We start from the raw sequence: 72089 nt of genomic DNA on the forward strand, positions 1-72089 counted from the left end.
AGTCTAGAAGCAAGAACACTATAAAGGAAATCTCAAAATCTCAAGCCTGAGCTCATTAGTTATATCACTTAAAAACTGTGATCTTGACCAAAGTGCAAATAAAATATCAGTCTATGCACTTTATTTTTTTAAATATTTTTAATTATTTATTTATTTATTTATTTGAGAGAGAGGGAGAGAGAGCGAGCATGAGCGGGGAGGAGCAGAGGGAGAGGGAGAGAGAATTCCCCACTGAGATTCCCCACTGAGCCTTGAGCCTGACTCAGGGCTCGATCCCATAACCCTGAGATAATGACCTAAGCCAAAATCAAGAGTTGGACGCTTAACTGACTGAGCCACCCAGGTGCCCCTATATACTTCTAAATAGGAAAACTGGGGATAATGGATGATGAATAGAACACATAGAGATATTGCTAGAAGAAAAATAAGTATAATAGCCATGAATATGCTCTGAGAAATAAAAGCAATTGTAGGAATTTCACGGGAGACAGATCCATTCTGCTCAGAATCCTGTGTCTGACTGCTGTGGTTCTAATGGACAGGGCTAGAACACGGACAACTCTAGCTTTCATGAGAAAAAGGAAATGAAGAATCTTGGCTAGAGTAAAGAGGAAGCAATAATGGTCTTATGAAAGGAATAGTCAGCTGGGCAGCTGCCTGTGGACAAACCACAGGGCTAAGCAGCTTTGTGGAGGGAGGGGGGAAAGGAGATTAGTCACTGCCTTGAGATCGCAGAGTAGTACAGGGGGAAAGGACATCCACATTCCAGCTTATCCAGTCCCTCCCAGCCAATCCCTTTCTCCTTGGTCTAGGCAGAAAAGCCTCAGGGAAGTCAATGGGAAAACAGCAACCAGACAGGAAGGAGGGAAGGAGCTCAACCGCCTATGGAGTAAGTCAAAACTTGCAGGAATCCAACTTACTATGATGATGATTCCTCTGGAAATGGACCAGAATTCCCTCAGCTCTGCACATGGCTCACTTCCTCACCTCCATAGCAAGTCTTTGTTCAAATGTCACCTTCTCAATGAGGCCTACCCTGACCACCCTATTTAAAACTACAACTTTTCTCTCCATATCTTCCCCACTCCTTATCCCTTTTACCCTGTTCTCTTTTTTTAATTTTCCATAGCATTTATCACATTTTAATATACTGTGGAATTTACTAAGTTTGTTTGTTTTCTGTCCCCCTCTCCCAATGAGGGCAAATATACCGTCATCTGCTTTCTTCACTGATATGTTTGTTCACTGATGCATCACAAATGTCTAGCCATGAGAAAGAGAACAGCAGTTCCTGACATCCAGGAACTGGCCTGACAGTCCCAGCTAGGCCTCGGTGTTCTGTTGAACACAATTTCACAGAATGTCAACATCCAACAAGGCCACTCTGGGGCCACAATGGATCAAAACAAAAACAAGAACACTCTGTAATCATGTCTGAACACAGACAGAACATGAACATTGTCCAAATCACAAAAATAACCAAACTTCTCTAATGTGAGTAATTGCGGCTTCTTCACCAATTACAGCTTTACGCTTGCTTTAGTTTTTTCTCCTTCTCTGAGATTTATTGACATAATCAATCATAAAACTGACCCTGCTTCCTGACATCATCCAACCCAGAGCAAAGCCGTGCTTCCCTTTTTTTTTTTTTAAAGATTTTATTTATTTATTTGACACACGAGAGAGAGAGCACGAGCAGGAACACAAGCAGGGGGAATGGGAGAGGGAGAAGCAGGCTTCCCGCGGAGCAGGGAGCCTGACATGGGGCTCGATCCCAGGACCCTGGGATCATGACCTGAGCCGAAGGCAGACGCTTAACGACTGAGCCACTAAGGCGCCCCTCTTTTTTTTTTTTTTTTAAAGATTTTATTTATTTATTTGACAGAGAGAGACACAGTGAGAGAGGGAACACAAGCAGGGGGAGTGGGAGAGGGAGAAGCAGGCTTCCCACTGAGCAGGGAGCCTCACGTGGGGCCCAATCCCAGGACCGTGGGATCATGACCTGAGCCAAAGGCAGACGCCCAACGACTGAGCCACCCAGGCGCCCCATCCCTGCTTCCTTAAAACATCCTCCAAATCACCCAATATAAGCCCAAATCCTATCAAAAGTCCTTTCTGACACTTACTGAGATGTCTTATAGTATGCATTCCCTCTCCTCACTGCAATGAGCAATAAATAAGTGGTTCAACTAAGGTATATTTCTGGTGGCTTTTGACTGGAGGGTATTGATAGTAGGTACATTAAAAAAAAAAAATTCAGTGGGGGTGTGTAGGTGGCTCAGTTGGTTAAGCATCTGCCTTCAGCTCAGGTCATGATCCCAGGGTCCTCGGATCGAGGCCCACATTGGGCTCCCTGCTCCGCAGGAAGCCTACTACTCCCTTTCCCTCTGCCCCTACCCCCACCCCCAGCTCATGCTCTCTCTCTCTCTCTCTAATAAATAAATAAAATCTTTAAAGAATATATTCACTGTATGGATATTCTGGGCTTCCTGTTTAAACACTAGGGGTCTAAAGTCGTGGCTATTCCAGATATAGGCAAAGTTTCAACCCCATGCTGTTCTGCACAAAGCGATGTTAGAGCTCTCCTGCCTTACAGATTGCATTTCCTCATCTAGCAAGCGCAGCCAATTAGTGACAACAACCTTTGCCATTGTCTTAGGAGGATTTTCAACTTTCCTGTAGTTCATATGTAAATCTATAAGCCAAGATATGTGCCAGTTGACATAATGATGATGGACATAAATCAGGGACTCAAGCACTAAGCTGTCTTGTGAGCCAGGATCCTTCAACGCATATGGGAAATTCTGAAGGACCCAGGGGCAGGAAAATGGGTGGAGCAGGAGGAGTGTGTGTGTGTGTGTATGGGGGGGGGGGGTGGTTCCGAAAGACAGAGACAGAAGGTTGCAATGACAAAATTGTCATTTTCATCTTTCTTAATAATGTTCTCCTCTATCCCATTTTCCAAACATGGATTATTGAAGTTTACAGTTGATGGAGGGCTGATGTGAGGAGAATATTGTATAATATTGTGCTAAAAGACATGCTTTTTATGGCATATAAAATTATGTCAAATGTTTACCATTTGGAGCGACTGAATGAATAAATATCTGTATCCAGAGACCATGCTTCTCTAATATCAGCAGTTATCTCCTGAAATAATAAAATATGGAATAGAATCTGGAGGCATACATTGGGTGATATAATCACTGGGTCTACATTACCTGAATACTCACAGTTGTATGTTATTTATTTTACATTTTTTTCTTGTACTCATTTAGAATTTTAGCTGGGCCAGGAAAGGAAATATCCATAAGTGGTGAGAACTGCCTTCCTGGGCGACTGCCTTTGGCTCAGGTCATGATTCTGGAGTCCTGGGATCGAGATCCGCATCGGGCTCCCCGCTCAGCGGGGAGTCTGCTTCTCCCTCTGACCCTCCCCCTTCTCATGTGCTCTCTCTCTCATTCTCTCTTTCTCTCTCTCTCAAATAAATAAATAAAATCTTTAAAAAAAAGAAGAACTGCCTTCCAATAATAGATTGGCTGCACAAGAAAGAGGACACTAGTTCTCCAAGGTCTCAAGAGGCAAAGCTAGGACATTAAGAGAGAACATGTGGAGCCAGATTTTGGCTCACCAAAGGGAGAATTTTCTCACAGATATGTCTGTCTCAAGCTGGTCTAGGAAGCTTTCTGGATATTTTGGGCACCTTTTCCCAGGAGGATATCAACAGAAGCTAGATGGACCAGTTGGCAGGGGTAATGTAGAAGCAGTTCAAACACTAAAGCTGGAGTTGAGGAAGATGGCATATGCTGGCCCTTAACAGGCCTGGAAATCTATGAGGCACTGAAAAAGAACAAAATGAAAAGCAGCACCAATTGAACAGAAGGGAAGTGATTACCCTTTACACTTGACCTCATGCAATTAAGAAGAATGACTTTGAGCAGAGCAGTTACTTTTTCAGTTTCTCTGGCAGCTCTCAGGTGTCTAATGGCCAGAAGGTAAGGGCTATTACAATGTCCACTTCACTGTGGAGTTAAACTTTTAAAAAATGAGTCACTGCTCTAACGTTTTTTGCCTGAGAGCACAGCAGCTATTTGACAATTTTCCTCTTTAGTTTTCTTTGATTTTTTTTGGACTTCATTCAAAATCACCACTTTAAAGTTAGTTTTAAAATTATAGTATGGTTGTTAATTCACAAAAGCAAAAGTACATGAAAAAAAAGCAGTCTTCAAACAGAATAAGGAAGTGTGGAATGGGGTGGGAGGAGGAGTTGGTGGGCAATGGGACTATATATTTTTTTGAAAATTTTATTTATTTGAGAGAGAGAGCATGAGCAGGGAGGAGAGGCAGAGGCAGAGGGAGAAGCAGACTCCCCACTGAGCAGGGAGCCCGATGCGGGACTCTATCCCAGGACCCTGGAATCATGACCGGAGCAGAAGGCAGCCGCTCAACCGAATGAGTCACGCAGGCGCCCGGGACTGTAATTTTTTGAATGCCCGTATTTTGCCAGACCCTGTGCTAGGCATTCTGCATACACAATCGAATTTTCATGATAGCTCTGTGAGGTCAATATGCTTAACTCCATCTAACAGAAATACACACTGGAGTCCTAATAATATAGCTCACGTTTATTACATTCTTATTACCTGCTAGACGCTATTCTAAGCATTTTGCACACCATTTCAATTTTCCTTCTCATGGCAACCAGGGAGGTAGGTGCTTTTAATAATTCCGTTTTACAGAGGAAGAAACTAAGATCCAGAGGGATTTGCAACTTGCCCATGATCGCACAGCTCATAAACAGTGGAACTGGGATTTCAATCCAAACATGTGACTCCAAAAATTATTGGGCTCTTACAACCAATAAAATCAGAGGTTGAAATACTTCTATTTTAATGACTGACGTGTCTGTGATAGAGGAGGTCAGAAGGTGATGGGCGGGATAAAGTGTTGAAATGGGGACTAAGGTACAAAGGTCAGTGCTTTAAGGAAAGACATTTTCAAATATAGCAAGATCACCCCCAGGCAAAGAGCAGAGACATGTCCAAGTATGAAAATGAATGCCTTACATCTGGGTCCAAAATGGACTTGAGAAAACACTTGTGAGGAGCTCCTGAGCAGTTGCAGTTTTTTATTCCAACTTGAGAACCAGAGGAAACTACTGAAGAATACAGAGCAAAGGGTAGATTTGAAAAGATGAAAACTAGCCTGCAGTGAGGCCAGATTCACTGAGGTGGACATTAGGAAGGTGACTGCTCCCTGTCTTCAGTAGTGCACAGACTATGAACTGTAAGGAAAACCCTGTTCTGCACATTTGAAAAGCATGTTACCTTGTTCTCATGCTGTTCTTTCAAAAGTGGTCATAAAAGAAAAATCCCTAATGATAACCTAGGTCAAGAAGCCATAAGAATTGTTTGGTTTTATGAATTGTATAGACAATTCTGTGCAAAGGAATTCTTACAGCAACCACAGCTATAGATGGCAGGGCCAGGTAGGTGTTTAAGAAGCTGTGTGATGCAGCATATGCTAGTTGGCCAGAAAGGTTCTCCCACTAAGACACCACATCCTTTGGGGATGTAAACTATCTTCAGCTAAACCACCCAAACCACATGGAGTTCTTCCTCCAGCACCTTCTCCACTGAGAGCAAGCGGGTCTTCAGTGTAGTTAAGCCTCCAAGTAGAGCAGTTAAAATGATAAAGGTTTCCATGGCTAAGGTGGCAGGATTCAAGCTAAGCTTTGATGCCCAAGCCCTCAAACAGCAGGAACAGCTGGAGAAAGCAAATCAAAAAGCAAATTGAAATTGCAGGAGCCTTGTCGCACCGCAAATAATCAGGCTCCCAGGGACAAAAAGAGAAAAGGCAGAATAAGGTACACAAAATTGAGTGAGCTACCTTGCCATTATAATCAGAAAGAGAAACAGATGGAACTAGGTGGAGTTTTGACCTCAGGCTACACATTTCTGTCTCTGGGCTTTGGTTTTATTATCAGTAAAATGATTATAAAACCTCTCCTATATTGGTCTATCATCAGGCACAAATGAAAATGCGTGTTAAAATGCTTTAAAAATTGTAAAGTATGTTAACACGCTAATGAAAACACTTGATCCTTATGTTTTTGGTCTATTAATTTCTTCTCATAGTTGTTAGCAGTCTTTTTTTTTTTCTTCTTTTTTAAGTGGTAATATTTATAAAAGTGGTAATATTTATAAAAGTGCTAAAATTAAGTGTTGGTATTATTTTATTAATATGTGAGTCCCTCTAAATTCAGTAGGTGAGTGGTTAAATTTGTAGTTGGAGAATAACTTGGTGAAAGTTCTGTCCTTGAATGCCAAGAGAAGGTAAGGGAAGAGCTGAAGTATTGAGAGGCATGGAGCTACTCAGGTGGACAACCCTGTTGCTGACTGAGGAAATGAGAAAACTCAGTGGGAGAACCCAGCATACCCCTGAAGAGATCAATGCAATGGGGTATGGAAGGGGGTTCTAATTAAATACACACACACACACACACACACAATCTAGAATCTATATGCCACTCTGTTCTACTTAACCCCAAAGGAAGAAAACTAAGATCCGTTGTGAGAAGCTATAGGTCAAAAAAAACATGATATTTTCATAGAAAAAAAAAAGAGCCTAATAAATCTGGAGTTATCAATCCATTCACAACTGAGCTCAGGGTTAGAATATCTGAAACAAATCCACATGAATGATTCAATGTGCTAGGATCAGAAGCAAGTTGCACTATCCAATTAGCTTAAAAATCACATCCCAAGAGAAATCTTTCCTGAATAATTGCTCCACACAATCAGGTCCCTTGTAATCTCTCATTGCAGAGATTGCTTCATATCATCAATCAGGGTGTAATGTTTTCATGTGATTATTCGTTTAATATATGCCCTCTTCCCCCATTAACCTGTAAGCTTCTTGTGTTTGCTGAATGAATAAATAGACTAATTAAAAAATTAAAAAGCCATGACCAAGGGTTTATCTCTTTCGAATTGACATCTCCTGGTTGGCAGAGACTAGAAAATAGCGCAGAGCCTAATAATGCTTGCAGAAAAGGCATACTGCCATCAAGTGCTAATTACTTGAATTGCAGGCAAAGGTACTGGTCAAAATAAGTATCCAGTTCAAAGCTTCCTAAACTTTTCTGAAAATAAAATCACTTGGAGGTACTTATTAAAATTCAGATTGCTAGGCCTATAATTGATGGACTCAGAATCTCCAGGTAAGGGCTGGAAACCTATATATTTATCAATCTCCCCAGAGTATTCTGAGCAACAAGGAAATTTGAGCAACCCTGATCTATGCTAAAGTCCTTCTAAATTTGGTCCTTGGACATTCTGCTAGAGAGTCACCTGGGGTCCCTGTGAAATATACAAAGACCTAAGATGCACTCTATACCGACTGACTTTTTTGTTTTCTTCTTATTATTATTATTTTTAAAGGATTTTATTTATTTATTTGCCAGAGAGAGAGCACAAGCAGGGGGAGTGGCAGGCAGAGGGAGAAGCAGGCTCCCCGCTGAGCAGGGAACCCATGTGAGACTCGATCCCAGCGTCCTGGGATCATGACCTGAGCAGAAGGCAGATGCTTAACCGACTGAGCCATTCAGGCATCCCTGTTTTCTTATTATTAAACCAATGCCACTCCAGCCACCAGATAGATAGAAACTATCTCTTCCATTATAATTGCAAAACTTCTGTGGTAATACCTCACATTTACCCATCTTAGGTCAACCCTTGACCAACCAAGTGTGGTTGCTCATGATCTTCAGGTGTGTGGGACAAGTTTCCCCAGGGCGGGGAGGGAAGAGGTGTTAGGCCAACAAGAGAGGGAAATGAAATAGAAGTGTGTGAGGCCAAATAGTTGCTGTATTCATAGTATTCTCAATTAATTCCAAAGGGGGCTTCTGTCAGAAACAAGCCAATTCAAGTAACAGGTTTATAAGAGCAGGGTGGTAGTCCAGGTGAGATCTTAAATATATTTTTGGATTGTTTTTAGCTGTAAGAATTTGGACAGAGTAAGACAAAATTTAAATACAGCAATAATATTTCCATTTTTAAAATTCCTTCCTACTTTTATTAAACATTGGCCTTGATTTCAAAAACTTGCCAGCATTCTACTTCTTGTTTACATGGGACCTATGGAAATAGCATTAAGCAATTTATTCCTTCAAACTACCATCTTGCTCTTAAAATTCTAACATGCAACAGTATGGTTATTCTTTCAAGCATACCAAGTTGACCTAGTTAGCAAGCTTTACAGACCTCTGATCACTAAAGTAAATCCACAGCCTCTAATTTATGGAATAAAATATTCGGCATTAAATGGCAGTTCCTGGAAATTCAGGTTGGTTTGAAAGCTGGTTAAACAAAATAACTAGTAAAAACATTTCGTGATTTTTAATTATTTTGTTTCTATCTTTAAGCAAAATTATTTTCCTAAATTATACAGACAGTAACAGTTACAAAGCTAGAGTTGACACTCATGGTTCTTTGATGAAGACAAATAGATGTTAAACTAATTTTAATCACATGGTCTTACCTTTATCATAACAACTTTAATTTTTTTAATGAACAGGAAAGAAATATATTTTATGTAAGCAGCAATTGTGCTTTCTGGCAAATATAATTAATGTCTGATAAATAAAATTTATGAACTTTATAGCAATAGATCCGATGACTTCCACCACCACCCAGATTCAAGTCTTCATCATTTCTTACCTGATTACCCACTGTGTAATAGCCTCCCCATTTGTCTTCTTGCTGACATGAAAACCAGAGTTTTGTTTTTAAGTGCCATTATAATCTTCCGATGTTCAAAAACCATCAAATGGCTTTTTATCTTACCTCGAATAAAATTCAAAGTCCTCAATCTGATCCATAAAGATTTGCATGATCTGGTCCTTAGCTAAGCTCTTACTCCTCATTTTCCACCACTTTCCTCACTCACTTTGACCCTATAGCACTGGACTCCTTGATGCTCATTGAACAAGCCAAGCACATGCCTATTTCAGGGCCCAGGTACTTACTGTTCCATGTGCCTGGAATTCCCTTCCCCCAGGTAATCACATGCTTCATTCCTGAATCCTGCTCTGATGTTACACTTTCAGAGAGATGTTTCTTAATCCCTCCATACAAAATAGCACCCCCTCCTCACCTTCTATCCCCTTAACTGCTTTAATTTTGTTCATAGTATTTATAACCACCTGACATATTATTTACTTATCTGTTTGCTTATTTGTCTTTCAATCCTAAAAGGATATAAGCTCCATGAAGAGGGGTTTTTGCCTACTTGTTTACTGGTATGTCCCCAGTGTTTGACACATAGGCACTCAATATTCACTAAATGAATGAATGGATAATTCTTAAAAGGACAAGGAAGATATCTTACAGTTGAAAAAATATAGTGTCACAAAAGGATTTAAGCAAATAATAATATTGCAGATATTATAGATTTAACTGATAAATTGGTTTAAATGCATCAAAAATTTTAAAACAATCCAAGGGTAAAACTGTGGAGCTATTAGCCAAAAATGTAAATAGTCACTATAAATTTTGAAAGGATGACATTTGGCATCCATAAAAAGAGTTTTAGTGGGGATTCTTATAGCTAAAGACTGACAAATTTCACCTGTATATCAGACAAGTTAATGGAAGATAAATGATAGATGGATGATAAATAGGTAAAATAACTGAGTTACTCTAGAAGATATATTCATTAAAGGAAATGTGGCTTCTACAAGGGGAATCATGTTCAGCTAATCAGATTGAATTATTTGTGGATAACTAATATGAACAAAATAGAACAAGCAGATATGTTATATTCATTCGCAGAGTGTGTTACATAATCTTCAACCAGAGTTACCATGAAGTTGAGAAGACTATTTTTGTCATGAATATAGATAAAGAAACACAGAGTAGGGCAAAATTGCCCCAGACAGAAACTACAAATGGAGAGATCTCCCAGAGGTCAGCCTCATCCAACAATTTTTATAAGTGATTTGAAGGACGCAATGCAATTGACACTGGCTCTTCTGGAGATAGTGAGATACCGAACTGGAAGGGACAAAATGCAAGAAAATTATGTGAAAATTAGAGATAAGGGCAAGGGAAAAATATATACTTTATTTCAAGCTATGTGTTATATTATTACTATAAGAAGATTTTTGTGGGTCATTGGGCCCGTTCCCTAGAGCCAAAATATGTCTAGAAAATATTAGGCTTTATTAGAAAATACATTGTAATAAAACAAAATCCAGCATTCAACTGACATACAGGATTGTGGTGTGTTCACACCAGGAGCATTGTGTTATCACATCTCAAATAAGACATAAAAGAGATGAGGAAAATCCAGAGGGAGGCAACAGAGATGATCAGTGAAAAGGAGGAACTGCCATATGAGAAAAGAATCAAAAGATTCTCTTTCTTCAAACTGAAAGATAAAAATACTGAAAGCATATCATTGAAGTCTATAAGATCTTGAACAGGGGCAGAGAAGGAGGATGTGGTCATGTTCATCACATTGTAGTATATCAAAATCAGTGGGGTTCTCTTGAAGCATGAAAAAAATTAATTTTAGGGCAAAGAAAGAAGAATTCTACTATAGATAGCAGATAGCAAACCTATTCATCTATTTGAAGATTTGATGAGTGTCTGTCATGCCCCAGATACCTCAGGTTATGAAAAAAATTTTTTTCATTAAATATTCCCAGCTGGGAGTGGAAAAATACAGAGACGAACAAGACGTAGTCTCTCCCTTTAATGGGCCTGAGGCTGTAAGGGGAGAAAGGCAAGTAAACATATAGTTATATTACCCTAATCAGATATACCTGCAGATATTTCTTTAATCCATTCATTTCTATTTCCATGCCTGTATCCTAGCCTAAGCCACCTCCCATTCTTTGCTTGGATCACCTTTTAAATAGGCTTTTAAGAAAACATCATCCTCCTTCAGTTCTTTGCTCCCTCTATTCTCCTTATAATATCCAGAATAATTTTAAGAATTAAATCATATCAGGATACATTTCTGCATAAAAGATTTAATATCATTCCACCTTTACACACTGGCCTATAAGGACCTGCATGATCTGGGCTCCTGCCCTTCTCTCCCCTATCTCAGCTCTGTACTTTCCCATTTGTTTGAACATGGGCCTTTTCCCCCCTGGTCTTACAATATACCAATCTCTTTACCACCTTGGAATATTTGCATATGTTGTTTCCTCTGCCAGGAATATTCTTCCTTCTGCTTTTTGAATGGCTAGCTCCTCATCCTTCTGAGCTCAGCTTAAATGTCATCTCTTCAAAGGGTACTTTCTCTGTCCACTAAATAAGCTGTCCTGCCCCTGTTGGCCTCTATCACAGTACTATGCTTCCTTCTTTCATCACTCTTAATAAAATCCATCTATTTGTAACTGGACCATAAGTTCCATTGGGAAAGATACTATATCTGCCTTGTTTGTCACTGGGTCCCCAGTATATAGCTCTAGTACCTGGCACATAGTAAGCACATTACAAATTGGAATGGAAAAATGAATAAATGGATATGATAACTTCTATAAAAATGATGAGGGCATTTCAGCTACTTAGAAAAGAGCATAATTCATGGTATATCCTTTATGTATTCATACATTTTGAATAGTGTTTCACATAAATTAGCTGGGAATGTAGAAGATGGGAGTATAGAAGATGGGAATATAGAAGAAAGAGGAAATTGACCATCTTATGAAACTTCATTAACTTAGGAGGTGACAGAGCCTGAAAATAACCATGAATAGTAACTACGATGAGTTATTAATAGAAACTGTGATGTTTGTGATGACATCCTAGCCTCTGAGATTGGTATTAGGACGACAGCGACACTCTTAAGTATCACTCTCTTAGCTCCCCATGGGTCCAACCCAGGCAGGAAGAGAACTTTTTATGATCGTATACTCCTATTATATTTGCTACAATTCCTTTAAATTTTCAATAATTGCGGATATACCCTCAAACATTTATATCCACAACAAAGAACAAGGTTTTTGTTTCAATATAACTCTCAAAAATCTAAGATTTAAAAGACTTCCAGTTCACATTGTTGTTTTTAATGACTGGAGTCCTATTAAAATCTTAAAAATGTTGTTTCAATATCACACTAAAACAGATAGCCCTTGCTCAAAATTCAAGCCACAGTCTCTCTGAGCTAGAAAGCTTTCACTTCTGTGCCCTCTCAGAGCATTTGCATGCTCCTATATTATGAAATACATGTGTTCATTCATTCCGGAAATAGTATTGCCTATTTAATAAATAGACAATGGGTCTACCATGCTCAGGTCTACCTGGCTAGATCCAGTGCTGGGCATACTTTAGAATTTATGTAGATGGCCTAGCTCTGTGGCCCCTCTCCTTGAGAGTGGAGCCTGTAGGTAATTCTTCTCTGCATCTCTGACGGAACTCCTCAGTGCTTGACACATATGAAGTGACTGATAAAGGAAAATTGATTGAATCAAAGTAGTCCCTCTAACAAACCTCCTGTTGATTTTGATTTCTGCAGCATTGGCTCTATACTTAAACTCTAAAAATCATGTGAAAAACATGTGAAGCCACTACTGGTGAGCATCCAGCCTCACATTCACCTCTCAGTAAAACGAATCGAGAAGCAGATTCAATGAATATGGAATCCTCACATTGACATTGCAATTGGGAGTTCTGCCAAGAGAACCTTTATGAAGCCTTATAAAACTGTTATCCTAGCATAGCAAAATTGTTATTGTTATTCTGAATAGTTCTCTCTTAACCAAGGAAATGGGCTGGACCAAATTAGACTATGTTGCAGCACATTAAAATGGCAAGAAAAAACAGTTTTTAAAGGTTCCTAATACATCTTTGTATGATAATAGTTAATAGCTCCTAAGATACTGCTAGAGACCTTCACATTTACTACTTAAAATGACCTAAATTTTGGATTTACATTATAAAATTTAATGAATCACACGGGAAAATCAAAATCCTATAGGTAAGCTATGAGCTGTCTTAAAAGTCTCTTGTTACACGTTCAGTAAAATGCCAGACAGGCACTTTAATTACTGACATGGTGCTTTGGACAACTGTGTACTTTTTAATAAGTACATCTTAATTGTTCACTTGCTGCTATCATTTTTAAAAGTATTTCACAAAAAATAAAGGACGATTCTCAAAGTATTCTAAAACTATGGAGTGCTCCCAGTTTTGGTAAATCAGATGAACAATTTCCAACCACTCACAGAGACAATATGTTATAAAAGGAAACAAATAATGTTTTTTCCCTTTACCATTAAAAAATTATGTGTATTGTCTCTTTTCAGAAATAATTTTATCTAAATTGAGGTGACCAGATAATTAGGTATACAGAGATTTGATGTACCGGTATTATATAGAGAGAGCTGGTTTTTAATTAGGTCATCTATTTTTCTCTTTTTTAAAAAACACTTTATTTATTTATTTGACAGAGAGAGAGAGCGCACACAAGCAGGGAGAGTAGCAGAGGGAGAAGCAGGCTCCCCGCTGAGTAAGGAGCCCAATGTGGGGCTCAATCCCAGGACCCTGGGATCATGACCTGAGCCGAAGGCAGACGCTTAACAACTGAGCCACCCAGGTGCCCCTATTTTTCTCTTAATAATCTTGCTTGATTTTCATTATCTTGATGCTTTATCACAGCTATAAAGTGGAGTCTTCATACTTTTCCTCCTCAAGAGCCATTAGTTTTCTTTTTTAAAAATATATAATCACAAAAAATCCAGCTGTGCAGAAAAGACAGCACACTTCTTTTATTTTCTGTCTTACGTGTTATTATTCAAAATTCATGTACCTACTTTGACTAGAATTTACCATCAATTAACCAGGGTAATGAGTTGAAACTTCTTTCTGTTTTAATTACACAATCTCTGGTTACTAATATTAAACCACTCTTCAAATCACTCTACCTACAAGCATTCTGTTTAGGAATATTAACTATCCAAGAGCTTTAACACATATCATTCACTTGAAAACACTCTACTAGATCAACTCAGGGAAGTTTGCTCTTAATTGACAGAAAGATTTTTTTTTTTTTTATTGTAGTAAAAACACTTTACATGAGACCTCCCACCTCAACAAAATTTTAAATGCATAATACCCTATTGTTAACTCCAGGCACGATGTTGCACAGCAGATCTCTAGAATCCATTCATCTATATAATTGAAACTTTATACCTGTTGAATAGCAACTCCCCGTGTCCCCCTCCCTGCAGCCCCTGGCAACCACCATTGTATTCTCTGTTTCTGAGTTTGACTCTTTTAGATATCTCATATAAGTGGAATCATTCAGTACTTGTCCTCTATAACTGGGTAATTTCACTTAGCAAAATGATTTTGCTCCATTTTTTAAAAATTACAAGTTGTACTACATGTAGTATTGCTTTTCAGAGTCCACTGACCAAACAATAAGCTGGCCCAGAATTATAATTGTAGACTAGGAAAGATACCTTCTTGTAAGATTCATGCTGAGGCTGGTTAAAAATCACTTCTCTCTGTAGAAGATTTGCAAATAAAACTCTCAAAAGCTCAAGGAAAAGCTCTTTGGTAGAAAGAAAATTCCTCTGAAGATAGTTCCCTGATGAGCACGCTGGTTAGGTCAGAATATCCTTAGACCACATTCCTGAACAGTCCTGATTAGTTCCTAAGAAGAAACTATTAATAAGGAAATTGATCATCACCTCATGAAAATTTATTTTCATCTGTCTTCTCTTACATTTTCACACCCTAAGTGATGCATTGTGGGGCACAGGGAAGCTTGTTTCCAGTCCATTTTCCATTTTTGTTTTTGGTAACTGTCATTTGAAAATGAGGTCCAGGGGCACCTGGGTGGCTCAGTTGGTTAAGTGTCTGCCTTCGGCTCAGATCATGATCCCAGGGTCCTGGAATTGAGCCCCACATCGGGCTCCCTGCTCAGCGGGGAGCCTGCTTCTTCCTCTCTCTGTCCCTCCCCCCCAACCCCACTTGTGCTCTCTCTCACTCAAATAAATAAATAAAATCTTAAAAAAAAAAAAAAGAAAATGATGCCCAAATAAATGCCTCTATCTTCTCTTTAGCAATTTCTCAGTGGTCTTTTCCCTCCTACTACCTCCATCCATTTGTCTTCTACTCTTCTCCCTGCCCTCTCCTCCAGCCTCTGCCTCTTTTCCCATGTGGATCAAAATCTCATGGATGTTGGACAATTCACAGCGCTTACCAGAACACATACCCTCCCCAGTGTCCATCACCCAGTCACCCCATCCCTCCCACCCCACCCCCCACTCCAGCAACCCTCAGTTTGTTTCCTGAGATTAAGAATTCCTCATATCAGTGAGGTCATATGATACATGTCTTTCTCTGTTTGACTTATTTCGCTCAGCATAATACCCTCCAGTTCCATCCACGTCGTTGCAAATGGCAAGATCTTATTCCTTTTGATGGCTGCATAATATTCCATTGTATATATATACCACATCTTCTTTATCCATTCATCTGTTGATGGACATCTTGGCTCTTTCCACAGTTTGGCTATTGTGGACATGGCTGCTATAAACATCGGGGTGCACATAGCCTTTCGGGTCCCTACTTTTGTATCTTTGGGGTAAATACCCAGTAGTGCAATTGCTGGATCATATGGTAGCTCTATAGCCTGGTGATGGGTATTGAGGAGGGCACGTTCTGCATGGAGCACTGGGTGTTATGCACAAACAATGAATCATGGAACACTATATCTAAAACTAATGATGTAATGTATGGGGATTAACATAACAATAAAAAAATTAAAAAAAAAAAATCTCATGGATGTTGGAAAGAAATCACCAGTATTCCAGGTGTACATGTAATGGTCATGCTCCGAAGTGAAATGAGGGATGGTAGTAGAACACATGCTCTCATAATATGCCCACACAATGGAGACATACCACACCCATGCACTCCACTTAAGTGGCTCACCTCTTATGACCGCTATGAAGGCAAGCCCATATCGGAAGAGACAAATTTAGTGACCTGCAAATAAGGGGACACCCAAGACACAGAGTCTCTTACAAATATGAGAAACAAGATAAATCAAATCACTCAACAATGCATAAATATTCCACAGAAATTGGACCAATTATGAATGGTCTGAGAATAAAAGAACACCAGAGAATTAGAATGAGTGAAAATGAGAAATGACTTTTTTTTCTTGTCCATCCTTCCTATTTATTTATTTTTATTATTATGTTGTTAGTCACCATACAGTACATCATTAGTTTTTGATGTAGTGTTCCATGATTCATCGTTTGTGTATAACACTCAGTGCTCCATGCAGTACGTGCCCTCCTTAATACCCATCACTGGGCTAACCTATCCCCCCACCCCTTCCCCTCTAAAACCCCCAGTTTGTTTCCCAGAGCCCATAGTCTCTCATGGTTCATCTCCCCTTCTGATGTCCCCCCTTCATTTTTCCCTTCCTTCTCCTAATGTCTTCCATGCTATTCCTTATGTTCCACAAATAAGTGAAACCATATGATAATTGACTTTCTCTGCTTGACTTATTTCACTTAGCATAATCTCCTCCAGTCCCATCCATGTTGATGTAAAAGTTGGGTATTCATCCTTTCTGATGGCTGAGTAATATTTCATTTTATATATGGACCATATCTTCTTTATCCATTCGGCTGTTGAAGGGCATCTGGGCTCTTTACACAGTTTGGCTATTCTGGACATTGCTGCTATGAACATTGGGGTGTATGTGGCCCTTCTTTTCACTACATCTGTGTCTTTGGGGTAAATGCCCAGTAGTGCAATTGCTGGGTCATAGGGTAGCTCTATTTTTAATCTTTTGAGGAACCTCCACACTGTTTTCCAAAGTGGCTATATCAACTTGCAAATGACTTTTAATATATTGCATTCAAAATTACTTTAGAATAATATGATGTGAAAGGTTAGGCTAAATGAATGCCAAGTTCTCTTTCACTTTTTTCATTCTGCAGGTGAGGTCTTGAGGTGATTTCACCAATGTTTAAGCTGTGTGATCTTGATCAAATGACTTAGTCTCTCCAGACCTTTGGCTCTACATCCATAAATGAAGAGAACTGTTGGGAGAAATGAATGTGATAAATTCCAGTGCTTGACAGGTCATGTTATAGTGTTGGTGACTGAATGATGAGTTCATAAATAGGAAGAGGTTTAATGCTTTAGTAAATTATTGTTTAGTGTATTCAAGGGCAATAGTAACTGGAGGGGATTATGCTAAATGAAATAAGTCAAGCAGAGAAAGACAATTATCATATGGTTTCACTTATATGTGGAACATAAGGAATAGTGCAGAGGACCACAGGGGAAGGGAGGAAAAACTGAATGGGAAGAAATCAAAAAAGGGAGACAAACCATGAGAGACTCTGGACTCTGGGAAACAAACTGAGGGTTACAGAAGGGAGGGGGGTGGGGGGATGGGGTAGCCAGGTGATGGGTATTAAGGAGGGCATGTGTTGTGATGAGCACTGGGTGTTAAACGCAACTAATTAATTGTTGAACACTACATCAAAAACTAATGATGTATTACATGTTGGCTAACTGAAAATAATTAAAAAAATAAAAATAAATAAAAGATAGCACTTTGAAAAAATAAACAATTTTTAAAAATGCATTTAAATTTTTCATGCTAGTTGTTTTCTAAATGCTAGTCACTTTGCTGAGTTATTGAAATATAATTATGGATAAAATATAATCCCAGACCTCATCTGTCTCATTCAAATCTCTGTTTTGTGTCCTGATTCAATTATTTCCTTCTTTTCTCTCATCTCTTTCTTATTTGGTTTTTCTTTTGGATAACCTTTTAGTTGTCTTAAATCCTTGCTGAAATAAGTTGCAATATACATAAATAAGGACATTATTTAGTTTGTATATACATGCATACACACACTAACTAGCCCTTTTGTAGGGAAGCTACACCATAAACAATCACATTATATACATTGGAATCAAGGTTATGTGCTGTGAAGCACAGAGAGGGGAATTAGCTCATTTAGTAATTGGGGGTTGTCCATTAGAGGCTTCCCCAAAGAGGTAACATTTGAATGAAGCCTTGATGAATGAGTAAGTGTTTATCAGAAGGAGAAAGTTTTGCTACCCTCAGGAAACAAAAGCAAAAAGGCAGGAATATGTGCAGGGAATGAAGAATTGTTCAATGTGGTAAAGCACAGGGGGCAGGGCACTGAAGTGTGGTAGTCTGATGGTGAGGGCATGGTGACTGGTGGGGGGAGAAAATACAGAATAAAACCATTAATCAAAGTAACGCACAACAGTTTCCAGACAATAAACTCAGAGCCATTCATCTTCAGTCATCATTGGGTATTTTCCAGTGGTCTTCCATGTCCATGTAGCATTGTACACTAAGTAAGTACATTCTTTATCAAAGTAATTACTTAAAATGCCAGGTCCTTTTGCTGTTTAGGCATGAAACACCCAGATTTCCAGCAAGAACTTAGAGATTTCCAACTGAAATATATTTTCATAGTAAAATAGATAAAAGTTTTGCTTTATTGACCCTAAATGAGGGCATTTTAAATAATTCTGGGAATAGTTAGAAGCATTTATGCTCTAACACCTTTCAGTCAAAGCACAAGTTTCCTCTCACTACACAGAGCTGACAAAAGGCTGTCAGAGGTGCTATGGTGAAAAAGGCTTGCTTAGCTGTGTGCTGCTCAAATGTTTATTTTTATTTTAAATCAACATGATCTTTCAGTCCCTCAAATGTCCATGTCCAAGGAAATCACAGAAACATAGCATATTTTTCCTTTTTTCTGTATTTGTTAATAACCCTCTAGCCTAAATTTTTGCTGCAAAAGGCATTACAGTTGATAGAGTGGCATTTAGTGCCTATTCCACAGCCTTAGGTTATCAGTGACCCATACTCTGACTTCACAACCAAGAGGATGGCTCATCTCTAGTAGCTTACGTTTATTTATTTTATTTTATTTATTTGAGAGAGAGTGAGCAAGAGAGAACACAAGCCGGGGTGGAAGTAGGCAGAGGGAGAAGCAGACTCCCCACTGGGCAGGGAGCCAGATGTGGGGCTCAATCCCAGGACCTTGGGACCATGACCTGAGCTGAAGGCAATCACTTAACCAACTGAGCCACCAAGGTGCCCCTCTAGTAGCTTACCTTTAAAGTGAAATTCAGGGACACCTGGGTGGCTCAGTTGGTTAAGTGTTTGCCTTCGGCTCAGGTCATGATCCCGGGGTCCTGGGATCGAGTCCCTCATCGGGCTCCCTGCTCAGAGGGGAACATGCTTCTCCCTCTGCCTGCCACTCTCCCTGCTTATGCGCTCTCTCTCTCTCTCTCTGGCAAATAAATGAATAAAATCTTTTAAAAAATAAAGTGAAATTCAAACTAACATCAGGAGAATTTCTGGTTCACATGCAAGACTATAGCAATTATCTGCCAAAATGATGACCAGTACAGTGTCTGGCAAAACTTCTGTGCTCTGAATGGTCAGTAAGAGTATCTTGGAATCCAACCAGATTCCTCTTAGGTTAAGCCAATCTATGCAGGAACAAATGTGTTTCTTCAGCGAAGAATTCCATATGAATAAATAATACGGAGCTATGTAACCAGATAACTAATAATGATATAATTCCTTTTTGTATGAACTTTTAAGTAAGTCATTTAACCTGTGTCTCAGTTTTCTCATCTTTAAGATGGATGCAATGAAAGGTTTGGGGGGGATTTTATAAGGTAATCAAGGAAAGCACTTAGCACTATGACTGGCACTTAGCATGTGTCATGATCACTATTATTATGAATTGTCTGGAGTGACTCTACAGAATCACCAGAAACAAGGCCACTACAATTACTTAAAAATTATCGAACCACAATAAATTAAGATATTTTGAACACTACTTGATTCAATAAGCATTTACTGTGGGTTTATAAATGCTGACATTTATGGTAAAGACAAATGATGCAGATGATCTCTATTCCCAAAGAACTTACAATCTAAGGGTATATACAGACACATGCATAAACAATTTGATACAACTTGTCTGTGAAGGCTGCTATAGTAGATATGGAGAGGGGATTATGGGAATTTAGAAGCCACAGGTCTTGACTATGATGACCTATAAGGTGTGACCTTGAAAGAAACATTTATTGAAAACCTTTTATGGGCTAGGTTCTGTACTAAGCACTGGTTATACACAGCTGAAAACAAGATAGGCATGATCACTGCCATCATAGGATTTCTATTAAAGAATGCAAGAGGATTTGGCTTGGTGGGGAGAGATGAACTCAGTTTTAAACATTTTGAGTTTGAGCTTACTCTAGAACATTTAGGCATAGATACCCATTTTCCACTTAAAATAATGGAGGTGGAGCTCAAAAGAAAGATAAAAACTGGAATCTTCTCAAAAGCAAGAACTTTACCATGTTGACTGTTGTATCCTCAGCTACAAAAAAAAGCTTGGCACATAGTAGGTATTTGGTCAACATTTGTTGAATGAATTAGTACCAAAAAACAAAGATATTATTATTATCATTCTTCTTCTTCTTACTATTATTATCAGTATTATTTCTCTATAGTGATCTGACAAGATAACTAGAAACAGAGCCACTAGAATTGGCCCTGGTGAAATCCTTAGATTTAATGAGATCACTGGGGGCATTTGATGCTTTGTGTATGTAACTGTGTATAGCTACTATTGAATTTGCATTTTCTGCATTAATGCTAGTCATTCTTGGGAAATAATTCTAATCTTTATTTATTCATTCATTTGTTTATTTATTTAAATAACATTTCATGTCTTACTCATATGTGGAATTTAAGAAACAAAGCAAACAAGCCAAGGGAAAAAAGAGAGAGAGACAGAGGCAAACCAGGGAACAGACTCTTAACTATAGAGAACAAATTGATGGTTTCCAGAGGGGAGGTGGGTGGGGGATGGGTGAAATAGGTGATCGGGATTAAGGAGTGCACTTGTCGTGATGAGCACCTGAAACACACCAATATATGTTAGCTCACTGGAAATAAAAGAAAAACTTTTAAAAAATAAAAATAAATAACATGTCATGAATACCATTTTTTGCCAAGTACCATGCTGTTTAGAATGTAATGACAAGCAAGTTATCTGTCTGTCTGCAGGAAGCTTGCACTTCTCAAATGACATTGCTGACATCAAGGCCAGGGTGGCAGGAGAGTGTAGCCAAAATATACAAAGAGGTAACAACAACAAACAGTATTATGTCTTACTAAAATTATTACATCTCTGCTTATTTCCATGCACTGTGATAATTTTCAATTACCAAATATAAAATCACTCCATGTATAAAATCCTCCAATCTAATGTCCCAATATTGTCATCCAAATATAATAGAAGACCATATACAAATATGTCTTGCTAGACCTGGAGGGAGGGCTGTTTTTCATATACCGGAACAGAGATTCATTCTTTGGAGGAGACTCAAGATTCACCACAATAAGCTTAAGTTAACGGACTAAGACTTTAAGCAAAGGTAACAGCATTGATTAATGAAAATGATGAAGTGGTCTTATGTTTTTGCACCAGCCTGTTAAAGATATGCAAATGATGAAAATGAGGAAAATGGTCCAGCCTCCAAAGTGACCATGTATGCAAGCTTTCCCATTATCTGTAAAATGGCAAAAATAAAGAATTGTTTCTATTCTTCAGCAAACTCCTGCTCAGTTATTTGGGGACAGGGATAGAGGGTATGGAAAATGAACACTTTCTATGAGCCCCATGGAATGCATTAAAATTTTGGCTGCTTAAGATTTTCTGGTAGTTGGCCTTGAGAAATGAGCTCCAAAAATATGATAATATGGTTCAAAAGAAATAAAATAGCACTTATGTTTTCTAGAAAGTTTTCAGAAATAGATGTTATTTACAGAGATTTTGGGATACAAATGTTTATGTATATCATAGGATCTAACACACCTGAATCTCAATCTAAATATGGCACGTAGATTATGAGATAGGCATACATAAATATATACACACATACACACCCTCATGGATAGCATGACCAATTTAACCCAATTTTCTGGGACTATCCTGGTTTTAAAACTGGAAGTTCCATGTCCCAGAAACTCCTTTATTCCTGGGAGAATTGGGACAGTTAGTCACTCTACCCACAGAATACCACAATTATGGAAATCACAATGCTACACTAAATTGAAAGTCCAGCATGCTTTTAAAGTATAAACTAAACAAAGAGTACTATAGAAACTTCACAAAACTGCATATGTTCATCTTCATTTTCTCCTTGAGTGTCCAACATTTCAGGATTACTAGATGAGCAACCCCTCCATGCTGGTTCACTTTCTTTCAGAAACATATCAAAAAAGATTGCAAAAAAAAGTTTACAGAAAATCATTTACACAAATTTGCTCAACAGTGGCTGACACAGAGTAGGCCCTCAATAAATATTTGTTAAATACAATATCTTAATATTTCTACTTCCAAGGATTCAATTTGTGGTAATAGTAATTTTCAAGATCACTGCATTGGCTAATCCACATAATCCAATTTATGGGAAAATGCATTTTTGCAATAGCTAGCATTAAGCTTACTATGCTCTGGTTTTCCATTGATTTCTGGCACTTCATCTGATATCCATAATGATAATAATTTCCTTCTTTAATCACTTACCATGCTAATTAATGTGTCTGAACTTTTACATACATTCTTTAATCTGTGCAGTGACTCATGGATAGTTGTTACTACCATCCCTATTTTACAAATGAGAACACTGAGGCCCAGAAAGAGATAAAGCAACTTGTTCAAGTCCACTTGGAAGAAGTTAAACTTAAGTCGGCTATATTCACCTAACCATTTAGAGATACTATATACTGTCTCTCTAATGTATTTCTTCTATCCACTTATTCATTCATTCAGTAAATATTAGTTGGGCACCTACTGTGTTTCCAGCACTATTATAGACAGTGGGAATGTAACATTGGCTCAACTAGATTAAGTCACTATTCTCATGAAGAGGGGGTGGAGGAAATCAGGAGAGGTTGGTAAAAGGGTACAAACTCTCAGTTATAAGATGAAGTTCTAAGGATCTAATATATCACATGATGACTGTAGTTGATAACACTGCATTGTGTAATTGAAATTTCCCAAGAGAATAGAACTAAATGTTTTCTCTCTTTCTCTCTCTCTCTCTCTCTCTCTCTCTCACACACACACACACACACACGATAAATATGCAAGTTAATGGATTTGTTAATTAACTGGATGGGGGTATCTATTCATAATGTACACATATATCAAATCGTCATGTTGAACTCTTCAAACATCTTACAATTTTATTTTTCAATTACACCTCACTAAAGCTGGGGGCAAAAACTAAATTGGGCAGAAAATTTGAACCAAGGAATAGAAATTTGAATAGAGGGATAAGTAAATAGAGTAAGGTATATCCATAATATGGAAAAATATTCAGAAGTTGTTAAAAAATGAAGTTATATATACTAACATGGTTTGTTACCCAAAATATAAATTATATATTTTTAAATAAAAAGCCACAGAAAAGACTATATATTTTCTATATTGTGTGTGTGTGTGCATGTGTGTGTATCCACACTGGTCTACATTTTATTCCTTGAACAAAGCAATAACACTGTTTTTTGTTATTCTTGTGGTTCTTGCTTCCTGGAATAGCTTTACCCCACTCATCCATCCTTCAGTTCTTAGCTCAAAACCCACCTCATCAGAAGGCCTTCCCTGGCAGCATAAAATAAAGTAGGATCCAACTTACATACTATGATCATTATCTAGCCTTTTTGGATTTGGTCTTCATAGCACTCACATTTAGCATTTTTAATAATTATGTCTTCTTTTTTTTATGTGTCTCTCCTCAGTGGAAGGTAACAGAAAGGCAGAACTATATTCTTAATTGTAAACATCTAGCAATCCTGCACATAACTAAGCTTCAGAAGACAGATGCCACATCTCAGTCTTCCCCCTCTAGGTTAGACAGTTCCAATTCCTTTGATCATTTCTGAAAATAATTCCACTCTGAATAGTCTTCATTTTTCATTATTCCTCTTAAACATTTGCACCCCCCTCCAAAATGAGTAGATTGCTAATTACTGTTGAGCAGAGTGAAGTTACTATCTCTCTCATTTTAGACAAAATACTCTTCTTTATGCAGCCTAAGATAGCATTTGTTCTTTGGGAAAATGACATGAATTATACTGTGATTCATACTGAGTTTACCATTGACATTAAAACCAGATGTCTTCTACAAGTGCCTCTACAAAATTGTGCCTCTCAACATGGATGCGTGCATTGGGTTTTGATCCTAATGGTGTAGATTTACATCGATTTTTATTAAATTTCATTTTGAAATATCTAGTCCACCATCTCAGTCTTTCAACACATTTTTGGATCCTAATTCACTGATCTAAACTACTTGTTGTCCCTTTCAGCTTTGTATTATCCATATATTTGATAACCAAATACTCAACTTCTTTATCTAAATCACTGGTAATAATGATAATCAGGACAGGGCTCAGGTTAGAGTCCTGTGACATACCATTAGAAACCTCTCTCTAGAAGAACTACAATCAAATCATGTATATTCAGCCAGGGAGAAACCCAGTCATGCTTATATTTCCTCATGTTATCTACAAAGATAGAATGAGAAATCTTTTCCAAATGAGCTGCTGAGAGCATATGTATTTTGTTTGCTGCATGAACCTCATATAAAAAAGCTATTAAACTATCTTATAATAATAACAAATATAATAAAAGTGATAACAGCTTACATTTATTAAGTACTTATATGCTATGCAGTATGCTAAGAATTTTATATACAATATTTCTTTTGATCCTTTGCTAAATCTGAAAGATAAGTGCTTTTTTATATTTCGAAGATGGAAAAACTGAGTCTCAGAGAAATTAAGTCAGAAGAAATTATAATTACTCTGAAATAACTTATTGTTGTAAATTCAAACAAGTTTTCATTGTAAACTTGTACTCCCAAAGCAATATATATTTGGTCATGTAGCATATTCTCAAAATAATTTGAAAGTCAAAATATTAATTTCTGAAACAACGGTGTTATTTACATTTAAATATCAGATTGCTAAGGAATAAGAGCATGAGACATATTGACACTATTAAAGGAGATATGGTGCTGCCCCATCCTAGAGGAAATTTCTTGACATTTGTGAAAGCCCATAAAAATTTTACCATCCAGCTACTTCAGGAGTTCTGGTAAAAAATCCATAGTTCATCCTAATGTAATGCTTATGATTCCATGAAGCAGATGTATTCTTCCCATGAGATTTCAGTTTAAATCTTATCTCTTCCTACTATTTACTGTCACCAGATTGGAATTTTTTTTTTTTTTAAAGGGCAGCCTCCTTCTCCTTGGCTATCAGAACTGAGAGCTTTAGCCATGGTTTATTGGTCCATGCAAAGCCGAGAAAAGGGACAAGCTCCAGCTGGAATGTGAGAGAAGTTTGAGGACAGAGCCATGTGGAACTAACGAGAATTGTCCTTTAAGAGCGTAACAAATATAGAAACACTGCTTTCCTAAAATCCTGTTTTATTAACCTTTATCAACTGCTGAGAAACTGGGACATGATGGAATTTTTGAACTTTCCTGTCAGCAGCTAAAGGGTAATGCTTGTTATGATTGCTATTTGGCAAAAACCCAGCCTTTCATTCCAAAAGGTCTCAAATTAACTTTGTTCACAACTGATTAGAGAGCACAAAGACTACAGGGGTATTTTTGCCACCTCTGTGTCATATGTAGGTGAGAAATATTTGTTGCTCTTGATATAAAACCACCTATTCATGTTGTTGAATTGTTGGCACACTATTTACTACCACTTAGTTAATGCAGAAAGTTGCAGGGAAGTCATTGAGAATGCATTATGGTCTAAATGAAAATTATGAAATTTCACTTTTCCTCTGCTTTACTCATTAGAAAAGAAATTCAGTTTCTCTTTATTAACAGTTTTTAACATTCCCCTACAGTGAGAGTGCTTATTTTTAATCCTGTCAACAAGAACCATTGTTTTTCTTCCAAACTCAGGGCTCAATCTCAGGACCCCAAAATCATGATATGAGCTGAAATCAAGAGTTGGACAGTTAACCTACCAAGCCACCCAGGTGTCCTGAAATATGTTTTTTTTTTTTTTAAAGGCCAAAGGCAAACTTCTATTTCAGACTCTAAACCTTCCCAAGCAGCATGGGTTATCTTTTTAGCATTATAGTGTAGAGTCTAGGGCTGAGGCTTTAGAGTCAGTCTTCCAGGGTTTGAATTCTAACTCCACTGATAGTTATTTATTCTGCCTCTATTTTCTCACCTGCAAAATGGAGATAATAATCATATAATAGCTACATTATTAAGCTGTTGCAAAATTAAACACGTATTATCTAGCAAGAGTGCTGTTACTGTCATTAATGAGGTGACACAGAAATGAGTGATCTAGATCTAGGTTCTGGCTCAGCTTTACAATTAGTAACCTATGTGATCTTGAATGAAGCATCTGACCTCACCTCACTGGGTCTTAAGTTCCCCATCCACAGCATGGGGATAATGATGCATAGCTTCATGTTTGATAACATAAAATAATTCAGGTAAAGTGCTCAGCCTTGCATCTGGCACCAAGCAAACCAAGGGAATCACTTACCATTAATATCATTTTGTGTGTGTATAAGAATGAATTATATATTTGTCAATATGAATGAGAAAAATTTGCATTTTCTAGGGCACCAATGAGATTAAGTAACTTTTTAATGTGTTTGCTAGTCATCTGCATGCTTTTCCCATGAATTACCCCTTTATAACCTGTGTCTGATTATTCAGTAGCTTGTTTCTAGTTTCATTTTGATTTGTAGAAGTATGTATACACACACACACACACACACACATATATATGTGTATATATATATATATATATATATATATATATATATGTTTTATTATTGACTGTTTGTTTCCCTCCAAAATTCATATGTTGTAGCCCTAACTCCAAGTGTGGCTGTGTTTGGAGATAGGGCATCTAAAGGAATAGTTAAGGTTAAATGTGGTCATAAGGGTAGGGCCATGATCCATTAGGATTAGTGTTGTTATAAGAAGAGACACCAGAAAGCTCACACTTTCTCTGCCATGTGGAGACACAGTGAGAAGGTGGCCATCTGCAAGTTAGGAAGAAATTTCTCACCTGAATTCAACCATGCTGGCACCCTGATCTCAGATTTCCAGGCTCCAGAATTGGGAGAAAATGAATTCTGTTTTTAAGCCACCTGGTCTGTGGTATTGTATTATGGCAGCCCAGGCAGATGAACATATAAATATAAATATATACTCTATTATATAAATATATATATATTCTATTCTATTATATAAATATATTCTAACCGAATAATATATATTCTATTAAATATTATTGAAAATAAACTTTTATTTTTCCTAATTTATAATCTATCTTTATTTATTAAACTTTATGGTATTTTGTAATCTACAGGTGTGTGTGTGTGTGTGTGTGTGTGTGTGTGTGTGTGTGTGTGTATGTGCTTAATGAAGATAAACCTATTAGCCCTTTTCTTTATGGCTCCTGAGATTTTTGTCATTCTCAGGAATGTCAAAAGTTGTAACACTCATATTCTAGATCTTCTTCTAGTACTTCCATGGTTTTTAATTTTAATGTTTTGATATTTAATCTACCTGGAATGTGTTTTATATATGTTGTGAGATTATTATCAAATGTTTACCATCATATAGAAAACCAGTTGTCCCACCACAGTTTACTAAACAAACTATTGTTTCACCACAGATTTGAAAATTCAACTTTAATATAAAATAAATATACTAAAGTCTGTCTGAATTCTTAGATATATCTGATAGATCTATCTTCTCTAGTAGCAAATCACCTTTTACTACCATAATTGGGTAGAACACAATCTCATTCAAGTGACTTAGGATATCCTAGTCTGGTATATTTTTTATTCCAGAAGAATATTATATTTATTTTATCAATTTTCAGTGGCTGTTTTTAAATATTCAAAGAATTTAAAAACTATTAAAACTCATGGTCTAAATGAACAAGTAAGGAAATAGTTAAAATACTGTCTTCAACTATTTAGCCTACAGAAGGTGATTATGGTGCCTGCTTAGTTTTCAAGAGAGTATTATACAATAACCACCAGAGAGTAGTAATTAAGAACATGGACTCTGGAGCCATACTGCTTAGGTTCAAATTCCAGATCTGCCATTTGTCAGCTGTACAACTGTGGAAAAGTTATTTAACTTCTTGGCAACTCAATTTCCTCATATATCAAACAGTATTAATAATACCTTTGTCTCAAGCTATAATGTAGATTAAATGAATTGATATATGGAAATCCCTTAGGAAAAGATACTGGCACAGAATATGATCAATGGTAAATGCTGGTCAGATAAAATAACTGATTCAGAAAGTTATTTCTCCTTCCTTGAAATAAGAAATGATCTCTAAGGGCACTGAGCATTGACTACAAATTCCAATTCTGTCAGTGATGGAATTTGGGGCATGAGGGGAGCCCAAGTTGGCGTCCTTTGGGTTAACTTCTCTGGGCCATGTAGCAAAGTGTTTCACTCAAATAGTCTCTGGAGATTCAGAGCCTCAAACATGTTTGCCCCCAAAGTTAACATATTTATTAATATCTTTGTCATATTTTCTAGAAACAGCAACTTCTAGCAGATCTTACTCTACGAAAGGATGTATTTCTGTATGAAGTGGATGTAGGCCACTTCAGTCTGTCCTCTAATGCTCACCTCAGTATCACTCTATCTAGTTGATAATAGCTTTGAGGTCAACTTCCTGAAATAGTATTTTTTTTTTTTAACTTTAGAAATACTGTAGAGTAAAAAGACTGTTAAAGATATAAGATCAGGAGCACCTGGGTGGCTCAGTCAGTTAAGCATCTGCCTTCAGCTCAGGTCATGATCCCAGGGTCCTGGGATCTAGCCCCAGGTCAGGCTCCCTGCTCAGTGGAGAGCCTGCTTCTCCCTCTCCCTCTGCCTGCCTCTCTGCCTACTTGCGCTCTATCTCTCTGTCAAATAAATAAATAAAATCTTTTTTTAAAATAAATAAAATCTTAAAAAAAAAGAGTCTCTCTCTCCCTCCCTCTCAAAAAAAAAAAAAAAAAAAACAGGGGCACCTGGGTGGCTCAGTCGTTAAGCGTCTGCCTTTAGCTCAGGTCATGATCCCAGAATCCTGGGATCGAGCCCCGCATTGGGCTCCCTGCTCAGCGGGAAGCCTGCTTCCCCTCTCACACTCCCCTTGCTTATGTTCCCTCTCTCGCTGTCTCTCTCTCTGTCAAATAAATAAATAAAATAAAATCTTTTAAAAAAAAAGAAAAAGAAAAAAAAACAAAGATATAAGATCAAAGTGAGTCATGATGCACAACTAAATTGGGCTTATCAGCATTTCTAAATGTGCTTAAGGCAAAAACATTTCAGAGAGAGGTAAATAATACCCATCATAGCTATCATTTGTTGACCTCTGACTACGTGCTGGTCCCTGTGTTTGATATATATTATCTAATTTAATTCTCATAAAACTTCTGTGATGTTGACATTATCTCTTTTTTACAAATGAGGAAGTAAGTTCACATAAATTAAGTGACTTTCTCAGGGCAACAGCTAGTAAGTTTCAGAGCTGGATTTGAATTCAAATTAAGGTGGGTTTTTTTTTTTTTACTCTATTTTTATTTTCTTCTTAGTAATAAACCACACATTTACTATTTATATTTATTAGAAAGGATAAAATAGAGGAAGATGGCAATGGAGTAGGAGGACCCTATGCTCACCTCCTCCCACAAACACAACTAGATAACTATCAAATCATCCTAAATTCCCCCAGAAATAGACCTGAAGACTGACAGAGTAAACTCCACAACTAAAGGCAAAGCAGAGGCCACATTGAAGAAGAGTGAGGACATGGTTTAGGGGAGAAACAGATCCTGGGTGCTGTGGAGGGGAGAGAGTCATGGTTGTGGAGAAGGGGAAGAGAGGAGCACACAGGGGAATGCACGAGATGAATGTTTCCCCAAAGCCACTGGCTTGGAAAATGAGAGGGGCTGAATTTCCTGAGTTCTTGAAACCAGTGGGGCTTAAGGCCTGGTGTTTTAAAGATCAGCAGGTGTGGCCCAGATAGAGCACAGAGGAAACTGAGCTGCTTCTAGAGAAAAGGTAGGCAAACAAGTCAGGGGCATATAGCATGGAAACAGCATCTGAAGAGCACCTGGGGCACACAGTGGGGAGATTATTCACTCTTCTTGGAGCGTGCCTCTGAGAGGCAACTTTCATGTAGACACCTCTCCAAGAACAAAGGAGCTGGCCAGCACCATTTCCCTCCCCTACCCCACGGCATAAATACAGAGCCACCTATGAGAAGCAGTGCAGCATTGACACTGGCAGCCTAACTTGCTAACACCAAGCACCACCCCCCTGTGCTCTGATGAAACTGCCCTTCTCAGTCACGCTTGCCTCAGTCCCAGAACAGTGGGCCCCTCCCCAGAAAACCAGCACAAACCCCTGCCCACACCATGTCTCCCAACCAGAGTTTTACAAGGGCTCAGTTCCAGTGGAGGTGGTGACAAGTTTCATTTTACAAGCAGACCAGAACACACCTTGTTAAAACTCACTATATTCAGGCCAGGAACCAAACACTGCTCACAGCAAACAAGGAGAGCCTCTGCAGATGTCTGGCCTAAAGGGTAGAGCAGCCAGAACACAATAGCAGACCACATGCAACACACACCTGAGACACTTCCTGAAGTGCCAGGCTATGGGCACTACATGACCTCTTCATAAGGCCAATACTTTCAGGAACAGGAGACATGACTGGCTTTTCTAACACAAAGAAGAAGGCAGAGGTTGACAAAGCATGAAGACAGAGGAATTTCTCCCAAATGAAAGAACAAGGTAAGGCCATGGCCAGAGATCTAAGTGAAACAGATATAAGTAACATGCCTGATGGAGAATTTAAAGCAACAATCATAAGGATACTCACTGGGCTTGAGAAAAGACAACATCAGAGTGACCATTACCACAGAGATAAAAGAGTTAAAGAAGAATCAATCAGAGATGAAGAGTGCAATAAATGAGATTAGAAACACTCTTTTTTTTAAAGATTTATTTATGTATTTATTTGAGAGAGAGAATGAGACAGAGAGAGCACATGAGAGGGGGTCAGAGGGAGAAGCAGACTCCCCGCTGAGCAGGGAGCCCGATGTGGGACTCAATCCTGGGACTCCAGGATCATGACCCGAGCCAAAGGCAGTTGCCCAACCAACTGAGCCACCCAGGCACCCCTAGAAACACTCTTGATACAATGAACAGCAGGCTGGAAGAAGCAGAAGAATGAATTAATGCCTAGAAGAAAAGTAATGGAAAGCAATGAAGCTAAACAAAATAGAAAAAAAAAAAAAAGAGGGGTACCTGTGTGGCTCTGTCGGTTAAGCATCTGCCTTCAGCTAGAGTCATGATCTCAGGGTCCTGGGATCGAGCCCCGTGTGGGCGGGCTCCCTGCTCAGTGGGGAGTCTGTTTCTCCCTCTACCCCTCCCCCTACTCATGCTCTCTCATGTGCTCACTCTCTCTCAAATAAATAAATAAAATCTTTTAAAAAATAGAGAAAAAAGAATTACCCAAAATGAGATTAGACTTAGGGAACTCAGTGACTCCATCAAACGTAATAACATTCATATTATAGGAGTTCCAGAAGAAGAAGGGAGAGAAAAAGGGGCAGAAAATTCTTTTGAAGAAATAATAGCTGAAAACTTACCTAATCTGGGGAAGGAAACAGACATCTGGATCGAGGAGGCATGGAGAACTCCCATCAAAATCAACAAAAGCAGGCCAACACCAAGACATATTGTAATTAAATTTGCAAAATATAGTGATAAAGAACAAAATCTTAAAAGCAGCAAAGTAAAATGTCATTAATTTACAAGGGAAAACCCATAAGGCCAGCTGCAGATCTCTCCACAGAAACTTGGCAAGCCAGAAGAGAGTGGCATGATATATTTAAAGTGCTGAATGAGAAAAAATCTGCAGCCAAGAATACTCTATCCAGCAAGGCTAGCATTCAGAATAGAGGGAGAGATAAAAAGTTTCCCAGACAAACAAAAACTAAAGGAGTTCATGACCACTAAACCAGCCCTGCAAGAAATATTAAAGGGGACTCTTTGAGTGGAAAGGAGAAATCAAAAGTTATAGTGTAAAGGCAGGAAACACAAAAACAGTAAAAATGAATATTTATGTAAAAATCAGTCAAGGAACTCACACAGAAAAAGGATATAAAATATAATTACACATGCCCAAAACATGGGGAAGACAAGGGAAAAGAATGGGTTCAAACTTGAATGACCATCAACTTAATAAAGACTGCTCTTTGCAGAAGAGGTTATATACAAACCTAATGGTAACCATATATCAAAAACCACTAATAAACATGCAAAGAATAAAGAGAAAGAAATTCAAATATAGCAGTAAGGAAAATAAGAACAACATGAAAGAAAGACAAGTAAGGGTCAGAGAAAATCTCCAGAAACAACCACAAAACAAGTAATAAAATGGAAATAAATACATATCTATCAATACTTTGAATGTAAAAGGACATAATGCTCCAATCAAAAGACACAGGGTGTCATAATGGATAAAAAAAAAACAAGACCCATCTATATACTGCCTAAAAGAGACTCATTTTAGACCTAAAGACACCTGCATATTGAAAATAAGGGGATGGAGAAATATTTATCATGTAAATGGATGTCAAAAGAAAGCTGGAGTAGAAATATTTATGTTGGACAAACAAACACTGTAACAAGAGACAAAGAAGGGCACTATATAATAATAAAGGGGTCTATCCACAAGAAGATATAACAATTGTAAATATTTATGCACCCAAAATTGGAGCACCCAAATATATAAAACAGTAACAAATATAAAGGACTCATTGATAATAATACCACAATAGTAGGGGACTTTAACAGCCCACTTACATCAATGGACAGATCATCTAAACAGAAAATAAACAAGGAAACAAAGGCACACTCAACCAGACGGACTTAAGAGATATATTCAGAACATTACATACTAAAACAGCAGAATATGCATTCTTTTCAAGTGTACATGAAACGTTCTCCAGAATAGATCACATATTGTGTCACAAAACAGGCCTCAACAAATATATAAAGATTGAAGTCATACCATGCACCTTTTCTGACCACAATCCTATGAAACTAGAAGTCAACCACAAGAAAAAAAAGTCTGGAAAGGTCACAAATCCATAGAGGTTAAAACATGTTACTAAACAATGAATGGGTCAACCAAGAAATCAAAAAATTAAAAAAAAAAAAAAGAAATACATGGAGGCAAATGAAAATGAAAACACAGTGGCCCAAAACCTTTGGGATTCAGCAAAAGTGGTCCTAAGAGGGAAGTATATAGCAATACAGGACTACCTCAAGAAGCAAGAAAAATCTCAAATAAACAACCTATCCTTACACCTATAAGAGCTAGAAAAAGGACAACAATCAAAGCCTAAAGCCAGCAGAAGGAGGGAAATTAAATAAAGATTAGATCAGAAATAAATGATATAGAAACCACAAAAACAATAGAACAGATCAATGGACCAGGAGCTGGTTCTTTGAAAAAAATAGTAAAATTGATAAAACCCTAGCCAGACTTATCAAAAAGAGAAAGGACCCAAATAAAATCACAAAAGAAAGAGGAGAAATAACAAACAACACCACAGAAATTCAAACAAGAGAATATTATGAGAAAGAATATGCCAACAAATTGGAAAACCTAGAAGAAATGGATAAATTTCTAGAAACATATAAAGTACCAAAACTGAAACAGGAAGACATAGAAAACTTGAACAGACTGATAACCAGCAAGGGAATTGAATCAGTAATCAAAAAACTCCCAACAAAAAACTCCCAACAAACAAAATTTCAGGACCAGATGCCTTCCCAGGGGAATTCTATTAGACATTTAAAGAAGAGTTAATACCTATTCTTCTCAAACTATTCCAAAAAATAGAAAAGGAAGGAAAATTTCCAAATTCATTCTATGAGGCTAGCATTACCCCAATACCAAAACCAGATAAAGACACCACTAAAAAAGAGAACTGCAGGTCAATATCCCTGATGAACATAGATGCAAAAATTCTCAATAAAATACTAGAAAACCAAATCCAACAATACATTAAAAAAAACATTCACCACAATCAAGTGGGATTTATTCCTGGATTGCAAGCATGGTTCGATATTTGCAAATCAATCAACACAATACATCATATTAATAAAAGAAAGGATAAGAACCATATGATCGTTTCAATAGATATAGAAAGAGCATTTGACAAAGTACAACATCCATTTGTGATAAAAACCCTCAATGAAGTAGGTTTAGAGGGAACATACCTCAACATAATAAAGGCCATATATGAAAAACCCACAGCTCATGTCATCCTAAATGGGGAAAAACTGGGAGCTTTTCCTTTATGGTCAGGAACAAGACAGGGATGTCCACTCTCACCATTTTTATTTAACATAGTACTGGAAGTCCTAGCCACAGCAATCAGAAAAGAAAAAGAAATAAAAGGCATCCAAACCGGCAAGGAACAAGTAAAACTTTCACTATTTGCAGATGACATGATACTCTATACAGAAAACCTATATAGAAAATCCACCAAAAAACTGCTAGAAGTGATAAACAAATTCAGTCAAGTCTCAGGATACAAAATCAGTGTACAGAAATCCGTTGTATTTCTAGACACCAATAATGAAGCAGCAGAAAGAGAAATTAAACAATTCCATTTATAATTGCACCAAATGATAAGATACCTAGAAATACACCTAACCAAAGTGGCAAAAGACCTGTACTATGAAAACTATAATACACCAATGAAAGAAACTGAAGACACAAAAATGGGAAGACATTCCATGCTCATGGATTGGAAAGACAAATATTGTTAAAATGCCTATTCTACCAAAAGCAATCTACATGTTTAATGTAATCCCTATCAAAATACCAGCATTTTTCACAGATCTAGAACAAACAATCCTAAAATTTGTATGGAACCACGAAAGACCCTGAATAGCCAAAGAAACATTGAAAATGAAAAACAAAGCTGGAGGCATCACAACCCCGGCCTTCGAGTTATATTACAAAGCTATACTAATCAAAACTGTATGGTAGTGGCACAAAAATAGACACACAGATCAATCAAAATCCAGAAATGAACACACAATTATATGGTCAATTTTTCTCTGACAAAACAGGAAAGAACATCAATGGGAAAAAGAGTCTCTTCAATAAATGGTGTTGGGAAAACTGGACAGCAACGTGTAAAAAATGAAAATGGGCCACTTTCTTACACCATACACAAAAATAAATTCAAAATGGATTAAAAACCTAAATGTGAGACCTGACACCACAAAAATCCTAGAAGAGAATACAGGCAGTAACTTCTTTGACATCAGCCATAGCAACTTCTTTTTTTTTTCTTTTTCTTTCTTTTTTTTTTTTTATGGTCAACTAATCTTCGACAAATCAGGAAAGAATATGCAATGGAAAAAAGACAGTCTCTTCAATAAATGTTGCTGGGAAAATTGGACAGCCACATGCAGAAGAATGAAGCTGGACCATTCTCTTACACCATACACAAAGATAAACTCAAAATGGTTGAAAGACCTAAATGTAAGACAAAATCCTAGAGGAGAACATAGGCAGTAACCTCTTCAACATTGGCCATAGTGACTTCTTTCAAGACATGTCTGTAAAGGCAAGGGAAACAAAAGCAAAAATGAACTTCTGGGACTTCATCAAGATAAAAACCTTCTGCACAGCAAAGGAAACAGTCAACAAAACTAAGAGGCAACCCACGGAATGGGAGAAGATATTTGCAAATGACATATCATATAAAGGGTTAGTATTTAAGATCTACAAAGAACTTCTCAAAAGCAACTTCTTTCTAGATATGTTTCCTGAGGCATGGGAAACAAAGCGAAAATAAACTATTGGGAACCTCAAAATAAAAAGCTTCTGTACAGCAAAGGAAACAATCAACAAAACTAAAAGGCAACCTACAGAATGAAAGAAGATATTTGCAAATGACATATCTAAAAAAGGGTTAGTATCCAAAATCTATAAAGAACTTATACTACTGAACACCCAAAAACAAATAATCCAATTAAAAATGGGCAGAAGACATGAATAGACATTTTTCCAAAGAAGACATCCAGATGGTCAACAGAAACATGAAAAGTTGCTCAATATCACTGATCATCAGGGAAATGCAAATCAGAACTACAATGAGATATCACCTCACACCTGTTAGAATGGCTAAAATCAACAACACAAGGAACAACAAGTGTTGGCGAGGATGCAGAGAAAGGGGCACCCTGTTGCAGTGTTGGTGGGAATACAAACTGGTGCAGCCATTCTGGAAAACAGTATGGCGTTTCCTCAAAAAGTTACAAATAAAACTACCCAATGATCTATCTAGCAATTGCACTACTAGGTATTTACCCTAAGAACACAAAAACTCTAATTCACAGGGATACATGCACCTTGATGTTTATAGCAGCAGTATCTACAATAGCCAAATTATGGAAATAGCCCATGTCCATCAGTTGATGAATGGATAAAAAAAATGTGGCATATACATATGATGGACTATTACTCAGCCATAAAAGAATGAAATCTTGCCATTTGCAATGATATGGATGGAGCTAGAAAGTATTACTTTAAGTGAACTAAGTCAGTCAAAAAAAGACAAATAATACATGATGTCATTCATATGTGGAATTTAAGAAACAAAACAAATGAACATAAGGGGGAGAAAAGAGGCAAACCAAGAAACAGACTCTATAGAGAACACACTGTGGTTACCAGAGGGAAGGTAGGTGGGAGGATGGGTGAAATAGGTGCTGGGGATTAAGGAGTGCACTTGTCCTGATGAGCACAAGATGATGTATGGAAATGCTGAATCACTATATTGTACACCTGAAACTAATATAACACTGTATGTTAATTAACTGGAATTTGAATAAAAACTTAAGAAAAAGAAAGGATAAAAAGTTTGGGCTCCTCTCTCACACAAAATAAATAAAATTCTTCATGGTTAAAGATGAAAATATTAAAATAAAATTAACAAACTGAGAGTTGCTGGAGGGGAGGTGGGTGGGGGGACGGGATAATAAGGTGATGGGCATTAAGGAGGGCACTTGTTGTGATGAGCCCTGGGTGTTATATGCAACTGATGAATCACTAAACTCTACCTCTGATACTAATAAAAAATAAATACAATTAATATAGATAATTTGAAAACTTATGTATAATCTAAGAGTCAAGAAAACTTTTTATTCAAGCTAGGTAACCTAGACACTATAGAGGAAGATTTGAAATATTTGAGCACTTCAAATTTAAAATATAATCATATGGCAAAAGCAAAGGTAAAACCGAAAGACAAATAATAGAGAAAAATATATTTGTAGTAGATATTACAAATAAAGGGTTCATATCCAACATATAAAAATATCCTACACAAGCTTTGCACAGTGGCAGTATCGTAGCCAATGAGGTTTATCTGAGGCGCAATTATTGCTAATTGAAAAATATCCTACACATTAATTAAAAAAAGACAAACACCTGAATTGAAAGTGGTTAAAAGGTGTAAGGATTCACAGAGGAAGAAAGCCACCTTGCCAAAGAACAAGTGAATTTACTCAGCCTCACTAACAGAGATACTGAAAATAACAAAGGAATATCACTTTAGGACCATTAAATATGTTACCACATATTGCTGGAGCGTGGTGGAAGTTAACATGTTATCTCATACATCTGCTGAGGGATATGTGCTGTAGTAAAGGCATTTGGAATTCAACCTGGCAACATCTATTAAAATTAAGAATTCACATAAACTTTAACTTAGCAATTCCATTTCTGAGGCCCCTTTCCATGGAAATAAAAGCACAAATGTATAATGATGAATATAAACAAAATATATTATAAACACACACACACACACACACATTCAGAGTAATTGTAATATTGTTTGTGGTGGCCAAAAAAACTGGAATCAACTTGAATGTCCTCCATAGAGGAATGGTTTAATAAGTTGTCTTTCATTCAAACCATCACACTTTACATATCTACTTTAAAACGTCTATACCAGATGATGTGGAAAAATTTCTGTGAAGTGTTTCTAAATGAGGAAAAACAAGATGTGGTAAAGAGTAAAATACTGCCCCTATACATTTGTATGTTTATGTATATATGTTACATTATTGTATGAACATGGAGAAAGATATGGAAAGGTGCACAGAAAGCTTTTAACACTGGTTATTCAGTGAAGGAGAGGGTAATGAAATGCAAAAATTCTATAGAGTTAAAGGTTTTCCCAGCATTATAAATATATATAAAGTTACTTTACTTATGTAAATGCACAGGTAAGTGTTTAAATCAGTGTAGAGCCACGTACAGAAAGATTGTTGCCAAAATTGTGCTTATTGCAGGGTGTTTTTTCAGGATTATGTTTTTTTTTTAAACTTTGTTCCTGATATTTTGAATTTTTAACAATAAAAATTTTAAATGATTTTAACATTTTCTAAAGCAAATATTACAGAGTAGATTAAGGAAATGATCCAGTATGTATACAATGATTTGATTGTTTACTCCTTCAGTCATTCATCAATGCATTGAGCAGCCACCATGATATTGTGTTAAGTGTGTTAGGGTGGTTGGGATTATAAAGATGGATGAAATATGCTCCTTGCTGTTGTATATTGTATATTGGGGGGAGATAAATATGCAAATGAATAATTCTCATACAATGTAGCAATTGCTTTAAGGTATTTATAGGACAACAAGAGCAACGAACTCTGCTGGCACTGGTGGTAAAGAGGCTTCAGAGGGGAATCACGATTTGAGCTTAGCCTTGAAGGATGAGTAAGCTTTAATCACTTACCAGCCCAAGGTGGGGAGGGGAAAGCAATCCCTTCAAAGAAGGAAACATCCTGTCCTATTTCATTTTCATCAAGGATGTGGAGGAAGCAGTAAACAGCTTTTGAATTTTAGTCTTAAATGATGATAATGCACAAAGATGGGGAAATATCAGAGACCAAAAAGAGAAAAAAAAAACCATCAAGGGAACAAGGAAGTTTGGAAGAGTTCTGATCAGCAAGTAATAAAATGAGAAACTTCTTCGAAAAATGCAAATAGATTTTTCCGAGGGAAGAAAAACTCAAAGCTGCATTTAATGGAAAGAAGCAGTTGTCAAAGCAACCTGACTAAGCTCAGCAGGTTATGTTTGTAATTAGGAAAGAAATATGGGTTGCTGTTCATTTAGGACCTTATGGAAGGAGGTTGGAGAGAAGAGGATAGATGATTAGTAATGATTCTTTAGGTAGAAAGAGGGAATGTTAGAAATCAGCCATTACCGCCATTTCATTATATAAATCAATCACAAGCCATATATAGATATTTACTGTGAAGTATCTAAAGGTACCAGAATGCCTCACCGCAGGAAGATGCCCCAAAATACTTGTGTCTTCAAGAAAGTCAAACAGGGGTCAGTAGTCATAGGTTAACAGCAGCTCACACAAGACACATTAGCTCTTGGGGAGTGGGGTGGGGGAGAGAAGCAAGAAGGAACACTTATTTATTTATTTGTATTATTGATGATAATAACAGAAGCCATTTTATCAAATGCTGATTATGGGTTTAATACAGTGTCAGGTGTTTCACATAAATTACCTCATTCAATCCCAGAATGACTCTAAGACATAAACACATATCATTTCCATTTCACAGGTAAGGAAACTAAATCTTAGAGAGGTTAAGAAACTTACCTGAGGTCAAATAGCTTTTAGGTGGTGAAGCTGTAAATGGAGGTTGGACTTCAAATCATATGCTCCAAATTGCTCTGCTCAACACCAAGTTGCATCCCCCCCACGCCCCGCCACCACAACCCTAGTCCCAGCCATCATCATCTCACCCCTGTACTGCTGCAACAGGCCGGTACCTCTCTGGTGCTACACAAGCCACAACATCCAGTGAACTTCCTAAACATAACTCGGACTGCATCACTTGCCCGTATCAAACCATCCAGCAGCTCTCTACCACACATAAAATAAACTGCAAGTCCTCACCCTTCCAGTCCCTGTTCCCTGTACAGCCTCCTCTCTGCCAGACTCTCTGGTTTCAGTCACCACCTTCACTCTGCCCCTGTCTCTGTACTCCAGTCACACCCACCTCTTTGCTATTCTTCAACACGTTGTTTTTGTTCTTACCTCATGGCATTGCTACTTGCTGTCCTTCCTACCAAAAATGCTCTTCTTTGAAGTCTTCACACAGCTCACTCTATCTCATTATTCAGGTCTCAATTCAAGTATCAGCTCCTCAGAGATTTCCCCACAACTGTTGGCTGAAGCAGCTGTCCTCTGCCCCACACCAACACTCTTAACTACTTCTTAATCCATATAAATGTAATTACTTGGCAGCAGGAACTATAGACCTTATGTTCTTCACTGTAAGCCCAGGATCTAGAACAGTGTCTGGTACATACTACGCACTCAAGACATACTTGTTTCCTGAAATATTGGTATCCTTAAAGTGCCATACCCACATGCCTAATCTCTCTCTTTCTCTCTCTCCATTTATAGCACTAATTTTCTGTGGAGTATATGAGCTTGTTGTCATCTTACAGAAGTAGGGTGTATACCCTCCAATCAAAATTTGGTTTGAATTTCAAGACTAATGATGGCACTCATAGACCAAGAGGGTACAAAAAGGATTATTACTCACATGAGTTATACATCAAAAATAGAGTCAAACAAAAAAAACAGTAGTAACTACACGATGAATAATTAGATGGTTGTGATTATCTCACTATATATATATCAAAACATTAAAGTGTACACCTTAAATATATACAATACTTGTTTGTCCATGAGTCACACTCTATTCCAATTCATCCCTCATGTTTGACTGATAATGAAAATATTTCATGGTATATTTAACTTAATTTAGACTTATTTATGTAAGCTATTATGGCACCTGCAGCCTGAGACCAGTAGGAGAGGTAAATGTTCCGCTGAATATTTTGTTCAAGAGCCCAGCATTGTGTATTCTGAAAACTGAAATGAATGCCTTGGTCACTATCAATGTGTGGAACTCCAAAGATGATAAGCAGTGCCATGATGAGATCTTGTATTGTGTCTTTAATATGTGTAGAGAAATATGTGACCTTAATTTATATTTTAGGTATCTGTGAGGCAAGAGATTCCAAGAGTTCTTTACCCCACATGAGTCAACCTTGGGTAAGGAATTGTTTGCATTGGCCAGACCAGATGGTGAGACCATTGGCAGTGGCCCAAAGATCTGTAGAAATGTGCAGATGAGGCAAATTGTTGGCCAAGACATCCAATGTTAAGTTGATTGCCTAAAGTTTGGTCAACTGAGCTAACCCTGGGGTCCTGTCCTTCATCAGAAACATCCTGATTAAGGGATGAAAAGCAGCAGCTCTGAAGAAAGCTCCATTAAGTGTGACAGTGATAATATCATTGGTTAACTGAATGAACTCCCTTTGGCATTCACTCTGTTGGTCCTAAGGGGCTCCCCAGGTATTCAAAGGTTCTAAGATACAGGTGACCTCTTCTAGCACTATGGCATCTGGCAAAGGATTGAGCACAGGGGAAGGTACCCTCTCCTGTAGGTCGGTTATGCAGAAAGCCCAGTTTTGGCTCTATCCTGTAGCAAGGAGGCCTTACTAGCCACGCTGAGCTTGCAGAGTGCTGCTTTCATGATCTATGTCATAATGGGCAGCTGGATATGGAGAGTTCTGATGGTTAAGGTTACACATATCTATTTGTTTCTATATTATGTTCAGTTAAATCCCTGGTTGTTTTTATCAGCTTGCCCAGATGTGGGCCAGAAGGGAAAGAAGGAATGAGGCTTAAAAACTGTCAATAGTCAAATATCAAAAATGGGATCAGGGAGGGATGCCTGGGTGGCTTAGTTGGTTAAGCTTCTGACTCTTGGTTTTGGCTCAGGTCATGATCTCAGGGTCATGGGATCAAGCCCCACGTCAGGCTCGGCGATCAGCGTGGAGTCTGCTTAAGTTTCTCTCCCCCCCTCCCTCTGCCCCTCCCCTGCCCCACTCACACTCTCTCTCAATAATAAATAAATAATAAATTAAAAAATAAATAATAAATAAAATATGGGATTAGATTCATTTTTACACACTGCTACCCCACCCATACACCACCCCTCTCCCTATCTGGGCCCCCCCAAACACACAGAAACACCAAGTTCTTTTCTTACTCTCCAGTGGGATAAAATGTTAGGAAATTTATCTTCAATCCCTAGTCCTCATCTAGTCCTTATTCCCAATGTCCAGCTAACTATGGAGTGGCTGGTCTGGGCCCCAAACTTGCAGGATTCCACCTCCCTCCCTTCTCATGCACTTGCCCCTTTCTTTCCCCTCTCATCATCAGAGAACAGAGAGACACACACATCTCCTTTTTGCAACTTGTTTGTGTTTTATTCATCAACACCCATGTACTTTATTTGGTCTCCACACAGGTGACCATTCACATTACATTTTGATCTCTACATGAGCGGCCATCTCTCCAGGGCTTTTTCTGGAGAGGTAAAAGCTACTTCAAGTTCTCTGGCCCCTGGTAGGCTAGGGCATTGCATGGGGTGGGAGACAGGCTTTCTTGAGCCATCTTTGGCTGATTTTCATTCTTTTTTTTATTCTGCCTGCGGTAAAACACTAGTGTCGTTGACTTTTTCCCCTTCTTACGCTTTTCCGCATTCTGTTTAAGGGCTAATTTAACCTTCATCAGTATCTTCTGCACCTGGTAGGAAAACAAAATGAGTCCATAAAGACACTGGTTTTGGGGAAGAGGATGGAAATAGATGGGAAGGGGGACTTTAAAAGAATGGATACAGACTAAGGAGGGGTTTTGTGCCAGATAAGGGCAGCATAGGGGTCTCAGGTGGCCACCTCCAAGAAGAGGAGGAGGTGCATGAGTAGGGTAATCTGACCTTCTCACTTTCTTTGTCCTCGAGTTGACAAGGGATCCTCTTGCTCTCAGTGATAGCTCGAAACTGTTTCGTGTTTGGGATATCTGTATCTTTACCACTATCTGAGTTAAACCCAGGCGCTTCCCCATTAACCTCTGCCATGTTGTAGCAACAGGGGCTCACTCCCGGGCTCCTGACCCCTCTATAAATAGCCTGCCAGGACAATGAGGAGCCACACCCTTTAACTCTGATTGGTCAGTAGGAAATTCCTCCAGCCAATGGTAGCCCTGGAGTGGCTTGCCATCACAAAGCACCACACGTGAAAAACCATGGGAGGAGGGGATGCAAGCAGAGGAGTTCAGATGCTCTGGTTAGAGAAAGGGGGAGCTTTCTCAACACCCCTTAAAGAGCCCTCTCAAACTGACCTGTTATTCATTCTCATCTCCTCTGGTTCAATTCCTGTGGTACACATGGCAGGGAGAAGGTGATTATTCCAACCCATTCCCCATGGCCACTCCCACTCAGTGGTTCATTCTGTCATCTCCCAGCGCTCATCACTACCTAGTATTTTGTATTTTCTTAATAAATTTTTAATTTTACAACAGTTTTAGATATACAGAAAAATTGTGAAAATAATATCCATATACCCCATGCCCAATTTCCCTTATTTATTAATGTCTTATGTTAGTATGATACATTTGTTAAACTTAGTGAACCACCAGCGAAACTGTTATTAACTGAAGTCTGTACCTTATTCAGATTCCCTTAGTTTTTAGCCAATGTCCTTTTTCTGTCATCTAGGATACCACATTAAATTTAGCTAACATGTCATGCCTTTTTAGGCTCCTCTTAGCTGTGACAGTTTTTAGACTACTTGTTTTTGAGGATCTTGACAGCTTAGGGTATTTTTTGTTTTTTGATTTTGTTTTTTACATTAGTCCTCAAACATTATTAATCTTATAACTGAAAGTTTGTACCTTTTTCCCAAACTTTCCCTATTTCCTTCACTCTTCAGCCCTTGGCAATCTTTTCTACTCTCTGTTTCTATGAGTTTGACTTTTTTTTTTTTTTTTTTTTTTAGATTCCACATATAAGTGATACCATGCCTATTTGTCCTCTGTCTGGTTTATTTCACTTAGCATAATACCCCATCAAGATCTATCCATGTTGTCAGAAAAGGCAGGACTTCCTCCTTTCTCATGGCTGAATAATATATAAATATATACCACATATACATTGCCTCATATTTTGGGCATACCTAAAACTCCTTTGAGGTAATGTACCCATATTTATGTCTCAATAGAGACATGAATTATCACATTTCCCTCCAACACTTGGCTCTACCAGGCAACTTTTCCAGGTTATGTGCATGTGCGTGTGTGTGTGGGGGGGGGGTGGTTACTGGACATACTTCAGTGAGGTTCTTCTCTGCCCTGCTCATATTTATAAGTTTCTTCTTCTAGAGGACTCCAAATCAAATCAGTACCATCAGGGTTATGTACTTCCCATGGCAATGGTTGAATTAATCCTTTGTCTTTATCACAGGAGTGCCATGGATATTTCTCTCTAGAACCCTGAGGATCAGTATCTCTCGTGTGTGTGTGTGTGTGTATGTGTATGTGTGTGTGGTATAAACAAGCAGCAGAAACATTTTGTAAGGTCCTAGTGAGTTCTCTGCTTTTATTTTTTTATTATGTTATTTTTTTAATTATATTAATCACCATGCATTACATCCTTAGTTTTCGATGTACGGTTCCATGATTCCTTGTTTGCATATAACACCCAGTGCTCCATTCAGTACGTTCCCTCTTCAATACCCATCACCTGGCTAACCCATCCCCCCACCCCCCTCCCCTCCAGAACCCTCAGTTTGTTTCTCAGAGTCCATAGTCTCTCATGGTTCTTCTCCCCCTCCGATTTCCCCCCCTTCATTTTTCCCTTCCTACTATCTTCTTTTGTTTTTTTTAACATATTATGTATTATTTGTTTCAGAGGTACAGGTCTGTGACTCATCGGTCTTACACAATTCACAGTGCTCACCATAGCACATACCCTCCCCAATGTCTATCACCCAGTCACCCCATCCCTCCCACCTTCCACCACTCCAGCAACCCTCTGTTTGTTTCCTGAGATTAAGAATTCCTCATATCAGTGAGGTCATATGATACATGTCTTTCTCTGATTGACTTATTTCGCTCAGCATAATACCCTCTAGTTCCATCCACATCATTGCAAATGACAAGATTTCATTTCTTTTGATGGCTGCATAATATCCATTATATATATATACAATATCTTCTTTATCCACTCATCTGTCAAAGGACATCTTGGCTCTTTCCATAGTTTGGCTATTGTGGACATTGCTGCTATAAACACTGGGGTGCATGTACCCCTTCGGATCCCTACATTTGTATCTTTGGGGTAAATACCCAGTAGTGCAATTCCTGGGTCGTATGGTAGCTCTATTTTCAACTTTTTGAGGAACCTCCATACTGTTTTCCAGAGTGGCTGCACCAGCTTGCATTCCCACCAACAGTGTAGGAGGGTTCCGCTTTCTCCGCATCCCCGCCAACATCTGTCGTTTCCTGACTTGTTAATTTTAGCCATTCTGACTGGTGTGAGGTGGTATCTCATTGAGGTTTTGATTTGGATTTCCCTGATGCTGAGCGATGTTGAGCAATTTTTCATGTGTCTGATGGCCATTTGGATGTCTTCTTTGGAAAAATGTCTGTTCATGTCTTTTACCCATTTCTTGATTGGATCATTTGACTTTGGGTGTTGAGTTTGATAAGTTCTTTATAGATTTTGGATACTAGCCCTTTATCTGATATGTCATTTGCAAATATCTTCTCCCATTCTGTCGGTTGTCTTTTGGTTTTGTTGACTGATTCTTTTGCTGTGCAAAAGCTTTTTATCTTGATGAAGTCCCAATAGTTCATTTTTGCCCTTGCTTCCCTTGCCTTTGGCGATGTTTCTAGGAAGAAATTGCTGTGGCTGAGGTCGAAGAGGTTGCTGCCTGCACTCTCCTTTAGGATTTTTATGGACTCCTGTCTCACATTTAGGTCTTTCAACCATTTGGAGTCTATTTTTGTGTGTGGTGTAAGGAAATGGTCCAGTTTCATTCTTCTGCATGTGGCTGCCCAATTTTCCCAACACCATTTGTTGAAGAGACTGTCTTTTTTCCATTGGACATTCTTTCCTGCTTTGTCGAAGATTAGTTGACCATAAAGTTGAGGGTCCATTTCTGGGCTCTCTATTCTGTTCCATTGATCTATGTGTCTGTTTTTGTGCCAGTACCATACTGTCTTGATGATGACAGCTTTGTAATAGAGCTTGAAGTCCGGAATTGGGATGCCACCAGCTTTGCTTTTCTTTTTCAACATTCCTCTGGCTATTCAGGGTCTTTTCTGGTTCCATACAAATTTTAGGATTATTTGTTCCATTTCTTTGAAAAAAGTGCATGGTATTTTGATAGGGATTGCATTGAATGGGTAGATTGCTCTAGGTAGCATTGACAGCTTCACAATATTTGTCCTTCCAATCCATGAGCATGGAACGTTTTTCCATTTCTTTGTGTCTTCCTCAATTTCTTTCATGAGTATTTTATAGTTTTCTGAGTACAGATCCTTTGCCTCTTTGGTTAGATTTATTCCTAGGTATCTTATGGTTTTGGGTGCAGTTGTAAATGGGAGCGACTCCTTCATTTCTCTTTCTTCTGTCTTGTTGTTGGTGTATAGAAATGCCACTGATTTCTGTGCATTGATTTTATATCCTGCCACTTTGCTGAATTCCTGTATGAGTTCTAGCAGTTTTGGGGTGGAGTCTTTTGGGTTTTCCACATAAAGTACCATATCATCTGCAAAGAGTGAGAGTTTGACTTCTTCTTTGCCGATTAGGATGCCGTTTATTTCTTTTTGTTGTCTGATTGCTGTGGCTAGGACTTCTAGTACTATGTTGAATAGCAGTGGTGATAGTGGACATCCCTGCCGTGTTCCTGACCTTAGGGGGAAAGCTCTCAGTTTTTCCCCATTGAATATGATATTTGCTGTGGGTTTTTCATAGATGGCTTTTATGAAATTGAGGTATGTACCCTCCATCCCTATACTCTGAAGAGTTTTGATCAAGAAAGGATGCTGTATTTTGTCAAATGCTTTTTCTGCATCTATTGAGAGGACCATATGGTTCTTGTTCTTTCTTTTATTAATGTATTGTATCACATTGATTGATATGCAGATGTTGAACCAAACTTGCAGCCCAGGGCTAAATCCCACTTGGTCGTGGTAAATAATCCTTTTAATGTACTGTTGGATCCTATTGGCTAGTATTTTGGTGAGAATTTTTGCATCCATGTTCATCAAGGATATTGGTCTGTAATTCTTTTTGATGGGGTCTTTGTCTGGTTTGGGGATCAAGGTAATGGTGGCCTCATAAAACGAGTTTGGAAGTTTTCCTTCCATTTCTATTTTTTGGAACAGTTTCAGAAGAACAGGATTAATTCTTCTTTAAATGTTTGGTAGCATTCCCCTGGGAAGCCACCTGGCCCTGGGCTTTAGTTTGTTGGGAGATTTTTGATGACTGCTTCGATTTCCTTAGTGGTAATATGTCTGCTCAGGTTTTCTATTTCTTTCTGATGCAGTTTTGGTAGATTATACATCTCTAGGAATGCATCCATTTCTTCCAGATTATCTAATTTGCTGGCATATAGTTGCTCATAATATGTTCTTATAATTGTTTGTATTTCTTTGGTGTTGGTTGTGATCTCTCCTCTTTCATTCATGATTTTATTTATTTGGGTCATTTCTCTTTTCTTTTTGATAAGTCTGGCCAGGGCTTTATCAATCTTATTCTTTCAAAGAACCAGCTCCTCGTTTCATTGATCTGTTCTACTGTTCTTTTGGTTTCTATTTCATTGATTTATGCTCTGATCTTTATTATTTCCCTTCTCTTGATGGCTTTAGGCTTTATTTGCTGTTCCTTCTCCAGCTCCTTTAGGTGTAGCGTTAGGTTGTGTATTTAAGACCTTTCTTGTTTCTTGAGAAAGGCCTGTATTGCTATATACTTTCCTCTTAGGACTGCCTTTGCTGCATCCCAAAGATTTTGAACAGTTGTGTTTTCATTTTCATTTGTTTCCATGATTTTTTTTAATTCTTCTTTAATTTCCTGGTTGACCCATTCATTCTTTAGTAGGATGCTCTTTAGCCTCCATGTATTTGAGTTCTTTCCGACTTTCCTCTTACGACTGAGTTCTAGTTTCAAAGCATTGTGTTCCGAAAATATATAGGGAATGATCCCAATCTTTTGGTACCAGTTGAGACCTGATTTGTGACCTAGGATGTGATCTTTTCTGGAGAATGTTCCATGGGCACTAGAGAAGAATGTGTATTCTGTTGCCTTGGGATGGAATGTTCTGAATATATCTGTGAAGTGTATTTGGTCCAGTGTGTCATTTAAAGTCTTTATTTCCTTGTTGGTCTTTTGCTTAGATGATCTGTCCACTTCAGTGAGGGGGGTGTTAAAGTCCCCTACTATTATTGTATTGTTGTTGATGTGTTTCTTTGCTTTTGTTATTAATTGCCTTATATAATTGGCTGCTCCCATGTTAGGGGCATAGATATTTACAATTGTTAGATCTTGTTGGATAGACCCTTTAAGTAGAATATAGTGTCCTTCTTCATCTCTTATTATAGTCTTTGGTTTAAAATCGAATTTGTCTGATATAAGGATTACCACCCTAGCTTTCTTTTGGTGTCCATTAGCATGGTAAATGGTTTTCCACCCCCTCACTTTCAATCTGGGGGTGTCTTTGGGTCTAAAATGAGTCTCTTGCAGACAGCATATTGATGGGTCTTGTTTTTTTTATCCAATCTGATACGCTGTGTCTTTTGTTTGGGGCACTTAGTCCATTTACATTCAGGGTAACTATTGAAAGCTAAGAATTTAGTGCCATTGTATTGCCTGTAAGGTTACTGTTACTGTATATTGTCTGTGTTCCTTTCTGGTCTATGTTACTTTGAGGCTCTCTCTTTGCTTAGAGGCCCCCTTTCAAGATTTCTTGTAGGGCTGGTTTCGTGTTTGCAAATTCCTTTAGTTTTTGTTTGTCCTGGAAGCTTTTAATCTCTCCTTCTATTTTCAGTGACAGCCTAGCTGGATATAGTATTCTTGGCTGCATATTTTTCTCATTTAGTGCTCTAAATATATCATGCCAGTCCTTTCTGGCCTGCCAGGTCTCTGTGGATAGGTCTGTTGCCAATCTAATGTTTCTACCATTGTAGGTTACAGATCTCTTGTCCCGAGCTGCTTTCAGGATTTTCTCTTTGTCTCTGAGACTCGTAAGTTTTACTATTAGATATTGGGGTGTTGACCTATTTTTATTGATTTTGAGGGGGGTTCTTTATGCCTCCTGGATTTTGATGCCTGTTTCCTTCCCCAAATTAGGGAAGTTCTCTGCTATAATTTGCTCCAATATAGCTTCTGCCCCTCTGTCTCTTTCTTCTTCTTCTGGGATCCCAATTATTCTAATATTGTTTCATCTTATGGTATGACTTATCTCTCAAATTCTGCCCTCGTGGTCCAGTAGTTGTTTATCTCTCTTTTTCTCAGCTTCTTTATTCTCCATCATTTGGTCTTCTATATCACTAATTCTCTCTTCTGCCTCATTTATGCTAGCAGTTAGAGCCTCCATTTTTAATTGCACCTCATTAATAGCCTTTTTTATTTCAACCTGGTTAGATTTTTAGTTCTTTTATTTCTCCAGAAAGGGTTTCTCTAATATCTTCCATGCTTTTTTCAAGCCCACCTAGTATCTTTAAAATCGTCATTCTGAACTCTAGTTCCGACATCTTACTAATGTCCATAATGATTAGGTCTCTGGCAGACAGTACTGCCTCTTGTTCTTTTTTTTTTTTGAGGTGAGTTTTTCCGTCTTGTCATTTTGTCCAGAGGAGAATAGATGAATGAGAGAACAAAATGCTAACAGGGTAACAACGTCCCCAGAAAAATATATACTAAACAAATCAGAAGAGACCTGAAACCAGGGGAAAAGAAAGGGAAAGAAAGAAAAAAGAAAAAAAGAAAAAGAAAAAGATAAAAAAAAAAAAACAGAATATGTTCAAATATGATCAGGCTGGTGTATAGATCAGTGCCACACACTAGATTTTGGGCGTATTTTCGTCTGTTAGAAGAAACTGCCTCCCAAAATTTTAAAGAGAGAAAAACTTATATATGTACAAAAATAAGGGTAAATACGATGAAGGGATGGAATATGACTATAACAATGAAAATTATGAAAGATTTTATAAAAGGAATCGATAAGATAAGAAGTTGGTTGAAAAAAGAAAGAAGAGGAATTTAAAAAAAAGGGGGGAGAGAGAATGTGATCAGGCAGGTGGCTAAAACGAAGCCATACACTAGAGATTTAGGGTTTCTTTTGGTCTGTTAGAAGAAACTGTATCCCAAAATTTTAGGGAGAACAACTTATACATATATACCAAAAATAAGGTTAACTACTATGAAGGGATAGAATATGACTTTAAAAATGAAAAATAAAAAAGATTTTTAAAAAGGGGATTGATAAGATATTGGTTGAAAAAGGGAAAAAGAGGGGCGCCTGGGTGGCTCAGTTGGTTAAGCGACTGCCTTCGGCTCAGGTCGTGATCCTGGAGTCCCTGGATCGAGTCCCGCATCGGGCTCCCTGCTCGGCAGGGAGTCTGCTTCTCCCTCTGACCCTCCCCCCTCTCATGTACTCGCTCTCTCTCATTCTCTCTCTCTCAAATAAAAATAAATAATAAAATCTTTAAAAAAAAAAAAAAAAAAAAAAGAAAAAGGGAAAAAGAAAAATTCAAAAAAAAGAAAAAGAAAAAAAATTTTAAAAATTAACTTTGAAAGTCTAAAGAATCAGGGGAAAAAAAGTCATGAATTCTATGTGCTGTATTCCCCTAGCGCTGGAGTTCTGCCGTTCTCATTGATCAGTAAACTTGGTCTTTGCTGGCTGTTCTTGCTGATCTTCTTGGGGAGGGGCCTGTTGCCGTGGTTCCCAAATGTCTTTGCCGGAGGCGGAATTGCCACACCCTTGCCGAGGGCCAGGCTAAGTAATCTGCTCAGCTTTGCTCTCAGTAGCTTTTGTTCCCTGCAAGTTTTCCGTACAGTTTTGGAGGATGAGAGTGAAAATGGCGACCTCCCAATCTCCACCCCGGAGGAGCCGAGAACTCGGGGCCCCACTCCTCAGTGCGCCCCCAGAGAAAAGCAGTCAATCACTCCCGTCTCCCCAGTCTCTGGCCGCACTCCATGCTCACCTGGCCTGTGACTGAGCGTTTCTATCTCTGGCACACGACCCCATTTGTGGAGTCTCCAAACCTGGCAGATTCCTGCGGTGCACTCCCGCGCCACTCCTCCCCGGGGAGGAAGGGGAGTCTCCCCAGATCTGCCGCTTGTTGGGTCCTTGCTGGAAGAGCAGTGGCCCGACTGTGCCGCGGATCACGGTTTATGGCAACCCCAAGCTGAGAGCCCACTCCTCGGCTCCGTCTCTGCAGCCGGCTTCCCCGCTCTGATACCTGGGAGCTCTGCCACACTCAGGCACCTCCAGTCTTTCTGTGACCCCAAGGGTCCTGAGACCACACTGTCCCGGTGAGTGTTCCACCCCCCACTTTGCCACTGGAGCGACGTCCCTCAGCGGAGCAGACTTCTAACTGTTCCAATTTTGTGCTCTGCTGCTCCGATTTTGCCAGTAGCAGCTGACAGAGTCTCTCTCCCCCTGCTGTCTATCTTCCTTTCTGGAGAGAGCAGGGCAGGCTCTCAAACAGGTTCAAGAATGGCTTGAGAGAGCAGAAAAAAGAGACTGGCTTGGTTTTTATGGTGGCAAGGGAATGTTGCTGGAGTGAGTGTTCCCACACATAGGTCAGGGCTTGCATGGTCTGAACCTCGTACTGACCCCATAGGAGAGAGTACCTGGGCTTTCTTATCAGATATAGATAAGTAAGGAATGAGAAAGTGGTGGGGCTCTGGTATAAAATAGTGCTGTGTAAATGAAAGATGTTCTAGCACAATTTAGAATTCTCATAACCATTATAAGAAGCTCCTCATATTGTTTTTAGTTTAAGCTGCTTTTCACTAGATTAGTATTTCCCAAATTATGGTTCTTTAAATATTATTTAAGGTGGCTTAGAATTATCCTGGTTCATCAACAGAGAAACTGTGTAAGAGAAAAGACTGCTAGCATCAGCAAGCCTGACAGTCTATAGGAGAGCAGACCTAACTGCACTATCTGCTGAATTATGTAGGGTTTCTTATATTTTCCCCATCCCAGCTGATTACTGTGGCATCCAAAGACTGTAATAATTATAGAAACTAACATTTATTGACCATTAACTCTATGTAGGAATTATGCTAAATATTCATATCCATATTTAAAACTCATCACAACTCTATTGAGGTAAGTGGCAAAATAGCACTTATTGCCAGCTCTGCTGAGATTCCTGAGGCCATCTCCATTCTAATTGGAGAAGCAGAAAAGAACATGGAGGAGGGTTACATGGAAATATTTATGGGCCAGGTTCAAAAGGGTCATGCATTACTCCTACTCATTTTTCATTGCCAAAAACTCACATAGCCACACCTAACTGCAAAAAGAAGAGGAGAACTTGAATGTGAGAGATCAGCTAGCAATCTCTGTCTCCACTATCCTCTTCATCACAATCTCCAGGATTAGGGTAGGGCCTAGCACATGGTAAGTGGTCACAAATTTTTCTGTCAAATGAATGTGTTTGAGCTCTTTTGGTCAGTTATGGAGATTAGAAACATATAGAAGTTGGTTAAGCAATGGTTTCTTAGATATGACACCAAAAGCACAATCAAGCAAGAAAGAGTAAATTGGACTATATAAAAATTTTAGAAATCTTTTCTCCTGCAAAAAATACTATCAATAAAGTGAAAAGGCACACCAGAGAAAAACAGAAAAATATTTGCAAATCATATATTTGATAAAAGTCAGTTATGCAGAGTACAAAAAGAACTCTTACAACAAAAATACAAATTACCCAATTAAAAATTAGATAAAGGACTTGAATAGACATTTTGCCAACGAAGATATGCAAATAGTCAACAAACACATGAAAACATGCTCAATGTCATTAGTCGTTAGGGAAATGCAAATCAAAACCATGATGAGATACCACTTCACACCCACTAGAAAGGCTATAATTTTAAATAAAATTGGGAGGGAGGTCCAAGATGGCAGTATAAGAAGATCTTGAACTTACCTCCTTCCGTGGACACACCAAATTTATAGCTACATATGGACCATTTTCCTCTAATAAGATCTGAAAACTAGATGAACTGCTCTCTACAACAAAGGATAAAAGGACCACATTGAGACAGGTAGGAGAGGCAGAGACACAGTCACACACACAGACACACACACACACACACACCAAAAAACCCACCTGCCCCTGCATGGTGACACACAATAGAAAGGGATCTCACCAGACAGGTGCTTCTCCTGAATGAATGAAAGGTTGATGCCCTACATAGGGCACCTTACTCCCTGGGATCTGCACCAGAGAGATGAATCCCCAGAACATCTGGCTTGAAAACCAATGCGGCTGACACCCAGGGGCCCAAAGTGCTATATGAAACAGATTCCGCTCTTGGAGGGCTCACACGCGGTTTCACTTACCCCAAGACCCAGCAATAAAACAGCAGTTTGAAAAGTGCTTAGACTATATATAAGAGAGATTCATTTGCTGATCTGGGGGCATCTTCTGGAGGGATGGGGGACAGTTAAGATGCTCCCTGGAAGCAGAGATATTGGTGGATGCCATTGTTGCACACTTGCACCCTCTACACAGCCTGCTAGCAGAGGCAGGTAAGCTCAAACACAGCACCCTCCCACCACGTTGCTGGGACTGGGAGGGGCGAGCAGTCCCAGCATGTGCCAAGGCTAGAAAGTGTGGGTGATTGCAATGTTCTCCTGCTCCCTGGCTGGGGTAGGGTAGCACAAACAGTCATGGAGCTCTCCCACTCTCTAGCTAAAGTCTGTGAGTGTAGGTTGTTGTGACACTCCCCTACTCCCTAGCTGGGGCTAGCAAGAATGAGTAGTCATGGCATTCTCCTGCTCTCAGACTAAAGCTGGCACATGTCCATAGACAAGTCACTCTCCCAGTGCATTGCTGAAGCCCATGGGCAGGGAGAGTCGAGACATTGTCCCATTGCCTTTCTGAAGCCAGTGAGCATTCCCTACCTACAACATTCTCCAGCTGCCATGCGAAAGCAGTAGGTGCACACAATCCACACAGAGGACACCCCTTGATTGGCCCTGTGGCCAACAGAACTGGTGTTCCAGAGCTGCATGAGACTGTAACAATTGGAAAGATAGTTCTTGGCAGGCCATCACACCCAGGGCACTGCAGAGACAGCAGACTGAAAGATAATATCCCAGTCTCCTTTGGAAAAGGCCTATTTACTTAGCCTGGAGCTAAATTCTCCAGTCAAAAGACATAGAGTGACTGAATGGATTTATAAAACAAGACACATCTATATACTACCTACAAAAAAGTCTTAATAAACTCAAGAAGATTGAAATCATATCAAGCATCTTTTCCTACCACAATGGTAAAATATTACAAATAAATTACAAGAAGAACACTGAATTCTCCAGTCAAAAGACATAGAGTGACTGAATGGATTTTAAAAACGAGACACATCTATATACTACCTACAAAAAAAACTCATTTCAGAAGTAAGGACACATGGAGACTGAAAGTGAAGGAATGGAAAAAGATGTTCAATGCACATCAGAATGAAAAGAAAGATGGTGTAGCTATCCACATATGCTACAAAGAGACTTAAAAAATAAAGACTGTGATAAAAGACAAAGGGGGGTACTACATAATGATAAAGGGTCAATCCAACAAGAAGACATAAAATTTATAAATATATATGTACGCAACCAAAATATATAAAGTAAATATTAACAGACTTAAAGGAGAAATTGATAGCAATACAATAATAGTAGGGGTTTTTGGCCTGGCTGTGGGGATTCTACACCGCTGGTGAGCGACAGCCTTGTGCGCTGGGGATGGGGCACAGACTCGCAGACCAGTAGCAGCGCGGAAAGGACTTTAGGGCAGCCCCTGGGGCGGAAACCCAGAGCAGCGGGGTCGCGCATGAGATCAGGGGGCGGCTGGCGGTTTTAGAAGCACAAAGGGCAGAGACGTGCCCCAACCTGGAGGCAGGACTGGGAGCGCTGCAGAGGGGCGCACAACCCAGGACACTGCAGTTTATAGCAGCACGAACAGAAACGGAGACACTGTGGCCTGGAGAGCTCACTGAAGAACAGACTGCGGTCTCTCTGCTCTGAGGCAGAGTGTTGGAAACGGTCTCTTCTACTCTGATTCGCGGAAGAGATGCGGAAAGCCGCCAGGGAAAGCTGTCAGAGAACAAAAGCCCCAAAAACTGATTCCTGCTGAGCCCATCCCCCGCCACAGGGGTGCAGGGCAACTCCACTGGAACAGGGCTGCCCTGAGTAACAGCATGGCAGGCCCCTCCCACAGAAGACAGGCTGGGAAAACAAGAGGCCAGCAACCCTAAGGTCCCAAGAAAACAGGTGCATCTTGCTTGGGTTCTGGTCAATAATTTGGACTCTATACATTCCCTCAAACACCCATCAACAGAATGACTAGGAGGAGGAGCCCCCAAAACAGAAAAGACTCAGAGATTATGACTTATGCTGCAGATTTACAAATGGATGCAGACGTAACCAAGATGTCGGAGCTGGAATTCACGCTTGCAATTGTGAAGACAATGGCTAGAATGGAGAAATCAATTAATGGCAACATAGAGTCTCTAAGGGCAGAAATGAAAGCTGAATTGGCAGAATTTAAAAATGCTATCACTGAGATCCAATCCAATCTAGATAATCTAACAGCTAGGGTAACTGAGGCAGAAGAATGAATAAGTGACCTGGAAGACAATATAATAGATAAAAAGGGAAAAGAGGAGGCCAGGGAAAAACAACTCAGAATCCATGAAAATAGAATCAGAGAAATAAGTGACACCATGAAGCGTTCCAAGGTCAGAATAATTGGAATCCTGGAGGGAGTGGAGAGAGAGAGGGCTAGAAGATGTATTTGAGCAAATCGTAGCTGAGAACTTCCCTAACCTGGGGAATGAAACAAACATTCACGTCCTAGAGGCAGAGAGGACCCCTCCCAAAATCAAGGAAAACAGGCCAACACCCTGGCATGTAATAGTAAAACTTGCAAATCTTAGAACCAAGGAAACCATCTTAAGGAGAGTTAGGGGGAAGAGATTCCTTACAAACAGAGGGAGGAACATCAGAATAACGTCAGACCTATCCACAGAGACCTGGCAAGCCAGAAAGGCCTGGCAAGACATATTCAGGGTACTAAATGAGAAGAACATGCAGCCAAGAATACTTTATCCAGCAAGGCTTTCATTTAGAATGGATGGAGAGATGCAGAGCTTCCAAGACCAGCAGAAACTGAAAGAATATGTGACCACTAAGCCGGCCCTGCAAGATATATGAAGGGGGGTTCTATAAAAGGAGAAAGACCCCAAGAGTGATCTACAACAGAAATTTACGGGGACAATCTATAAAAACAACGTCTTCACAGGCAACATGATGACAATTCATATCTTTCAATAATCACTCTCAACGTGAATGGCCTAAATGCTCCCATAAAATGGTACAGGGTTGCAGATTGGATAAAAAGACAGGACCCATCCATATGCTGCCTACAAGAGACTCATTTTGAACTTAAAGATACATCCAGACTGAAAGTGAAGGGATGGAGATCCATCTTCCATGCCAACGGACCTCAAAAGAAAGCTGGGGTAGCAATTCCTATAACAGACAAATTAGATTTTAGACTAAAGTCTGTAATAAGAGACACAGAAGGACACTATACCATTCTTAAAGGGTCTATCCAACAAGAAGATCTAACAATTGTAAATATCTATGCCCCCAACATGGGAGCAGCCATCTACATAAGCCAACTGTTAACCAAAATAAAGAGTCATATTGATAACAATACGTTAATTGTAGGAGACCTCAATACTCCACTCTCAGCAATGGACAGATCATCTAAGCAGAGAATCAACAAGGAAACAAGAGCTTTGAATGATACATTGGACCAGATGGACCTTCTAGATATTTACAGAACATTCCACCCTAAAACAACAGAATACTCATTCTTCTCGAGCACACATGGAACTTTCTCCAGAATAGACCACATACTGGGTCACAAATCAGGTCTCAACCGATACCAAAAGACTGAGATTATTCCCTGCATATTCTCAGACCACAATGCTCTAAAACTGGAACTCAATCACAAGAAAAAATTTGGCAGAAATTCAAACACTTGGAAGCTAAAGACCACTCTGCTCAAGAATGTTTGGGTCAACCAGGAAATCAAAGAAGAACTGAATCAATTCATGGAAATCAATGAGAACGAAAACACATCGGTCCAAAACCTATGGGATACTGCAAAGGCGGTCCTAAGGGGGAAATACATAGCCATCCAAGCCTCACTCAAAAAAATAGAAAAATCCTGAATTCACCAACTAACTCTACACCTTAAAGAACTAGAAAAAAAGCAACAAACGATGCCTAAGCCACGCATTAGAAGAGAAATAATTAAAATTAGAGCAGAAATCAATGAATTAGAAACCAGAAACACAGTAGATCAGATCAACGAAACTAGAAGTTCGTTCTTTGAAAGAATTAATAAGATCGATAAACCACTGGCCAGACTTATCCAAAAGAAAAGAGAAAGGACCCAAATTAATAAAATTATGAACGAAAGGGGAGAGATCACGACTCACACCAAGGAAATAGAAACAATTATTAGAAATTATTATCAACAACTATATGCCAATAAACTGAGCAATCTGGATGAAATGGAGGCCTTCCTGGAAACCGATAAGCTGCCAAGACTGAAACAGGAAGAAATTGACAACCTGAATAGGCCAATAACCAGTAACAAGATTGAAGCAGTGATCAAAAACCTCCCAAAAAACAAGAGTCCAGGGCCTGATGGAGTCCCTGGGGAATTCTACCAAACATTCAAAGAAGAAATAATACCTATTCTACTGGAGCTGTTTCAAAAAACAGAAACAGAAGGAAAACTTCCAAACTCTTTCTATGAGGCCAGCATTACCTTAATCCCCAAACCAGGCAAAGACCCTATCAAAAAGAATTTCAGACCGATACCCTGATGAACATGGATTCCAAAATCATCAACAAAATCCTAGCTAATAGGATCAAACAATACATTAAAAGGATCATCCACCACGACCAAGTGGGATTTATCCCCAAGATGCAAGGGTGGTTCAACATTTGCAAATCAATCAGTGTGATAGAACACATTAATAAGAGGAGGGAGAAGAACCATATGGTCCTCTCAATTGATGCAGAAAAAGCATTCAACAAAATACAACATCCTTTCCTGATTAAAACTCTTCAGAGTATAGGGATAGAGGGAACATTCCTCAAGTTCATAAAATTCATCTATGAAAAACCCACAGCGAATATCATCCTCGATGGGGAAAAGCTGAGAACGTTTCCCTTAAGATCAGGAACATGTCAAGGATGCCCACTCTCACCACTATTGTTCAACATAGTGCTAGAAGTCCTAGCAACAGCATTCGGACAACAAAAAGAAATAAAAGGTATTCAAATTGGCAAAGAAGAAGTCAAACTCTCTCTTTTCGCAGACGACATGATACTTTATGTGGAAAACCCAAAAGACTCCACCCCCAAATTACTAGAACTCATCCAGCAATTCAGTAATGTGGCAGGATACAAAATCAATGCACAGAAATCAGTGGCTTTCTTATACACTAACAACACAACTGTAGAAAGAGAAATTAGAGAAACGATTCCATTTACAATAGCACCAAAAGACATAAGATACCTTGGAATAAACCTAACCAAAGAGGTAAAGGATCTATACTCTAGGAACTACAGAACACTCATGAAAGAAATTGAAGAAGACACATAAAGATGGAAAAATATCCCATGCTCATGGATCAGAAGAATAAACATTGTTAAAATGTCTATGCTACCCAGAGCAATCTATACCTTCAATGCCATCCCGATCAAAATTCCAATGACATTTTTCAAAGTGCTGGAACAAACAATCCTGAAATTTGTATGGAATCAGAAAAGACCCCGCATTGCCAAGGAAATGTTGAAAAAGAAAAACAAAGCTGGGGGCATCGTGTTGCCCAATTTCAAGCTATATTACAAAGCTGTGATCACCAAGACAGCATGGTACTGGCACAAAAACAGACATATAGACCCAATGGAACAGAATAGAGAACCCAGATATGGACCCTCAACTCTATGGTCAAATAATCTTTGACAAAGCAGGAAAAAACATGCAATGGAAAAAAGACAGTCTCTTCAGTAAATGGTGCTGGGAAAATTGGACAGCCACATGCAGAAGAATGAAACTCGACCATTCTCTAACACCATTCACAAAGATAAACCCAAAGTGGATGAAAGACCTCAATGTGAGACAGGTATCCATCAAAATCCTAGAGGAGAACATAGGCAGTAACCTCTTGGACATCGGCCACAGCAACTTCTTTCAAGATACATCTCCAAAGGCTAATGAAACAAAAGCAAAAATGAACTTTGGGACTTCATCAAGATAAAAAGCTTCTGCACAGCAAAGGAAACAGTCAACAAAACAAAGAGGCAACCCACAGAATGGGAGAAGATATTTGCAAATGACATTACAGATAAAGGGCTGGTATCCAAGATCTATAAAGAACTTCTCAAACTCAACACCCAAAAAACAAATAATCAAGTCAGAAAGTGGGCAGAATATATGAAAAGACACTTCTCTGAACAGGACATACAAATGGCTAACAGACACATGAAAAAATGTTCATCATCATTAGCCATCAGGGAAATCCAAATCAAAACCACATTGAGATACCACCTTACACCAGTTAGAATGGCAAAAATGGACAGGGAAAGAAACAACAAATGTTGGAGAGGTTGTGGAGAAAGGGGAACCCTCTTACACTGTTGGTGGGAATGCAATTTGGTACAGCCACTTTGGAAAACAGTGTGGAGGTTCCTCAAAAATTTAAAAATAGAGCTACCCTATGACCCAGCAATTGCACTCCTGGGTATTTACCCCAAAGACACAGATGTAGTGAAAAGAAGGGCCATAGGCACCCCAATGTTCATAGTAGCAATGTCCTCAATAGCCAAACTGTGGAAAGAGCCGAGATGCCCTTCAACAGATGAATGGATAAAGAAGATGTGGTCCATATATACAATGGAATATTACTCAGCCATCAGAAAGGATGCATACCAACTTTTACATCAACAGGGATGGGACTGGGGGAGATTATGCTAAGTGAAGTAAGTCAAGCAGAGAAAGTCAGTTATCATACAGTTTCACTTATTTGTGGAACATAAGGAATAGCATGGAGGACACTAGGAGAAGGAAGGGAAAAATGAGGGTGGGGAATTGGAGGGAGAGATGAAACATGAGAGACTATGGACCTGAGAAACAAACTGAGGGTTTTAGAGGGGAAGGGGGAGGGGGGATTGGTTAGCTCGGTGATGGGTATTAAGGAGGGCACGTACTGCATGGAGCACTGGGTGTTATACGAAAACAATGGATCGTGGATCACCACATCAAAAACTAATGATGTATTGTATGGTGACTAACATAATAAAATTTTTTTAAAAATAGGGGTTTTTACATCCTCCTTACATCAGTGGATACATCATTCAGACAGAAAATCAATAAGAAAATATCAACCTTAAACAACACATTAGACCAGATGGATTTAATAGATATATACAAAACATTCCATCCAAAAGCAATAGAATACACATTCTTCTCAAGTGCACATGGAATATTTTCCAGGATAGATCACACGTTAACCTCTAGTTGGATGTATGATTTGCAAATATCTTCTCCAGTTTAGTAAGTTGCCTTTTTGTTTTGTTGATCGTTTCCTTAGCTGTGCAGTAGCAGCGGTAGTAGTCCCGTTCGTTTATTTTTGCTTTTGTTTCCCTTGCCTTTGGAGTCAGATCCAAGAAAACATGGCTAAGGCTAATGTCAAGGAGCTTACCCTCTATGTTTTCTTCTAGGAGTTTTATAGTTTTGGGTCTTTCATTCAAGTCTTTAATCCATTTTTAGTTAATTTTTATACATGATGTAAGACAGTGGTCTAATTTTATTCTTTTGCATGTAGCTGTCCAATTTTCCCCATACCATTTATTGAAGAGACTGTCTTTTCCCATTGCCTACTCTTGTCTCCTTGCTGTAAATTAGTTGACCATACATGCATGGGTTTATTTCTAGGCTCTCTATTCTGTTCCATTGATCATATGTCTGTTTTTGTCAATACTATATGGTTTTGATTACTATAGGTTTGTAGTAAATTTGGAATCAGGGAGCATACCTCTGGCTTTGTTCCTCTTTCTCAAGATTGTTTTGGCTATTTGGGGTATCTTTTGCGTTCCATACAAATTTTAGAATTATTTGTCCTAGTTCTATAAAAAAAAAATGCCACTGGAATTTTGATAGGGATTGCATGGAATCTGTAGATTGCTTTTATTTTTCCTTTGATTTCTTCTATGACCAATTGTTGTTCAATAACATGTTTTTTAGTCTCTACATATTTGTAGTTTTTCAGTGTTCTTCTTGTAATTTATTTGTAGTACTTTACCATTGTGGTAGGAAAAGATGCTTGATATGATTTCAATCTTCTTGAGTTTATTAAGACTTGTTTTGTTGCCATAAAACACTAATTCAGAAAGATATATGCATCCTTATGTTCACTGCAGCATTATTTACAATAGCCAAGATATGGAAACAACTTAAGTGTCCACTGAGAGATGAATGGATAAAAAAGATGTGGTATATATAAACAATGGAATACTACTCAGTGATTAAAAAAAAAATCTTACTATTTGCAACAACATGGATGAACATTGAGGGTATCCTGCTAAGTGAAATAAGCCAGACAGAGAATGACAAACAGTGAATATTTTCACTTATATGTAGAATCTAAAAACAAAACAAACAAAACAAAACCTAGACTCATAGATACAGAGAACATATTAGTTTGTTGCCAGAGGGGAGGTGGCATGTGAGGGGAGGGCAAAATGGGTTAAGAAGTACAAACTTTCAGTTATAAGATAAGTAAGTCATGGGGATATAATGTATAGTATAGAGAATATAAATAATAATACTGCATTAACTTTGTAAGGTGACAGTAACTAGACTTATTGTGTTGACCATTTTGCAATGTATACAAATGTTCAATCAGTATCTGAAAGTAATATAATGTTGTATATCAATTATACCCCAATAAAAATAAATAGATAAACAGAAAATAACAAGTATTGGCAACGAGGTGAAGAAAAACCCTCATACACTTATGGTGGGAACATAAAATGGTGCAGCCTCTGGAAAACAGTTTGGCAGTTCCTCAACAAGTTAAACATAGACTTGCCGTATCACCCAGGATTTCCACTCCTGGGTATATAACCGAAAGAATTGAAAACATGGGGGGAAAACAGGTAAACTGAGAATTACAAAATCAAAGGGCAGATCATGTTTCAAGAAGGAAAAAACGGTCAACTTTGTTAAATATTTTTCATAGGTAAGATGGGGACAGACAGAAGACTATTGAACTTACTAATATGGAGGTAATTGGTAACTTTTTAAAAAGGAGATTAAAGGAGTGGAAAATATTTAAATATAAACCCCAATAGTGTGTATTAAGGAGATAATGTGAGATGAAGAAGTGGGTGGTGAATAGGTAATTTCTTTTGCAAGATTTGGTGCCAAGGAGAGGAGAAAATGGGACTATAGCTAGAGAGGGATTTGGTATCAAGAGAATATATTTTTAAGAGGGTAGATTCTAGGGCACATCTGTATGCTGATGTGAATAATTCAATAAAATTAATAATACAAAAGATCAAGGGGATAACTGTAGAAGAAAAAACATTGAGAAAGCAAGTGGAGTATTCAGAGCACTAGTAGATGGGATACATAGTAAAAGTAGAAGGGTGGCCTTACATGAGAACAGGTGATGTTTATATACTGTAAAGAAAAGAAGGAAGTGATTGTGGTATGATTACCAATGCAAGTAAAATGGTGGATTTGGTGGGAAAGATTTAAGGGAATTCTCTCTTGATTCTTCATTTTCCTCAGTGAAGGATGAGGCAAGGTCATAAAATGACAGGAGTTAGTGTGGGCTGTTTAGGAACTGAGGAGAGGATAAGGTGTTGAATATTCATTTGGAAAAAAATAGAAATGGGCACACAATATGGAAGGATTGCTGATTTGAGATCTGTGGTCAAGAATTTAAGGTGATATGAGTCAGCTCAGTCTTGTAGTAGAGTGGTATAGTAGGTGGGAGATTAAGGTTTATGAAAGTAAGTGATAATGATGATGGAATGTGAACTTTGTATTGGTAAAGAATGAGGAAATGAGGAATGAGAAGGGTGAAAATTAGTATAGTTCATAAACTGGAATTCAAAGTTAAAGAATTGCTGGAGTTATGTGTATGTGTGTGTGCATGTGTGTGTGTGTGTGTGTGTGTACATACATGCATGTGAAGGGGGTATTTTGGGCAGAAAGAACAACCAGTTGTAGCTCAAGAGATGTATGCTTTAAAATCAAGATTTCAGAATTGGTACAATTTTTTAGAATGGCAATGTCTACATCATGAGCATTAAAATGAGTGGCTTAAGTATGATGGAAGAAAAATGTCATTGGACATGAGGACAAGAAAGATTTGCAAGGACAAAAATGTTGGATGAATATCCACATTGATGGCAGATGTTGAAGCTGATAAAATGGTGGCAGTGATAAAAGTGGAGAGGAAAAAGGGACTCATGAACTGAAGTATCTATTGAATGAAGGGAAAGGAATAAGGAGAGATAGCACATGATATTGTCTAATAATGTGAACTACAAATGAGCTCTGGATTTCAAAGGAGAATGGAGCAGAAATGGCTTAGAAGTGATAATGAGGAGCAAAGCAACCAGCTACTCCACCTCTACTCCCTGGGGTATATGAGGAAAACTAATGTTTGCCTAAGAGCACTGTAGGGGAAGTGATTTCCTCAAGGCACAACCACATTCCAGTTATAAAACACAGATGAACATTGAGAGAAAAAACTGAAGCTACTGCAGAGTTTCTTAACAATCAACTATCAGTTACAGAGGGCAGAAAAGAAGGGATTATGAAGATGGAGAGAGAGAGTAGTGTACTGTCGTGTGTAGAACAGTTACGTGGATAAAAATCTAAGTAATGATGGATAATATGCAGGGTAGTGACTTAAGTATAAGTGATGAGACAAGATAAACCTTGTGACTGCATGGCCGTCTGGGAGGTAAGTAAAGCCCTCCTGACTGGGGATTGCTTGAGATTGACCTAGAACCCAGAAGAATCCAGAAACACCAATAGGAACATGTTTCCTCAAAATATCATGTATCCTGCATGATGATGCAGCCTTCCAAAGATAGACTAGTAAGGACAGCTAAAAGGGTAGATTTGAAAGGAGAGGAGTATGTGCGCTCAGGAGTGTGGGTGCGTATGAAATATAGCATCATATTCTAATGTCAGAAGGTTGCTATTATAGGCATATGGAGCTGTGCACTATTTTTGGCCAACCCAAGATGCCTGCACACATGTGGCCCAGATGTAGGTACCAACATTGGGCACCTGCAAACCTAAAACTGGGGAAGCAAAGAGGCCATGGAAAAGTCGTATTATCCCAATACAGGAATGCACTTACTGAGGCCTCCTAAATGGGAGGTGGAAAAAAAATGGAAGAAAAGAAAGTGAACTTTTTCCCCCTAACATCTCTCTTTAAGAAGTACTTGGAGTTGTATTTCCTACATAAATTCACCTGCTAAAACTCCAGGGAGCCCATCAGTGGGCAGATGTTCCCACCTAAGTTTGGTTACCAGCAAACATTTAATCAAAATCATGGCTGCATCTGGCTCACATTAAAAGGTTTCTCTTTGTCATTGTCTTTTAAAAGAACATTTCCCCATGCTTATAAATCCAGGCTCAGAATATCAATTCAACCTGCCTCAGGAGTTCTGTGGCTACCCCTTTCTGCTGGGAATTAGTGCTGTCCCCAAGTAATCAACTTGAGAAGTATTGCCAAAGTATTTTTCTTTTCAGTGTTTATCTACTGGAATGTCTAGGAGTAAAGCATAGACAGGGCGATGCAATCCTAAGATTCAGTTTCTTTCATCAAATACATACATTGTATATGAGCATCAAGGCAAGAGGATGGAGAGCTTTAATTGAACTTCAATAAAAACTGGCGCTCAAATCCTGGAATCATCCCATATTAGCCTTGTGAGTTAGGTTAAGTACCTAACCACTCTGAACCTGTTTTCTGATTTCCAAAAACAGTGGGGAATAATATCTCATAAGCCTGTTATAAAGATCAAATGAAATGATTCACATAGTGAATATAACCACAACAACCCACAGAATGAGAGGAAATATTTGCAAATCATATGTCTGATAAGAAATTTTTATCCAAAATACATAAAGAACACTTGCAAGTCAACAACAACAAAGATAAATAACCCAATTAAAAATGGGCCAAGGATCTGAATAGACATTTCTCCAAGGAAGATATACAAATGGCTAACAAGCACATTAAAGACGCTTGACATCATTAATCAAGCAAATCAAAACCACCAAGAGTACTACTTCATACCCACTAGGATGGCTAGAATAAAAAAAGTCAGATAATCATAAGTATTGGTGAGGATGTGGAGAAACCAGAACCCTCATCCATTATTAGTGGAAATGTAAAATGGTACAGATGCTTTGGAAAAGTTTGGCAATTTCTCAAAAAGTGAAACAGAGTTACCCTATGACCCCCCAATTCTACCTATAGGTATATTCCCAAGATAATGAAAATATATGTCCACACAAAAAATTATACATGAATGTTTATAGCAGCAATATTCATAATCCTCAAAGGTGGAAACAACCCAAATGCCCATCAACTGATGAATGGGTAAACAAAATTTGGCATATCCATACAATGAAATACTATTCAGCCATCAAAAGGAATGAAGTACTAATCCATACTACAACATAGATGAACTCTGAAAACATTATGCTAAGTGAAAGAAGTCAGTCACAAAAGACCACATAGTATATCATTCTATTCATACGAAATGCTCAGAACAGGGAAATCTATACAGACAAAGCAGATTAATAGTTGCTTATGGCTGAGGGCAAAAGCTGTTGGGGAATGATAGCTAAAGAATATAGGGTTTCAGGGCACCTGGGTAGCTCAGTCATTAAGCATCTGCCTTTGGCTCAGGTCATGATCCCAGGGTCCTGGGATCGAGCCCCGCATCGGGATCTCTGCTCAGTGGAGAGTCTGCTGCTCCCTCTCCCTCTGCTTGCCACTCCCACTGCTCCTGTGCTCTCTATCAAATAAATTAATAAAATCTTTAAAACCAAAAAGAATATAGGGTTTCTTTTTGAGATGTTGAAAATGTTCTACAATAGATCGTGGTGATAGTTGTACAACTCTGTGACTATATGAAAAAAACACTGACTTGTACACGTCAAATGGGTAAATTGTATGGTATGTGAATTACATCTCAATAAAGCGGATTAAAAAGTCTGTGTGGTAGGCAGAAAAAAAAAAGAGTACAGCATATCACCTGGAACATGTAAATGCTCATTAAGTGATAGCTATTATTATTCTATCATCATTTACTGTATTCCTCTGACAAATTTCATTTGTCAGGTTCAAAATCAACCCAGGGCAAATGATTAATGACTGGAAAGGAATTAAATATGACTAATAAATCCTAAAGATTGACGGACTGATCTTTGGAGCCAGACAACCATGGATCTTTCATTACTAACATATGACCCTGAGCATACTATCTTCTCAGTTTCCTCATCTCTAAGCTGGAGGTAATAATAGCACCTGCCTCATATAAATATTGTTAGGAATAAATGAAATAAAGTATGTGCTAAGGCCAGCACAGTGACTGGAACATAATAATTCTCAGCAAAAATTAGATCTCCCTATCTCAAGCAAATTTCCCGGATGTTCTAATTCCCCAAAAGATCTTTTAAATATTTATATACTACCAATTTTTATTTTAAATGTCAAACTTTTCCTGGAAGTTGCTTCCAATAATGGTTCACTGCTTGAATATTGTCAGCTGCCAAAATGTCAATTATTCCAAAAGGCTACATTCTTACTCTCATTGTCCTCTATTGGTAACTTGTTGATGGATACAAGTCACTAATGTTCGTTGAGTTAATAGGTATTTTTCATTTTAATCAACCACTGGTGCATCTTTGCCATTCTTTTAGCTACCAGAAAGAAAATCATTCATTGAAAAGTCAATGGAATAAACGTGATTCAATGAATATGGCTGCCAATGTTAGAAATGAAAACTACTCCCAGCTAATTCAAGATTCTGCTATTGTGAAGTCTTCTACTCCCAATGCTTTTTTTTTTTTTTTTTTCAGATTTACTCAAAATCAGTGACCTTAAATAACTAAAGAAAAAATAAAACAAGATGTTAACATGTCAAGATGTGCTTGGAAATCAATACACAGTTGCTTTTAATATAAAGAAAGGAAGACAAAACCTCTGCAAAAATCCCTGCTGGAACAAATCATGTTCTTCGCTCTAGGGATTAAAGAGAAGAACAATTTTGTCACAACTATATATCATCCATCCAGATGTGTGACTTTTTTCAAATCTATGAAACCTGCAAATTTCATTCTATAAACTTGAAACACATATACTGAATTTAAAGATAACCATATGTACTTTTGTAATCAAGCTTAAATTATACTACAGTGGAATAAAATACATTTTTATGCCTTACAACTTTATTCAGAAATTCAACACAGGAATTGGCTATAAAAGTCTCAGACTTCATTTATAGCTTCCAAAGTTATGCTTTTGTTCTGGAATTTTAACTGTTTTAAAGTAACTTAACAGAAACATTAACAAAAACAAAACACACATTACAGGCTATTTCAGGGAAAGGTATGCCCTGCAGCAAGTCTCTACACAGGGAATGGCACATGTCAAGTTCATTGCCTTTTTGCCAAGGTGTGAGCATGTGACAGGCCGGCATGAGAATTTAAATCCTCAGAAGAAATATGATGCTACTTCTGAGAACAAATCGACCTGAAGATCACAGAGATTGTTCCTAGGAGGAAAATCTCTTCAAAGTTTCACTCTGGTCTGCACAAGTCAGTAGCATTATTTCTGCCCACTCTTTCCGTCCCCAATTTTAATTCATAGGGGCACACTCATGGCCTTAGATTCACCCTACTCTCTCCTTGGTGTTGTCTCCTCTGAAATGCTTCTGTATGTTTTCTTGCTGGGCCATGCCAAGGTCAGTGCCATGCAGACAGCTTCTCTCTCAGAGTCCTCAGGGTTATCTCATCCTGCCCCATTACCAGGCCATTTCCTTGAACACTTTCCTCACGTTAATAGGTAATGTCATCAGAGCTAACATTTATTGAGCTTTTACCATGCGCCAGACCCTGTTTTAAGCACTTCACATGCATTACCTTAACTGATCCTCCCAACAATCCTAAAAAGTAGGTTTTATTATAAGCTCTACTTTACCATTTTACTGAATGTATGGAAATGTTTCTCTTTTTGTTACTGTCAAATGCAATGAGGAAAAAAATATATCAAGTAATGTGTCAATAATTAATCCAGTTGACACCAGTAAAACTAGAACATCTTTCTTAAATTAATTGACCATATATGTATTTTATTTTAGGAGTTACCTAACCAAATCTTTGACCATTTTCCTATTGAGACATTTATATTTTCCTTATTGTTTCCTAAAAAAATCTTTATATATCAATCAATTCTTATATGATATATGCATCCCTTTTTTCTGGTTATTTACCTTTTATTTTATATATGCTTTTATATAGAGAAGTTTTAATTATTTTTATGCAGGAAGAGCCTTGTATTTTTGATGCACACTTAATCCACAATGAAAATAATAATAGTAAAGCTAAAATATCAATAATATTGATAATAACAGTATCAATAGATTTCTGCATTCTTATTTTGCTTTCACAGCCCTTGTGGACAATGGTAGTGGTAGAAAGAACAATTTAATTAGCAGGCTACTGGAATTACACTGATTACAGGTCAATTTACATAGGGAACTAAAAGAAGGAATTTCTGCCTTTTTCCAGTTCAAGTTCCCTTGCAGAGATTGATGTCAAAAGATAGAACCATAGGGGGAAGCAAGATGGCGGAGGAGTAGGAGACCTGGATTTCGTCTCCTCTCAGGAATTCAGCTGGATAGGGATCAAACCATTCTGAACACCTACAAACTCAACAGGAGATCGAAGAAAAGAATAGCAACAACTCTCTGAACAGAAAAGCGACCACTTTCTGGAAGCAACATCTTATCAATCCCTTTTTTAAAAAAAAACATTTTTATTTTTCATTTTTAAAGTCATATTCTATCCCTTCATAGTAGTTACCCATGTTTTTGGCATATATATATAAGTTGTTCTTAAAGGGTCTATCCAACAAGAAGATCTAACAATTGTAAATATCTATGCCCCTAACATGGGAGCAGCCAATTATATAAGGCAATTAATAACAAAAGCAAAGAAACACATTGACAACAATACAATAATAGTGGGGGACTTTAACACCCCCCTCACTGAAATGGACAGATCGTCTAAGCAAAAGATCAACAAGGAAATAAAGACTTTAAATGACACACTGGACCAAATGGACTTCACAGACATATTCAGAACATTCCATCCCAAAGCAACGGAATACACATTCTTCTCTAGTGCCCATGGAACATTCTCCAGAATAGATCACATCCTAGGTCATAAATCAGGTCTCAACCGGTACCAGAAGACTGGGATCATCCCCTGCCTATTTTCAGACCACAATGCTTTGAAACTAGAACTCAATCACAAGAGGAAAGTTGGAAAGAACTCAAATACATGGAGGCTAAAGAGCATCCTACTGAAGAATGAATGGGTCAACCAGGAAATTAAAGAAGAATTAAAAAAATTCATGGAAACCAATGAAAATGAAAACACAACTATTCAAAATCTTTGGGATACAGCAAAGGCAGTCCTAAGAGGAAAGTATATAGCAATACAAACCTTTCTCAAGAAACAAGAAAGGTCTCAAGTACACAACCTAACCCTACACCTAAAGGAGCTGGAGAAAGAACAGCAAATAAAGCCTAAACCCAGCAGGAGAAGAGAAATAATAAAGATCAGAGCAGAAATCAATGAAATAGAAACCAAAAGAACAGTAGAACGGATCAACAAAACTAGGAGCTGGTTCTTTGAAAGAATTAACAAGATTGATAAGCCCCCGGCCAGACTTATCAAAAAGAAAAGAGAAATGACCCAAATCAACAAAATCATGAATGAAAGAGGAGAAATCACAACCAACACCAAAGAAATACAATTATAAGAACATATTATGAGCAACTCTATGCCAGCAAATTAGATAACCTGGAAATAATGGATGCATTCCTAGAGATGTATCAACTACCAAAACTGAACCAGGAAGAAATAGAAAACCTGAACAGACCTATAACCACTAAGGAAATAGAAGCAGTCATCAAAAATCTCCCAAAACACAAAAGCCCAGGGCCAAATGGCTTCCCAGGGGAATTCTACCAAACATTTCAAGAAGAATTAATACCTATCCTTCTGAAACTGTTCCAAAAAATAGAAATGGAAGGAAAACTTCCAAACTCATTTTATGAGGCCAGCATTACCTTGATTCCAAAACCAGACAAAGACCCCATCAAAAAGGAGAATTACAGACCAATATCCCTGATGAACATGGATGCAAAAATTCTCACCAAAATACTAGCCAATAGGATCCAACAGTACATTAAAAGGATTATTCACCACGACCAAGTCGGATTTATCCCTGGGCTGCAAGGTTGGTTCAACATCCGCAAATCAATCAACGTGATACAATACATTAACAAAAGAAAGAACAAGAATCATATGATCCTCTCAATAGATGCAGAAAAAGCATTTGACAAAGTACAGCATCCTTTCTTGATCAAAACTCTTCAGAGTATAGGGATAGAGGGTACATACCTCAATATCATAAAAGCCATCTATGAAAAACCTACAGTGAATATCATTCTCAATGGGGAAAAACTGAGAGCTTTCCCCCTAAGGTCAGGAACGTGGCAGGGATGTCCACTATCACCACTGCTATTCAACATAGTATTGGAAGTCCTAGCCACAGCAATCAGACAACAAAAAGAAATCAAAGGCATCCAAATTGGCAAAGAAGAAGTCAAACTCTCACTCTTTGCAGATGATATGATACTTTATGTGGAAAATCCCAAAGACTCCACCCCAAAACTGCTAGAACTCATACAGGAATTCAGTAAAGTGGCAGGATATAAAATCAATGCACAGAAGTCAGTGGCATTCGTATACACCAACAACAAGTCAGAAGAAAGAGAAATTAAGGAGTCGATCCCATTTACAATTGCACCCAAAACCATAAGATACCTAGGAATAAATCTAACCAAAGAGGCAAAGGATCTGTACTCAGAAAACTATAAAATACTCATGAAAGAAATTGAGGAAGACACAAAGAAATGGAAAAACGTTCCATGCTCATGGATTGGAAGAACAAATATTGTGAAGATGTCAATCCTACCTAGAGCAATCTACACATTCAATGCAATCCCCATCAAAATACCATCCACTTTCTTCAAAGAAATGGAACAAATAATCCTAAAATTTGTATGGAACCAGAAAAGACCCCGCATAGCCAGAGGAATGTTGAAAAAGAAAAGCACAGCTGGCGGCATCACAATTCCGGACTTCCAGCTCTACTACAAAGCTGTCATCATCAAGACAGTATGGTACTGGCACAAAAACAGACACATAGATCAATGGAACAGAATAGAGAGCCCAGAAATGGACCCTCAACTCTATGGTCAACTAATCTTTGACAAAGCA

The 72089-nt window shown here is 38.4% G+C and overlaps 1 pseudogene; it reads left to right on the forward strand.

The window, feature by feature from the left end:
* Positions 1 to 37572: 37572 nt before the first annotated feature.
* LOC118525873 (U4 spliceosomal RNA) lies at positions 37573 to 37654 on the forward strand (annotated as a pseudogene).
* The last annotated feature ends 34435 nt before the right edge of the window (positions 37655 to 72089 follow it).

Source organism: Halichoerus grypus, chromosome X, assembly GCF_964656455.1.
Source record: "Halichoerus grypus chromosome X, mHalGry1.hap1.1, whole genome shotgun sequence".
NCBI classification, from domain to species: Eukaryota; Metazoa; Chordata; class Mammalia; order Carnivora; family Phocidae; genus Halichoerus; species Halichoerus grypus.